Source organism: Anser cygnoides, chromosome 34 (genome assembly GCF_040182565.1).
Source record: "Anser cygnoides isolate HZ-2024a breed goose chromosome 34, Taihu_goose_T2T_genome, whole genome shotgun sequence".
Taxonomy (NCBI): domain Eukaryota; kingdom Metazoa; phylum Chordata; class Aves; order Anseriformes; family Anatidae; genus Anser; species Anser cygnoides.
The window spans coordinates 1270546-1324923 of NC_089906.1; the positions used below are offsets into that span (position 1 = coordinate 1270546).

The 54378-nt window shown below is 71.3% G+C and overlaps 9 protein-coding genes and 2 non-coding genes across 11 annotated transcripts; 4 read left to right on the forward strand and 7 right to left on the reverse strand.

The window, feature by feature from the left end:
• Positions 1-203: 203 nt before the first annotated feature.
• On the reverse strand, positions 204-3303 carry WDR83OS (WD repeat domain 83 opposite strand). Its single transcript, XM_066986458.1, has 4 exons — positions 3198-3303; positions 2980-3085; positions 515-612; positions 204-411 (listed from the first exon to the last, which is right to left on the reverse strand). The coding sequence occupies exons 1-4, from the start codon at positions 3230-3232 to the stop codon at positions 345-347; spliced, it is 306 nt and encodes a 101-aa protein (XP_066842559.1). The 5' UTR covers positions 3233-3303; the 3' UTR covers positions 204-344.
• A 25-nt stretch (positions 3304-3328) lies between these two features.
• Positions 3329-5736, forward strand: WDR83 (WD repeat domain 83). Its single transcript, XM_066986457.1, is given in 10 exon segments — positions 3329-3350; positions 3353-3430; positions 4121-4241; positions 4336-4441; positions 4549-4597; positions 4691-4817; positions 4916-4983; positions 5076-5184; positions 5258-5372; positions 5496-5736. Coding segments are annotated over 10 exon segments (948 nt in total). The 3' UTR covers positions 5649-5736.
• LOC125181717 (uncharacterized) lies at positions 5730-12657 on the reverse strand. Its single transcript, XM_066986459.1, is given in 21 exon segments — positions 5730-6053; positions 6131-6255; positions 6322-6435; positions 6535-6640; positions 6740-6826; positions 6931-7027; positions 7144-7265; positions 7922-8023; positions 8025-8087; positions 8221-8652; positions 8793-9110; positions 9517-9583; positions 9712-9801; positions 9895-10008; positions 10102-10251; positions 10328-10438; positions 10522-10634; positions 10745-10873; positions 10962-11100; positions 11835-12297; positions 12561-12657. Coding segments are annotated over 20 exon segments (3036 nt in total). The 5' UTR covers positions 12296-12297; positions 12561-12657; the 3' UTR covers positions 5730-5957.
• A 653-nt stretch (positions 12658-13310) lies between these two features.
• Positions 13311-22926, reverse strand: TNPO2 (transportin 2). The gene is given in 26 exon segments (XM_066986532.1): positions 13311-13447; positions 13540-13668; positions 13762-13836; positions 14412-14511; positions 14613-14688; positions 14795-14890; positions 15001-15099; positions 15206-15293; positions 15379-15537; positions 15623-15730; positions 15810-15896; positions 16738-16909; positions 17146-17216; positions 17218-17372; positions 18305-18457; positions 19294-19459; positions 19714-19774; positions 19885-20003; positions 20099-20221; positions 20308-20389; positions 20639-20772; positions 20851-20957; positions 21038-21187; positions 21274-21349; positions 21903-22005; positions 22894-22926. Coding segments are annotated over 24 exon segments (2661 nt in total). The 5' UTR covers positions 22002-22005; positions 22894-22926; the 3' UTR covers positions 13311-13447; positions 13540-13563.
• Positions 17002-17068, reverse strand: LOC136788308 (small nucleolar RNA SNORD41). The gene has a single exon (XR_010827174.1). It is a non-coding gene; the product is annotated as a small nucleolar RNA SNORD41 (small nucleolar RNA).
• LOC136788307 (small nucleolar RNA SNORD41) lies at positions 19541-19606 on the reverse strand. Its single transcript, XR_010827173.1, has one exon. It is a non-coding gene; the product is annotated as a small nucleolar RNA SNORD41 (small nucleolar RNA).
• A 301-nt stretch (positions 22927-23227) lies between the features above and the next one.
• Positions 23228-26101, forward strand: LOC136788246 (RING finger protein 11-like). Its single transcript, XM_066986444.1, has 3 exons — positions 23228-23434; positions 24883-25023; positions 25771-26101. The coding sequence occupies exons 1-3, from the start codon at positions 23316-23318 to the stop codon at positions 25934-25936; spliced, it is 426 nt and encodes a 141-aa protein (XP_066842545.1). The 5' UTR covers positions 23228-23315; the 3' UTR covers positions 25937-26101.
• Positions 26102-26929: 828 nt separating this feature from the next.
• TRIR (telomerase RNA component interacting RNase) lies at positions 26930-28787 on the reverse strand (the record flags this gene model as incomplete). Its single annotated transcript, XM_066986409.1, has 3 exons — positions 26930-27148; positions 27859-27936; positions 28491-28787. Coding segments are annotated over 3 exons (483 nt in total), but the record flags the coding sequence as incomplete, so codon positions are not given.
• A 124-nt stretch (positions 28788-28911) lies between these two features.
• On the forward strand, positions 28912-33013 carry GET3 (guided entry of tail-anchored proteins factor 3, ATPase). Its single transcript, XM_066986447.1, is given in 8 exon segments — positions 28912-29118; positions 29766-29913; positions 29988-30136; positions 30218-30368; positions 30571-30678; positions 31683-31823; positions 31825-31881; positions 32800-33013. Coding segments are annotated over 8 exon segments (1059 nt in total). The 5' UTR covers positions 28912-28945; the 3' UTR covers positions 32932-33013.
• A 320-nt stretch (positions 33014-33333) lies between these two features.
• Positions 33334-41207, forward strand: BEST2 (bestrophin 2). Its single transcript, XM_066986445.1, is given in 10 exon segments — positions 33334-34631; positions 35706-35800; positions 36778-36908; positions 36911-37013; positions 38056-38210; positions 38290-38367; positions 39957-40109; positions 40208-40288; positions 40367-40517; positions 41024-41207. Coding segments are annotated over 10 exon segments (1731 nt in total). The 5' UTR covers positions 33334-33852; the 3' UTR covers positions 41029-41207.
• Positions 41208-41573: 366 nt separating this feature from the next.
• HOOK2 (hook microtubule tethering protein 2) lies at positions 41574-49934 on the reverse strand. Its single transcript, XM_066986446.1, is given in 23 exon segments — positions 41574-41707; positions 42312-42383; positions 42472-42578; positions 42837-42940; positions 43162-43216; positions 43332-43363; positions 43445-43502; positions 43594-43677; positions 43785-43854; positions 44288-44375; positions 44719-44829; positions 45405-45532; positions 45535-45605; positions 46757-46897; positions 46979-47136; positions 47431-47511; positions 47785-47847; positions 47964-48031; positions 48123-48255; positions 48348-48398; positions 48792-48864; positions 48978-49060; positions 49679-49934. Coding segments are annotated over 21 exon segments (1707 nt in total). The 5' UTR covers positions 49730-49934; the 3' UTR covers positions 41574-41707; positions 42312-42383; positions 42472-42574.
• Positions 49935-54378: the final 4444 nt, after the last annotated feature.

The window sequence follows — 54378 nt, forward strand, 5'->3', positions numbered from 1 at the left end:
TGGGGACCCCTCAGATCCCGGGGATCCCCCTCAGTCCCTGGGGGTCTGCCCCCTTCCAGGGCCCCCCCGAGCCCCAGGTTCCCCCCCAGATCCCGGTACCCTGAAATCCCAGGGGTCCCCTCAAACCCCTGGGTCCCCCCCAGCCCCCGGGGCTCTCCCCCCCCAGCCCCCCCCACCCCACAGAGGCACGCGGAGCCCCGACGGCCGCAGCTCTGCCCTTTTATTTCCACAGCCCCGACGCCACCCGCGGGCACGCGGCCCTCCCGGGGGGGGGCACCGAGGAGCACCCACGGCGGGGCCACCGTCACCACGGGGGGGACATCACCACCACGGGGGGGCCACTGTCACCACGGGGGGGACATGGGTTGCGGGTTCTGCAGGTAGGACATCACCACGGCCGAGATGGAGAGCCTGGGGGGGGGGAACGGGGCAGCCTCAGCGGGGTGTGGGTGCTCCCCGTGCCCCCGGGGGGGGGATCCCGGGGGGGGGGGTCCCGGGGGGGTCCCGCACTCACATGAAGCTGCTCATCATCTGCTTGGTGTCCTCGGAGCTGCGGGAGTTGGCGAAGCTGATGAAGGAGCAGTACACCGCGATCCACGCGCACCACTTCAGCTGCGGCGGGAGGGGACCGGGTGGTAGGATGGGGGGGGGGGGGGGGGGGGCAGGTTCCTGGCACCCCCCGGTACCCCCTGACACCCCCCCGGACCCCCCCAGTACCCCCCAGGCCCCCCCAGTAAACCCCAACACCCCCTGGAGCCCCCAGCAAATCCACCAAACCTCAACACCCCCAGCACCCCCCCAGCAAACCCAGCACCCCCGGTACCCCCCGACATCCCCCAGACCCCCCCCGGTGCCCCCAGCACCCCCTGAACCCCCCCCCCGGCAAACCCTGACACCCCCCGACACCCCTCCCCGTGCCTCCCCCCTGCCCGGTGCCACTCCCGGTGTCCCCCCTGGTCCCCCCCCCATTCCTGTTGCCCCCCCCCCGTTCCTGGTGCACCCCCCTGGTACCCCCCTATTCCTGGTGTCCCCCCGGTGCCCCCCCCCCATGTTCCTGGTACCCCTCCCAGTGCCACCCCCCATTCTCGGTGCCCCCCCCCCACTCTCGGTGCCCCCCCCCCCCATTCTCAGTCCTCCCTTGGTGCCCCCCCATTCCAGTGCCCCCCCCCGTTCTTGCTGCCCCCCCGGTGCCTCCCCTGTTCCCAGTGCCCCCCGGTGCTGCTCCCAGTGCCCCCCCCGTTCCCGGTGCCCCCCCCATTCCCGGTCCCCCCCCCGTTCCCGGTGCCCCCCCGGTGCCCCCCTCGTTCCTGGTGCTCCCCCGGCGCCTCCCCCGCTCCCAATGCCCTCCTGGTGCTGCTCCCAGTGCCCCCCCCGTTCCCAGTGCCCCCCCCAGTGCCCCCCCCGTTCCTGGTGCCCCCCCAGTACCTTCCCCATTCCCGGTCCCCCCCCGTGCCCCCCCATTCCCGGTACCCCCCCCCGTTCCTGGTGCTCCCCTGGCGCCTCCCCCGTTCCCAATGCCCTCCTGGTGCTGCTCCCAGTGCCCCCCCCGTTCCCGGTGCCCCCCCCCGTTCTTGCTGCCCCCCGGTGCCTCCCCTGTTCCCAGTGCCCCCCGGTGCTGCTCCCAGTGCCCCCCCGTTCCCGGTGCCCCCCCATTCCCGGTCCCCCCCCGGTGCCCCCCCCATTCCTGGTACCCCTCCCAGTGCCACCCCCCCATTCCCGGTGCCCCCCCCGTTCTTGCTGCCCCCCCGGTGCCTCCCCCGTTCCCAGTGCCCCCCCCATTCCCGTCCCCCCGGTGCCCCCCCCCGTTCCTGATACCCCTCCCAGTGCCCCCCCCCCGTTCTCGGTCCCCCCTTGGTGCACCCCCATTCCCAGTGCCCCCCCCCGTTCTTGCTGCCCCCCCGGTGCCTCCCCTGTTCCCAGTGCCCCCCGGTGCTGCTCCCAGTGCCCCCCCCGTTCCCGGTGCCCCCCCCATTCCCGGTCCCCCCCCCGTTCCCGGTGCCCCCCCGGTGCCCCCCTCGTTCCTGGTGCTCCCCCGGCGCCTCCCCCGCTCCCAATGCCCTCCTGGTGCTGCTCCCAGTGCCCCCCCGTTCCCAGTGCCCCCCCCAGTGCCCCCCCCCGTTCCTGGTGCCCCCCCAGTACCTTCCCCATTCCCGGTCCCCCCCCGTGCCCCCCCATTCCCGGTACCCCCCCCCCGTTCCTGGTGCTCCCCTGGCGCCTCCCCGTTCCCAATGCCCTCCTGGTGCTGCTCCCAGTGCCCCCCCCGTTCCCGGTGCCCCCCCCCGTTCTTGCTGCCCCCCGGTGCCTCCCCTGTTCCCAGTGCCCCCCGGTGCTGCTCCCAGTGCCCCCCCGTTCCCGGTGCCCCCCCCATTCCCGGTCCCCCCCCGGTGCCCCCCCCCCGTTCCTGGTACCCCTCCCAGTGCCACCCCCCCATTCCCGGTGCCCCCCCATTCTTGCTGCCCCCCCCGGTGCCTCCCCCGTTCCCAGTGCCCCCCCCATTCCCGGTCCCCCCGGTGCCCCCCCCCCGTTCCTGGTACCCCTCCCAGTGCCACCCCCCCATTCCCGGTGCCCCCCCCGTTCCCGGTGCCCCCCCGGTGCCCCCCCCATTCCTGGTACCCCCCCCGTTCCCGGTGCCCCCCCATTCCCGGTACCCCCCTCGTTCCTGGTGCTCCCCCGGCGCCTCCCCCGCTCCCAATGCCCTCCTGGTGCTGCTCCCAGTGCCCCCCCCGTTCCCAGTGCCCCCCCAGTGCCCCCCCCCCGTTCCTGGTGCCCCCCCAGTACCTTCCCCATTCCCAGTCCCCCCCCGTGCCCCCCCCATTCCCGGTGCCCCCGGTGCCCCCCATTCCCGGTACCCCCCCCCCGTTCCTGGTGCTCCCCCAGCGCCTCCCCCGTTCCCACTGCCCCCCGGTGCTGCTCCCAGTGCCCCCCCCGTTCCCGGTGCCCCCCCCGGTCCCGGTGCCCCCCCCGGTGCCCCCCCCGCACCTTGAGCATGAGCCCGCACATGCTGAACACCATCCCCAGCAGGTTCATGTAGTCGGGCGTGGGGTCCTCCAGCGCCGGGTTGCTCTCGGTGGCGGGCGGCTTGTACCTGCGGGGGGCGCCGTGAGCCCCCCCCGGTCCCGTAACCCCCCCCCCGGTCCCGTAACCCCCCCCCCGGTCCCGTAACCCCCCCCCCGGTCCCGGATCTCCCCCCCCCTCACCGCGCCACCCTCCCGGGCCGCCGCGGGTCCGCCATCCCCCGCCGCCGCTCCCGCTTCCGCCGCCGCCCCCGGAAGGGCCCGGCCCGCCCCGGTGCCCCCCCCCCCCGGTGTCCCCCCCCCCCCCCGCGGCCATGGCTTTCCCCCAGCCCCGGCCCCGCCGCCCGAGCTGCCCCGGCGGCGGGTGCGGAGCCTGGAGTGCGGGCAGGGCGCCGTGAGGGCCGTGCGCTTCAACGGTGGGGCCGGGGGGGGCCGGGGGGGGACGGGGACCGGGGGGGGGCCGGGGGGGACCGGGGGGGAGATGGGGACCGGGGGGGGGACCGGGATGGAGGGGGCTCGGGGGGGCCCGTGCGCTTCAACGGTGGGACCGGGGGGCACGGGGGGGGCAGGGGGAAACGGGACCGGGGGGGGACCGGGGGGGGACCGGGGGGGGACCGGGGGGCGGGGGGGGAACCGGGGAGACCGGGATGGAGGGGGTCTGGGGGGGGCCATGCGGTTCACCGGGGGGGGGGAAGGGGACCGGGGGGGGGACCGGGGGGGACAGGGGGGGAACTGGGGGGACCGGGGGAAACGGGGACACCGGGGGGGGGGGGGGGGACGGGAGGACCTGGGGGGGTACCGGGGGGAAAATGGGGAGCCGGGGGGGCTGTGCGCTTCAATGAGGGGGACGGGGACCGGGGGAACCGGGGGGGGGGACCCAGGGAACCGGGGGGGCAAGGGGGAGGATGGGGACCGGGGGGGGGGGAGATTGGGGGGGCAGCAGGACTGGGGGGGAGATGGGGACCCAGGGGGTTGGAGGGGGCCCGGGCCCTGCCTGAGCCGGGGGGGATGGAGCCCGGGCGGGGGCGTCCCGCAGGTGGGGGCTGCGTGCCCCTCATTTTGGGGCACAGGGGGGGTCAGCTGCCCCCTTGCCCCCCCCCCCGCAGCGGACGGGAACTACTGCATGACCTGCGGCAGCGACAAGACGCTGAAGCTCTGGAACCCGCACAAGGGCACGGCGCTGCGCACCTACCAGGGCCACGGCTACGAGGTGCTGGACGCCGCCGGGTAAGGGGGGGGCGCGGGGACCCCCCCACCCCGCCAGGAGCCCCCCCCCCACAGTCCCTGACCGGGTTTCGTGTCCCCCCCCCCCCCCCCCCAGGTCCTTCGACAACAGCCAGCTCTGCTCCTGCAGCGCCGACAAGACCGTGGCGCTGTGGGACGTGGCCTCCGGGCAAGTGGTCCGCAAGTACCGGGGGCACGCGGGGGTGAGAAGGGAAAGGGGCACGAAATGGGGGGGGCACACAATGGGGGGGGGGGGCGTGAAACGGGTTGGCCCCCCCTGGACAGCCCCAAACCTCCTCTCTTCCTGCAGAAAGTCAACTGCGTGCAGTTCAATGAGGAGGCCACCATCATCGTGTCTGGTAAGGAAGCGGGCTCGGGGGGTCTGCCAGAGCCCCCCCCGCCCCCCTCTGACCCCCCCCCGGCACCCTCTGACCCCCCCCGGCCCCCCCCAGGCTCCATCGACTCCACCGTGCGGTGCTGGGACTGCCGCTCGCGCCGCCCCGACCCCGTGCAGGTCCTGGACGAGGCCAAGGACGGCGTCTCCAGCGTGAAGCTCTCCGACCACGAGATCCTGACGGGGTGAGGCACTGGGGGGGGGCTTCACGGCGGGGGGGGGACACCACAGGGACAGCCCCCCCCCCGCTAACACCCCCCCCGCTAACACCCCCCCTTCACAGCTCCGTGGACGGCCGCATCCGCCGCTACGACCTCCGTGCCGGCCAACTCTACTCTGACTACATCGGCAGTGAGTGACGGGGGGAGCAGGACGCGAGCTGGGGGGGCGGGACGCAAGCTGGGGGGGCTCCAGGACCCCCCAAACCCCCCCCCTCCTTCCAGGCCCCATCACCAGCGTCTGCTTCAGCAAGGACGGGCAGTGCGCGCTGGCCGCCAGCCTCGACTCCACCCTGCGCCTGCTGGACAAGGACACGGGGGAGCTGCTGGGCGAGTAGGAGCCGGGGGGGGGGGGCATGGTGGGGCTGCAAGGGGCCTTGGGACCCCCCCTCACGCCCCCCCCGCAGGTACACCGGCCACCGCAGCACGGCGTACCGGCTGGACTGCGTGCTGAGCGAGCAGGACACGCACGTGGGCAGCGCCTCCGAGGACGGCAACGTCTACTTCTGGGACCTCGTTGAGGTGAGTCGGAGCGAGCCCCCAAGCTGTGGGGCAGCCCCCCAGGTGCAGGGCAGCCCCCCAGGTGCGGGGCAGCCCCCCAGGTGCGGGGCAGCCCCCCCATCTCCTCCTGCCCCCCCCCCGCAGGGCTCGCTGGCGCTGACGCTGGCGGTGGGCCGCGGCGTGGTGCAGTCCCTCGCCTTCCACCCCGCGCTGCCCTGCCTGCTCGCCGCCGCCGAGGGCCGCGTCCACCTGTGGCGCGAGGACGGCTTCCAGCCCGAGGGCGACGCCGACACCTGACGGGCAGCCCCCCCACTTCCTCGCGGGGGTGGGGGGGGGTCCGTCCGCGCCCCCCCAGGAACAAGAAATAAAGCCACGGTGTGGAGTACGTGCAGTGTTTTACTGGGAGCACTGGGGCCGCAGCGCGCCCGCTCCCCATCCCGCTCCGCCCTGCGCCGCGCTCTGGGGCCCCCGCGCGATGGGTTCGGGCCCCCCCCTCTGCAGGTCACGGGGCGCTCAGCACCGCAGGGCGAGGGTCCTGGCCCCCCCCGGGTGGGGGCTCAGCCCCCCGGGGTGAGGGGCAGCCCCCCACAGCCCCCCACAAGCGGCTCAGTCGCCCTGCGGCTCCACGGGGAAGGCGTCGGCTCTCTGGGCGAACGTCTCCGCCACCAGCAGCGGAAACACCAGCGAGGCGTCGGCGTAGACCTGGCGGCAGAGGAGGGGTGAGAGGTGGGGGCTCCCCAACGCCCCCCCCCGACCCCCCCAGGGCCCCCCCCCCCAACCTTGACAGGCGTGGCGTCCATCCGGATCTTGCCCCAGGACACGGCCTCGTCCGGCCGCGCCCCCGAGTCGGAGCCGTCAAACTCCTGCGCCGTGTTGACGTAGACGGAGAAGTCGGCCCCCGTTCCTCTGCGGGGGGGGCGGCGGGGTGAGGGTGGGGGGGTCCCCCGAGCCCCCCCGGCGCCCCCCCCGCGGCCCCTCACCATGAGGTTGGCGTTGGCGATGTGGTGCTTCACCAGCCCCCCGCCCAGGATGATCATCCCGGTCTTCCTGGCGAAGATGGCCTGGGTGTTGATGAGCCGCAGATCTGCGCCGAGGCGGCCGTCAGGGGACCCCAAAGTCTTTTTTTTGGGAGGGGGGGGGGTCCCAGCAGCCACGCGCCCCCCCCCCACGGGGCCAAACTCACCCTCCACGATGTCCAGCACCAGCCCCGGGCGCTTGTAGGAGTGGAAGAAGATCATGTCCCCCAGCGAGCCGTCGGTCAGCGCCGGGCTCAGCACCGGGATCTTGTTCTGGAAGGGGGGGGGAGGCGGTGACAGCCGGGCCGAGCGGTGCCCCCCGGGGGGGGGAAGGTGTCCCTGGGGGGGCTCCTCCCTGTCCCCCCCCCTTACCTTCTGCGCCCAGTAGCACACCGACTCGGGGTTGTCGATCTCCTTGCCCAGCCGCGCGATCATCCGCGATGGCGTCCACCTCACGCCCTGCGGAGCCGGCGCCCTCAGGACCCCGCAGCCCCCGGGGGGGGCCTCTCGGTGCCCCCCCACCGAGCCGGTGGGGGATCCTGCCTGCCCCCCCCCCTCCCCACCTGCGTCTCCTGCTCGTCCACCATCTGCTCCAGGATGGGCATCAGCCAGTCCTCGAACTTGCAGTAGTTGTCGTTGGGCACCAGCAGGTTCCCGATCCTGGGGACGAGCGGGGGGGCTCAGCCCTGGGGGGGGGGCGACACACACGGGTGTCCCCAGGCACCTTTGGGTGTCCCCAGGCACCCGTGGGTGCCCCCCGGCGCCCCCCCCCGTACCTGTTGATGCCGTTCTGGCGCAGGTCCCGGCCCCGCAGGCTGAAGTCCCCGATGTAGGTGGGCGCCAGGCACTTGATGAGGTCCTCCTCCACCCCCCCGGCCGTCGTCACCAGCACGTCCACCTGTGTGGGTGGGGGGTCAGCACCTCGGGGACCCCACAGCACGCCCCGGGGACACCGGGGGGACCTCGGGGACCCTGAAGGGTTTGGCCGGGAGCCTGCAGGGACCTGAGAAACCCCTCGGGGGCAGGGCTGAGCCCCCCCGAACCCCCAAAATACCCCAGGGACCGAGCTCACAGGGCGGGACCCCAAAAATCCCAAGAAATGGATCAGGGACAGGGCTGGGACCACAGAGGGACCCCGGGGACATTGAGCACACCTCGGGCACAGGGACAGGGCAGTGCAGGCACCCCAGGGACCCCTGGGGACATCAAGGACACCTCGGGGACAGAGCAAGAGCCACGCAGGGACCCCTGGAGCTGCGCAGGGACCCCAGGGACCACGCTGGGGACATGGAGAACACCTCAGGACGGGGCTGGGACCACAGCAGGACCCTGGGGACCACGCTGGGACCCCCGAGGACCTGAAGGGACCCCTCGGGACAGGCACAGAGCCGTGCAGGGCCCCCCGGAGCCACGCAGGGCCCCCGCTGGGACCCCCCCGACCCCCCCCCAGGAGCCCCGGGCACAGCTCAGAGACGAGGCTGCCCCCGGCCCGTGCCCCCCCGGTGCCCCCGGTCCCTCCCCGTCCCCCGGTGCCCCCCGGCGCCCCCCCCGCACCATGCCGTGCTGCACCAGGTAGCGGATGGTCTCGCGGACGCCGGAGCTGATGAGGTTGGAGGTGAAGCCCAGGAAGATGGTGCACCCCGACGGCGCCCGCGGGCACCCGCCCCAGCTCGGCGCGGCCCCGCTCCTCCTCGCTCAGCGGCTCCAGCTTCGCCGCGATCTGCGGGGGGGGGACACCGGGGGGCCCGGTGAGACCGGGGGGGGGGGCCCGGTGAGGCCCGGGGGGGCCCGGTGAGGCCCGGGCCGGCTCCCGCAGCCCCCCCCCGGTTCTCCCCCCCCCCCCCCCAGCCCACCATCCGCCGGATCTCGGCCACGGCCTGCCCGAAGCTGGTGGCCTGGAAGCCGGTGGTGAGGAAGGAGCGGAGCAGCGCCGCGTGGTCGGGGCCCCCCGCGAAGTCGTAGCCGCGCACCGGGAGGCTCCCGGCCGGGAGGCGTCCGCTCGGCTTCAGCACGGCCCGCAGGGCCTCGGCCGGGGCCGGCCCCGCCGCCGCCATGGGCCCGGCCGCTCGCTCCCCGCCGCCGCCGCCGCCGCCGGGCCCGTTCCCGAGCGGCGCCGTACGGCAGGGCGCCGCCATCTTGGCCACGCCTCCGGTACGGCAGGGCGCCGCCATCTTCGTCACGCCGCCGCCGTAAGGCAGGGCGCCGCCATCTTGCTCACGCAACCTCCGTACAGCAGCGCGCCGCCATCTTTTCTCCGCTGCCGCCGTACGGCTGGGCGCCGCCATCTTGAAGGAGGGACGGTGGCCGCTGAGGGACAATAGTCTCCCGGAAGCGAAATGTCCCAGCTCAAGAAATGCGTTTTTTTCCCCAAAAATTCCGCTGCGGTGCCCCAAACCTCCCCGGGCTCCCCCCGAGGGACACGCACCAGCTCCAGCCAAGTCCCTTTTAATTCCCGCACACAAACAGCAGCTCCGAGCAGCACCAAGCTCCCTGGCCGGGCCTCTCCTCCGTGCCGGGGGGGGCTCGGGGGGGCCCCCACGTCGGCGGCGCTGGGGGGGGCTCGGTGGGAGCGGGGCTGAGCCCCCCCCAGGAGCCCCCCCTCCGTGGCAGTGTGAGCGCGGGGCCGTGATGGCGCATCAGGTCCGGAGCCTCCACACCTCCACCGAGAGGCCCCCGGAGGCGGCTGCCACCACGTCGCCCTCCACGCTGATCTGGGGGGGGGGACAAGAGGGGGCCTCAGGGGCTGGGGGGGGACGAGAGGGGTCCACGGGGGATGGGGGGGGGACGAGAGGGGGCTTCAGGGGCTGGGGGGGGACGAGAGGGGGCTTCAGGGGGCGGGGGGGGGGACAAGAGGGGGCTTCAGGGGCTGGGGGGGGACGAGAGGGGGCTTCAGGGGGCTGGGGGGGGACGAGGGGGGGTCCACGGGGGATGGGGGGGGACGAGAGGGGGCTTCAGGGGGCGGGGGGGCACCACCAGGGTCCTGCCTGGGGGCCCCCCCAGCTCCAGTGCTTGGGGAGCCTCCTGCGCAAGGCACAGCACGGCAGAGGCTGGGAGGGGGAAGCCGGAGCGCGCACACCCACGTGCGAGGGAGCGTGCGAGGGAGCGTGCACACACGTGTGCAAGGAGCAGCCCCCCCCCCCCCCCCTCACCCCATTGAGCACGTCGTCGTGGGTCCAGGAGCAGATGGTGCGGGGGGGGGTCCGTGGGGACGTGCACCTGCAAGACACCGGGCGCCGTTCGCCCCCTGTGGCCCCCTGTAAAGGGGGGGGGGGGGACGACGACGGATGCCGGGGCCCCCCCAGCCCGGTGCCGTGCGTTGGGGGGGGCGGGGGGGGGGGCCTCACCCGCAGCGTCCTGTCGGTGGACGTGGTGTAAAGGGACCCCGGCGAGTGCCAGAGCCCCGTGATCTGCAGCCGGTGCCCGACGTCGAAATACTGCCGAGGCGAAGCCGAACGGTGCCGTGAGGGGGCCGGGAAGGCTTTTATGGCCCCCCCCCCCCGCCCCCCCCCAACCCCGCAGGGCCCTACCCGGGCGGGCTGGAAGCTGCCGCCGCTGTTCCCGAAGACGTGGACCCGGCCCTGGTTGTCCCCGGCCCAGAGCTGCGTGCCGCAGTACGCCATGGACAGCAGGTAGTTCTCCAGCTGGGGGGGGGGGGGGGAATAAAGTGCCAAAAACTCCAAATTTTGGGGCCTGACCTGCAGCTGGGGGGGGCGGGGGGGGGGCTCAGGGCCCACCTGCAGCCGCTGCAGGACCCCCCCCGGCGCGGCGGTCGAAGACGACGAGGGTCCTGTCCTCGCTGCCCGACACGATGAGGCGGTCGTCGGCCGCCAGCGAGAGCACGGCGCTGCCGTGGGGTTTGTAGCTCCGCACCAGGGCCTGCGAGGCTGCCGGGGGGGGGCGGGGGGGGGGTTTGAGAGCCGGGCCCCCCCCCCCAACACCGCAGCACCCCCCGGGACCCACCTCGGGGGTCGTACAGCGTCACCGTCTTGTCGTAGGTGCCGGTGATGAGGACGTCGGGGCGGTAGGAGAGGCACAGCACCGCTGCCTTCTCCCTGGGGGCCGCGAGAGGGGCTGCGTCGGGCCTGAAACCCCCCCCCGGGGACCCCCCCCCCCCACCAAAAAAAAAAAAAAAAAGCAGCCCCCCCGGGCGTCACCTGATCTCCCCGAACTGCTGCCCCTCGGCTCCCAGGTCCCACAGCTTCACGGTGCTGTCCCACGAGCCCGAGCTCAGCGCCGTGCCCCTGGCCGCCAGGCACCAGACCCAGCCCTGGGGGGGGGGGGGGAGCTGACAGTCCCCAAAACCACCCCGGGCTCGCCCCCCCCCTCGGTAATTGGAGGGAGGGGGGGTCACCGAGGCATCGGGGGGGGGGGTCCCACCTTGTGCGTGCCGTTGCGCCCCGTGCCCAGCGCCTTCAGCAGCACCCTGCCGGGCGCCTGGCCCAGCTGCCGCAGGTCCCACAGGTTGACGTTGCGGTCCCGGGCCCCCGACGCGCAGAGGGTGCCCCCCTGCGGGGCACGAGATGGGGGGGGGTGAGGAGGGGCCCCCCCCGCGGTTTAAATCGCCCCCCCCCCCGCGGCCCTCTCCCGCTCTCACCTGCAGCAGGAGGACGGAGTCGACGGAGGCGAAGTGCCCCTCGTCCAGGAGAAGTGCTCCATGGCGGCCCCCCCGCCCCCCCAGCGCTGCAGGTGCTCCTCCAGGTCCACACAGGCGGCCGCCCAGTCGAAGCCTTCCTCTGGGGGGGGGCACGGGGGGGGGGGAATTAAAGGGGGAGTCCTCAAGTTAAAGGGGGAGCCCCCAAATTAAAGGGGGGGCCCCCTAAGTTAAAGGGAAGGGCCCCAAATTAAAGGGAGGGGGCCCTAAGTTAAAGGAGGGGGACCCAAAATAAAAAGGGGGGCAAAATAAAGGGGGGGGGGCAAAATAAGAGGGGAGGGCAGAATTGGGCACCGGGCACCTTATGAGGCACCCCACAGCCCCCAAGGGGCAATGCAGGTGGGGAGAGGGGCTGGGGGGGGTGACAAGGAGGGGGGTGACAAGGGGGGGCAACAAGGAGGAAGGGTGGCAAGGGGGGTGACAAGGAGGGGGTGACAGGAGGGGACAACAAGGAGGGTGACGAGGGGGGTGACAGGGAGGGGGTGACAAGGGGGGATTGCAAGGGGGGGGCAACAAGGAGGGGTGACAAAGGGGGGGAGGCCGGGGGGGCAACAAGGGGGGAATAAGAATAGGGTGACAAGGAGGGGGGTGACAAGAAGGGGGAGTGGCAAGGGGGCGATGAGGGGTGACAGGAGGGGACAACAAGGAGGGTGACAAGGGGGGTGACAAGGAGGGAGGATGATGGGGGTGACAAGGGGGGGATAAGAATAGGGGAACGAGGAGGGGTGCAACAAGAGGGGGGTGACGAGGGGGGCTGACAAGGGGGGGTGACAAGGAGGGGGTGCCGAGGAGGGGGTCCCCGCCCCCCGCCCCCACCTTCCAGCACGGGCAGCGCCCCCGGGCCCGGCGCTGCAGCCGCAGCCTCCAGACGACGGCGTCGCGGGCGAGGTCGCGCAGGGCCCGGCAGACGCGGGGCAGCACCGCCCGCACCTCGCGGGCCCCCAGGTACCCGCAGATCTCCAGCAGCAGCTCCTGCGGCAGCGCCAGCAGCCCCCCCCGCCGCCCCCCGCCCCGGTGCCCCCCCCGGTACCCGGGGGCCGCCGCAGCACCGGGGGAGGCACCGGGGGAGGCACCGGGGGAGGCACCGGGGGAGGCACCGGGAGGGTATTGAACACCTGGGGGGGGTCGAGCCCCGCGGGGGGGGCGGCGGGAGGGCCCCGCAGGCGGCTGACGTACTCCTGGGCCCGCCGGTCCGGGTCTGGGTCCGGGTCCTCGGGGCCGGTCCCGGTGTCGGTACCGGCGGGGCGGGGGGGCGGCGGCGCGGGGGCCCCCTCCATGGCTGAGGGGGGGGGGGGGGGGGCGGCGTCACCGGGCTCCCGAACCGGGCCGCAAGGCCCCGAACCGCGACCCCCCCCCCCCCCCCCGGTCCCGGAGCCCCCAGCTCCCCGTTACCGGAGCCCCGCCGCTACCGGAGCCCCCCCTTCCCTCCCCCTCTCCTCCCTTCCCTCCCCCTTTCTCCCCAAAGCCGCCCCGCTCCACCCCCCGGCCCCGCTGCCCCCCCCCGCCCGGGCCCTCCCGGTGCCGCCCCCCGCCCCCCGGTACCGGGGCCGCCGCCCGGCCGCGTCCCGTCTCCACGGCCACGGCCGCTTCCGCTTCCGGCGCCGCCGCCCAATGGGGAGGCGGAGGGGCGCGGTGACGTCAGAAGGCGGCGCCGGAAGGGCCCCACGTGCGGCCGGGCCGTACCACTGCGCTCCTATTGGGGGGGGGGAGGAAACGACCCCCCCCCCCCAAATCCACCCCCCCCCCGCCCCCCCCCCCCCCCCCCCCCCCCCCCCCCCCCCGTAACAAACGGCACCGACACGGGCGGACGCTGAAGGATTTTTCATTGCCGAGAAGAAAATCGGGGGGGGGCCCGAACCCCCCCGGGCCCGCCCCTCCCCGGGCCCCCCCGCCCCGCTGCCGGCCCCCCCCGGAGCCCCCCTCGCAGCCCCCCCCAGGCCCAGCCCCCCCCCCCCCGGGGCGCCCCCTCCTCTCCCCCCCCCTCAATAAACGGTAAAAAACGGAACAAAACGGGCAAAAAACGCGGGGGGGGGGGGGGGGGTGACGAAGCACGAGGGGAGCGGCCGGGCCCCCCCGGGGGCTCTACACATTTACCTATGGGGGGGGGGCACCATGCGGGGGGTGCAGGGAAAGGGGGGGGGGACACATCGCTGGGGGGGCCCGCGTTGGCCCCGTTTTTGCCCCAAATTTTGCCTTTTCCACCCCAAGGCCGCGCTCGAGGGGGGCTCCCGACCTCCTCCCCCACCCCCGCACCACCCCCCACCCCCGCCGTCCCCTAAGGTGGGGGCTCACAGCTGGGGCCCCCCCCCTCACACAGCCGGGCCCGGGGGGGGGGGGGCTGCGCTGCCACCCCCGCGGCTCCTTCCCGAACCCCCCGAACCCCCCGGGGGCCGCCTGCTCCCGGCCGCCGTCCCGACGGCGCTGCCGACCTGGGGGGGGGGGCAGAAAAAGGGGGGGTGAGGAGGGATAAGGGGGTGAATGCCCCCCCCAGCCCGTTTTGGGGTGCGGGGACCCCCCAGACCTGGTCCCGGTGCCTCCGCCTGGCCTAGACCCCGTAAAACGCCGCCAGCCGGTCCTTGAGCAGGGGGAACTGCTCCGAGAACTGGTGCCAGTTCTCCTCCCCCACCTGGTCCTTGAAGCCGTGCAGGATCTGCGGGGAGAGGGGGGACACGGGGGGGGGGGGGGCAGGGGTGAGGGGGGGCCCTGCCGAGCCCCAGCCCCCCCCCCAGGGCCCGGTGCAGACCTTATAGAACATGTCCCGCAGGTCGTCCTTGGGGCTGACCCAGGAGGCCACGGCGTCGCAGAAGAAGATGAAGTCCTGCAGGGGGGGGCACAGAAAAATGGGGTAAAATCGGGGGGTGGGAGGCAGATAAAAATGGGGGGAACAAAAACAGAAATGGGGGGGAGATAAAAATGGGGGGTAGATAGGCATAGGGCAAAATGAGGAGGAACAAACAGGAATAGGGCAAAATGGGGGGGAGGGCAGATAAAAAGGAGGCAAAATGGGGGGAGACGGACATGGGGCAAAACGGGGGGAACAAACAAATTGGGGGGCAGATGAAAATGGGGTAAAATGGGGGGGAGGCAGATAAAAACGGGGGGAACAAAAACAGAAATGGGGGGGCAGATAGGCATAGGGCAAAAGGAGGAGGAACAAACAGAAACGGGGCAAAATGGGGGGGCACAGATAAAAATGGGGCAAAATGGGGGGCAGATAAAAAGGAGGCAAAATGGGGGGGCAGATAAAAAGGAGGCAAAATGGGGGGGAGACAGACATGGGGCAGAACAGGGGGAACAAACAAATTGGAGGGGCAGATAAAAATGGGGGGGGCACAGACACACAGGTGGGGCAAAATGGGGGGGGGGGGGGCAGATAAAAACGGGGCCCCCCACCTGCACCACGCCGCCGGGGTTCACCCCGATCATGACGCAGATGCCGCGGAAGGCCGAGTCCTTCTCCTCGTTGTCGCGGATGTTGCGCAGGGAGGTGCACCTGGGGGGGGGGGCACACACGCGGGGGGGGGGGTTCAGCCCCCACCAGGGATCCGGGGGAGGATCGGGGGGTCCCCACGCAGCCCCCCCCCCCCCATTTACCACGGCCGGATGAACTGCTGCAGCATGGGGGCCACCTCCTGCGGGCAGACGAAGCCCAGCCGCCCGATGGTGATGGCTGGGGAGGGAGGGGGACGAATTTGGGGGCAGCCCCGGGGAGGGGCCGCACCCCAAAAAGCCCCCCCCCTCCCCGAAATTTGTGCCCCCCCCTCCCCAGGCCTCACCTGTGTTCTCCAGCAGGGTTTTGGGGGTGTTGGGGCGGTTGATGATCTCCACCAGGTTGTTCAGCACCATCTGAACGTAGGGCTGCATCTCCGCCCCTGCCGGGAAGGGGTCAGCCGGGGGGGGGGTCCAAAGGGGCTGGGGGGGGCTCTGAAGGGGCTGGGGGCTCTGAAGGGGCTGGGGGGCCGGGGGGGCAGGAGGCGCTCACCCATCTGCATGCAGATCTCGCCGATGGCCCAGGTGGCGTTGTTGCAGACGGAGATGAACTCAGGGTTCAGGTTGGTGCCCAGAATGGGCATGAATTCAGCTGGGGGGGGGAAGGCAGGGTTAAAGCACGGCCCCCCGCCCCATATTCTCCCGGGGGAGGGGGGTTCTCCCATTTTTGCCCCCCCCCCCCCAGCCCCGGTACACACCGATGCAGGGCTTGACGTGCACGAAGCAGGCTTTGGTGAGGTCGCCCAGCAGGGCGAAGGAGCTCTGCCGCACCTCGGGCATGGTGTCCTGCGGGGGGGGACACAAAAATAAGCACAGGGGGCCCCCCGCGTGCCCCCGGGGAGCGGGGGGGTCCCGGAGCCGCCCCCCCCACCTGCATGCACTGGAAGAGCAGCGTCATGATGTTGCTGCGGGCCACCAGCTGCTCCACGTGGCAGCCCAGCCCCTCGGCCAGGCCGCTCAGCAGGTCCAGCGCCACGATCATGAAGTCCTTGTCGGGGGCCTCGTACTGGTCGGGGTGCTGGTTGTACATCTGGGGGGGGCACAGAGCCGGGGGGTCAGCTCCCGGCACGGCTCCGGCTTCTTTTCACCCCCCGGGGAGCGAGGGGGGTCCTCACCATGGCTTGGGCGAGCGTCTTCTGCACCAGGGTGACGCAGCGCTGGTAGACGGGCTCGCAGTAGGGCAGGAAGCCGCTCTGCAGCGCCGTGGCCACCGAGGACAGGCACTGGGGGGGGGGAAAACAGGCGTTGTGCGCGTGGGGGGCCCTTTTCCAGCAGGGGCCCTCCGCGCCGCCCCCGGCTCACCTCCAGCAGGGGGAAGAGGTCCTTGTCCTCGTCCTTCAGCTCGTTCCACTTCTGGATGAGCGGAGGCATCAGCTTCTGGATGTACTCCTGGGAAATAAGGGGGGAAACAGCGTTATGGGGGGGGAACGCCGTTACGGGGGGCTGTTAGAGGGTCACCCCCTGCCTGCTGCCCGGTGCTCAGCCCCGGGACCCTCAGACCAGCGGAATCCACAGCGAGGGTTCAGGATTCGAATGTCTGTGGTGTTAGGTCATCACCGGGCCCGGGCAAAATGGGGCAGAAAAAAAAGGGGGAAAAACAAGGGGCAGACAAAAAGGGGGGGAAAACACGGGGCAAGAAAAAAAAAAAGGGGGGGGGAACACGGGGCAAGAAAAAAAGGGGGGGGGGAACACGGGGCAGGAAAAAAAGGGGGGGAAAAACGGGGCAGGAAAAAAAGGGGGGAGAAACGGGGCAGGAAAAAAGGGGGGGAGAAACGGGGCAGGAAAAAAAGGGGGGGAGAAACGGGGCAGGAAAAAAAGGGGGGAGAAACGGGGCAGGAAAAAAAGGGGGGGAGAAACGGGGCAGGAAAAAAAGGGGGGAGAAACGGGGCAGGAAAAAGAGGGGGAGAAACGGGGCAGGAAAAAAAGGGGGGAGAAACGGGGCAGGAAAAAAAGGGGGGGAGAAACGGGGCAGGAAAAAAGGGGGGGAGAAACGGGGCAGGAAAAAAAGGGGGGGAGAAACGGGGCAGGAAAAAAAGGGGGGGAGAAACACGGGGCAGGAAAAAAAGGGGGGAGAAACACGGGGCAGGAAAAAAAGGGGGGGAGAAACACGGGGCAGGAAAAAAAGGGAGGGAGAAACACGGGGCAGGAAAAAAAGGGGGGGAAACACGGGGCAGGAAAAAAAGGGGGGGAAACACGGGGCAGGAAAAAAGGGGGGAAGCACGGGGCGTACCGGCTGGTTGAGGTGGTGGCCCACGGAGTCGGCCAGCGTGCCGATGGCGTCGTAGAGGATGAGGAGGTTTTTGTGCTGGTACTTGCCGAAGGCGAACACCAGCGTGTCCAGGATGAAGCTGAGGTACGGCACCAGCTCGGTGCACGCCTCCTCCTCCAGCGTGGCGAAGGCGCTGGCACGGGGACGGAGGGGGGGGGGAAGGGGGAACAAAAATTAATGACCCCCCGCCCCAGGGGCCGGAGAGGAGCCCACCGTGCAGCCCCCCCGGGTCAGGCAGTACGAATACAGCAGCATCACAGCGGGCTCACATCACAACTGTCATCACGCCCGGAGGGGGACCGGGACCGGGGTCTGGGGGGAGCCGCCCCAAAATTTAGGGTCGGGGGGTCGTGGGGGGGTCGCCCTTACCTGCAGGCCGCCTCCTGCACCCTCTTGTTGCTGTCCAGGATGCGTTTGAGCAGCTCGGTCATGAGGGGCTTGGAGGTACATGTCGGGGGGCTGGCTGACCACCCAGTGCGCGTAGCGGCTCAGCGTCCAGCAGGCGATGGAGCGCACCAGCGCCTTCTTGTCCGCCAGGCACTGGATCAGGTGCGGGATCAGCTCCGGCAGGTAGGGCACCATGCCCTGCATGCAGCCTGGGGGGGGCACAGCCGCGCTCAGAGACACCCCCCGGGGCACAGACGTGCTCAGAGACCCCCTGGGGCTGCCTGGGGGCGCAGCCACGCTCAGAGACCCCCCAGGGCACAGCCACATTCAAAGACCCCCCCCCCGGGGTGGTGTGGGGGCACAGCCACGCTCAGAGACCCCCAGGGCTGCCCGGGGGCACAACCACGCTCAGAGACCCCCCAGGGCTGCCTGGGGGCACAGCCGTGCTCAGAGACCCCCTGGGGCACAGCCACGCTCAGAGACCCCCCCAGGGCTGCCTGGGGGCACAGCCGTGCTCAGAGACCCCCCTGGGGCACAGCCACGCTCAGAGACCCCCCAGGGCTGCCTGGGGTGGCACAGCCATGCTCAGAGCCCCTCCTGGGGTGGCACAGCCATGCTCAGAGCCCCGCCTGGGGCGGTGTGGGGGCACAGCCACGCTCAGAGACACCCCCCGGGGCACAGCCACATTCAGAGCCCCCCCGGGGTGGCACAGCCATGCTCAGAGCCCCCCTGGGGCTGCCTGGGGGCACAGCCGTGCTCAGAGACCCCCCTGGGGCACAGCCACGCTCAGAGACCCCCCCGGGGCTGCCCGGGGGCACAACCACACTCAGAGACCCCCCTGGGGTGGCACAGCCACGCTCAGAGACCCTCCCAGGGCTGCCTGGGGGCATAGCCATGCTCAGAGACCCCCCTGGGGTGGTGTGGGGGCACAGCCACGCTCAGAGACCCCCCCCCAGTGTGATGTGGGGACACAGCCAAGCTCAGAGACCCCTCCCCCGGAGCACAGCCACGCTCAGAGACACCCCCCGGGTGGCTCAGGGGACATGGGGTGGCTCGGGGGGCACACGGGAGGATGCGGGGTGGGCGCGGGGTGGCTCGGGGGGGACACGGGGTGAGTCGGGGGGTGCGGGGGGGCGCCCACCTTCGGCGATGGCGCCCAGGACGAGGATGCCCGACTCCTTGATGACCCACTCGGGGTGGAAGAGCAGCTCCTTGAGCAGCGGCAGGAGGTGGGGCAGCAGCTCCTCCCGGAAAACGTTGGCCAGGACGTCGAGCGCGGCGGCCGAGCACTTCCCTGCGGGGACAGCGGCCGGCCGGCCTCGTTAGCACGATTAGCCTCCCGCTGACGGAGCCCCCCCGAGCGGGTGGCCATCCCTGTCGGCATCCTCCGTCCCCCAGCGTGGGGACACCGGGGGGGTTGGTGGCGCCGAGGGAGGGGCTTGGGGATGCCAACGGGGGGCTTCGGGGACTCCAAGGAGGGGTCTGGGGATGGCTGGGGGGGGTTGGGGACATTTGGGGGTTTGGGGGTGCTGACTGGGGGCTTGGGGACACCAACGGGGGGCTTGGGGACGCCAATGAGGGGCTTGGGGATGCCAACGGGGGCTTCGGGGACACCAAGGAGGGGTTTGGGGACACTTGGGGGTTTGGGGGTGCTGACTATGGGCTTGGGGACACTGACGGGGGCTTTGGGGTGGACAGGGGGGTTTGGGGATGCCAGTGAGGGGCTTGGGGGTGGCTGTGGGGGGTGTTGGGGACTAATAGGGGGAGTTTGGGGGGACGGCCGGGGATTTGGGGACTGACGAGAGGGGTCTGGGGACACCAGGAGGGTCTGGGGACCAACGCCAAGGGGGCTTGGGGAGCAACGAGGGGTTTGGAGGATGGCCGGGGGATTTGGGGACGCCAGGAGGGTCTGGGGGACACTGAGGGATTTGGGGATGCCAACGGGGCGCTTGGGGACACCAATGAGGGGTTTGGGGACCAACGAGGGGAGTTTGGGGGTGGACAGCCAGGGGATTTGGGGGACAACAAGGGGGTCTGGGGACCGGTGCCAGGGGGGTTTGGGGATCACTGGGGAGTTTGGGGACGGCCGGGGGGTGGGGGACCGCCAGCCCCGTCCCCGCGGGGCCGTACTGAGGTTCCAGTCGGAGAGCGTGTCGTCGTCGTCCTCGTCCTCGGCGTCCTCGGGGTCCTGCGCCCGCTCCTCCTCGTGCTGCAGCGTCACCGTGCGCGACTTGTGGAAGCGCGGCTTGATGTCCTGCTCGCTGTCGGGGATGGCCTCGTCCTCCTCCACGTCCCCCTGCGGGGTCGGGGGGGCGTCACGGCACCGGGGGGGGGGGGGCTCCCACAGCACCAGTTGGGGGGGGCTCCCGCAGCACCCACGGATCAGCCAGTACGAATACCACTGCCATCACCGGCATCAGCTAGCGTCTGTCATCACCTCCGGGGGCTCCCAGTTTCCCCAGCGCTCCCAGTTTCCCCAGCAGCAGCCCCCAAGGAGGGGCTGGAGGTGGGGGGGAGGCAGCCCCACGCGCCCCCGGCCCAGCCCCGCACCTTGAGCAGGATGATGTCGATCTCCGAGTACTTCATGCCGTTCACCAGGATGGGGATCAGTCTGCGGGGAGGGCGGGGGGAAAAGAAGGGGAGGGGGCTTTTAAGGCGCTGGGGGGGCACCGGGGCGGGGGGGGGCACCGGGGGCCGGGGGGGGCCGCCCCAAGCACTCACTGCACCAGATGGGACGTCAGCACCTCCTTGCAGATGGGCTGCTCGGCCAGCGTCAGCCAGAACTCGCAGGCCTCCAGCGCCACGTTCTCGTCGCTGTCCTGCGTCCGCTGCAGCATGTACTGGGAGAGAGAGGGGGCCGTCAGCCCCCCCGACCCCCCCCCGGAGCCACGGCCCCCCCCCCCCGGCCCCCAAATTCCCCCCCCCCAGCACCCACCTGGATGATGCTGTGCATGTGGGGGATGAGGCGGTCGATGCGCACCTCCAGCAGCATCACCAGCGCCCGGCAGACGTTCTTGCGCACCTCGGGGTCTTCATCCACCGCCAGGGCGAAGAGGTGCTAGGGGGGGGGGAAAGGGCACGGGGGGCACGGCGTCACCCCCAGGCCCCCCCCGGGCAGCGGGGCGGCCGTGGCGCGGAGCTCACCTCGATGAAGGTGTCGATGTTCTCCATCAGCGCCTGAGCCCGGTCCATGATGAACTGGTTGACGCAGGCGATGGCGTGGGACCTGGGGGGGGGACACACATGGGGAGGGGGGGCGGGGGGGGGGCACAGAGCACGGTGAGGCCCTGGTGGGCTCGTTAGCTAACGAGCAGGGCCGGGGGGGGGGCGAGGACAAAGCCAAACCAGCAGCGGGGGCACAAAGCAGCTCGCTCCCCACCCCGTGACGCTGCCCTGCCGCAGCCAGGTGGGCTGGGAGCCCCCGAAACTCCCCCAACCCCCCCCAAAAAATTTTTGGGGGTCTCGCCCCCCCCACCTGATTTTGGGGCTGCAGTGCTTGAAGAACTGCAGGAACTTGGGGATCATGACGTTGAGCGGCCGGTTGAGCGCGTCGCTGTCCAGGAGCTCCGAGGAATCCTCGCAGATCTTCTGCAGCGCCCCGAACGCCCCCTGCGCGTCCCCGGGGGGGGTCAGCACCGTTTCTGCCCCCCCCCCCAAAAAAAAACCTGCCCCCCCGCAGCCCCTCACCTCGCACGTGTTGTAATCCTCCGAGTTGAGGAGGTTGCAGAGCTGCGGCAGCAGCTCCGGCCACATCTGCAGCTCCCCTTTGGAGGCGATGGTGGTGATGAGGATCCCTGCGGGCACTGGGGGGGTGAGCTACGAGGCTGGGGGGATTACGGTGTGGGGGGGGCGTCCCCCGGCCCCCCCGCCTCACCGATGGTGGCGCGGATGAGGGAGGAGGCGTCGCCGATGTTGTTGAGGCATTCCTGCTTGATGAACTCGGCCACGGGCGGGGGGAAGCTCTGGTAGTGCGCCTTGACGTTGTTCTTCAGGATCAGGCCGCTCAGCGACCGCGTGGGTTCGTCTGGGGGGGGGCATGGGGGGGTTACGGGGGGGGGACACGGGTCAAGGAGCGTCCGTCCCCCCCCCCGGCACCGGGCGCGGACCCACCTTCGGATTTGAGGCGGGTGAGCACGAAGATCAGGTAGTTGTTGAAGTCGGGGAATTGGTTGAGCTGCTTCAGCTTCTGCGGGGGGGTTAAGGAAGAGGGCGACGGGACCGGGGGGGGCAACGGGGACCGGGGGGGCAATGGGGGGTGATAGGGACTGGGGTAAAGAAAAGGGAGTGATGGGGACTGGGGTAAAGAAAAGGGGGTGTGATGGGGAGCGGGGGGGGACAGGGATAGTGGCAGATAAAGAAGGGGGGCAACGGGGATGGGGGAAAATGGGGGCGGGGGGCAACGGGGATGGGAGGACAGGGCACGATGGGGACTAGGGGGGACTGGGATGGGGGGAGATGGGGACTGGGGGGCAACGGGGATGGGGGGTGGGACACGGATAGGGCAAAACAGTGACGGGGGGGGAAACGGGGACCGGGGGGGGGGGGGGGGGGGGGGGCAGGTTTGGGACACGACGGGGACCGGGAGCATGATGAAGACCGGGGGGGGGGGGACAGGTTTTGGGGCCACCAACCCACGTCAGCCCCGTTTCCCCACCCCCCCCCCGCATCCCCCGGCCCCGTTCGGGCAGGACGTGCCCCCCCCCACCCCGCTGCCCCCCCCATCCCCCCCCCCAGGATACGTCCTGCACGACGCGCTGCGTGGCCGTGTTGGGGGACTGCGAGTCCTTCAGCAGCTGCAGCACCTGCTGCAGGCCCTGCTCGTCCGGCTGCCACTCCATGGCCCTGGGGGGGGGGCAAATTAAAAGGGGGGGGGGGGGCAAAATTCAGCATCGTCCCCCCCCCAGCACCGCCCGGGCCGCTCTGGAGCCCGCCCCCGGTGGTGGCTGCGCACGTGGGGGAGCGCGGGCAGCGCTTCCTCCTCCCCCCTGCTGTAATTACCCTAATTGCCCTCCCCGAGGATGCCAACAGCCCCCCTACCACCGTGCCAGCCCCCCCGCAGTCCATGCCCTCCCTCCCCCTTCCCCCCTCTTCTCCCCAGCCCCCACTCCCCCCCCCAGCCCTCGTCTTGCCCCCTCCCCCAAATCCCCCCAGCCCCCCCCGGTTCGCCCCCCAGGCCCCCAATTCCCCCCAACCCCTCCGCTCCTCCCCAAGATCCCCCAATGGCCCCCCCAAGACCTCAAGTCCCCCCCGGGCCCCCAAATCCCCCACTAAGCCCCCCGCACTCCCCTAGGCCCCCGTTTCCGCCCCCCCAAGCCCCCAAATCCCCCCAGCCCCCCCCGGTTGGCCCCCAAGCCCCCCGGACCCCAAATTACCCCCCCAGTCCCCCAAGTCCCTCCCCGCCCCCAATTTCCACCCCCAGTCCCCAATTCCCCCCCGGACCCCCACCTCCCTCCAATCCCCCAACTCCCCCCAAATCCCCTATTTACCCCCCCCACCCCCAAATTCCCCCCAGTCCCCCAAGTCCCCCCCCCGCCCCCAATTTCCCCCCCCCGGACCCCCAACTCCCCCCACAAGCCCACAACTCCCCCCAAAACCCCTATTTACCCCCAGCCCCCCCAAATCCCCCCCGGGCCCCAAACTCCCCCCAGCCCCCCCCCCATCCCCTCACGCCGCTCCCGGCCCGGCCTCCCCCGCCCGCCAGGCCCCGCGCCGCCCCCGCTGCGCCGGTACCTGCCGGGGGGGGGCCCCGGTCCGGGGGGGGTTCCGGGGGGGTTCCCGGTCCGGGGAGGGGGAGGGGGGGCTCGGGGCGGCCTGGGGGGCACCGGGCGCTGCCCGGGCGGGGGGAGCGAGCGCGGCACGCGGGCCCTGACCCCGCCGGCCACCGTCCGCCCCTCCGCCGCACCACGTGAGCGCGCGGGAAGGACGGCGCCGCGTCACGTGGGGCGGGGGGCGGGGCCTGGCGGGAAGGGGGCGGGGTTCCGGCGGCGGGGCGGCCGCGCGCGTGCGCGGAGCCTTTCCGGGCAGCGGGGACTACGTCTCCCATCGCCCCCCGCGGCACTGGCGGTACCACTGCTGCGAGGGGGGGGAGGGGGGCGCGGCCTCCCCGCGCAGGCCCGGCCCGGCCCGGTGCCGGTGCCGGTGCCGGAGGGGGGATGGGGAACTGCCTCTCCTCGCAGGCCGCCGACGACCTCTCGCTGCTCAACGACTCCGCGGACGGCGCCAGCCCGGGGCCCGGGGCCCCGCCGCCTCCCCGGCCCCGCCGCCCTACCAGGTCCGGGGCAACGGGGGCGCCCCCGGGGGGAGGGGGAAGATGGGGGCGGACTGGGGGAACTGGGAGCACTGGGAGGGGATCGGGGTGGACTGGGAGAACTGGGAGCACAGGCAGGGGGAACTGGGGGGATCGGGGTGCACTGGGGGGTGAACTGGCAGGGAATCGGGGTGGACTGGGAGAACTGGAATGGGACTGGGATGGGATCCGGATGTACTGGGGGAACTGGGAGCACTGGGAGGGGATAGGGGTGGACTGGGAGCACTGGGGGAGGAGACGGGGGGATCTGGGATGGGGTCGGGGTGTGCTGGGGGGAACTGGTAGCACTGGGAGGGGGAACTGGGGTGGACTGGGAGGGGGAACTGGGAGCACTGGGAGGGGATCAGGGTGTACTGGGAGAACTGGGAGCACAGGCAGGAGGAACTGGAGGGATCGGGGTGCACTGGGGGGAACTGGCAGGGAATCGGGGTGTACTGGGAGAACTGGGATGGGACTGGGGTGCGCTGGGAGGGATTGGGAGGGGATTGGAGTGCACTGGGAGAACTGGGAGGGGATCAGGATGCACTGAGGGAACTGGGAGCACTAGGAGGGGATGGGGGTGGACTGGGAGTACTGGGAAGGGGGAACTGGGAGCACTGGGAGGGGATCGGGTTGTACTGGGAGTACTGGGAGGGGGATCGGGGTGGACTGGGAGTACTAGGAGGGGGAACTGGGAGCACTGGGAGGGGGTCGGGGTGTACTGGGAGAACTGGGGGCACAGGCAGGGGGAACTGGAGGGATCCGGGTGCACTGGGGGGGAACTGGCAGGGGATTGGGGTGTACTGGGAGAACTGGGATAGGATTGGGGTGCACTGGGAGGGATTGGAGTGCACTGGGAGAACTGGGATGGGATCGGGATGTACTGGGGGAACTGGGAGCCCTGGGAGGGGATCGGGGTGGACTGGGAGGGGGAACTGGGAGCACTGGGAGGGGATCGGGGTGTACTGGGAGAACTGGGAGCACAGGCAGGAGGAACTGGAGGGATCGGGGTGCACTGGGGGGGAACTGGCAGGGGATTGGGGTGTACTGGGAGAACTGGGATGGGACTGGAGTGCACTGGGAGGGATTGGGAGGGGATTGGAGTGCACTGGGAGAACTGGGAGGGGATCAGGATGCACTGAGGGAACTGGGAATACTGGGAGAGGGGAACTGGGGAGATTGGGGTCAACTGGGAGGGGAGAACTCGGGGGAGTGGGGTGCACTGGGGGAACTGGGAACACTGGGAGGGGAGATCTCGGGGAGGATTGGGAGCACTGGGAGGGGAGCACTGGGAGCACTGGGAGCAGGGATTTGGAGGGATCTGGAGGCGCTGGGAGCACCGGACCGGGACGGGCCCGGGGGGGGGGGAGGTGTGTGGAAACGGGGTCGCCGAGGGGGGCCCGGGGGCACTGAGGGGACCCGGGGGGCCGCAGGAGCGCGAGGCCCCCCCGCGTTCCCCCGCCGCCGCCCGAGGAGGAGCAGGCCCGCGTGGCTCAGCGCCTCGGCCTCATCCAGCACCTGCCCCGCGGCACCTTCCGGCCCGGCGCTGAGCCCGCCGACAAGAAGGCGAAGGAGTGAGCGCGGGGGGGGGGGGGGCACGGGGGGGGGGGTCGAGTCCCCAGAAAAATAGGGGTGGGGGAGAGCTCCGGGGGCGCCCAGCACCACGCCCGGCCTCTCCTTGACAGCCCCACCCCCACCCCGGGACGGGGACGCCACCGCCCCCCGGGGGACCCGGCCCGAGGCCCGACTGCTCCTCCTGGGGAGGAACGTCCCCAGATCCCCCCCCCCCCCCCCCCAAGGGTCCCCGAATCCTCCCCCTGTCCCCAAATCCCCCCCATCCCCAAATCCCCCCGAGGGTCCCCGAATCCCCCCTGTCCCCAAATCCCCCCCCCGAGGGTCCCCAAATCTCCCCCGTCCCCGAATCCCATCCATGAATCCCCCCGCCAAGGGTCCCCGAATCCCCCCGCGAGGGCCCCAAATCCCCCCCCATCCCCAAGCCCCCCCCCAAGGGTCCCCAAATCCCCCCGAGGGTCTCCGAATCCCCCGAGCATCCCCAAAATCCCACCCTGTCCCCTCTCAGCTCTGCTCGGGGGCCTCTCCCGGGAACCCCCCAGCCCCATTTACCCCCCCAGCCCCATTTAACTCCCTCCAGCCCCCTTTAACCCCCACCCCACCCCATTTACCCCCACCCCATTTAACCCCCCAGCCCCATTTAACTCCTCCCATCCCATTTAACCCCCCCGGCCCCATTTACCCCCCCAACCCCCTTTAACCCCCCCCGGCCCCCTTTAACCCCCCCGGCCCCATTTGCCCCCCCCCAGGTGCGTGATCTGCATGCTGGAGTTCACGGGGGACGCGCTGCGCTTCCTGCCCTGCCTGCACGCCTACCACGCCGCCTGCATCGACGCCTGGCTGCTGCGCTCCTTCACCTGCCCCTCCTGCATGGAGCCCGTCGACGCCGCCCTCCTCGCCTCCTACCAGACGTAACGGCCCCCCCCGGCACCGGGGGGGGCGCGGGACCCCCCCGTCTTTTCTCTTAACGCTCCAAAGACTCCGGGGGTTTCCTCCCCGAGGGGCGTTCGTGGGCTCGCCCCCATGCACAGAGCTCCCTGCTGCTGGGGGGGGGGTGATTTGAGGGAGGGGGTGATTTGAGGGAGGGGGTGATTTGAGGGAGGGGGAGCCCCAGATTATTTAAGGGGTGGGTCAGAAAGGATTGCCCCCCCCAGGTGGTTTTGGGGTGCCGGTGTTCATCTTTTTGCCCCCCCAGCCCCTCCTGCCTGGCTTAAGGACATGGGGAAGGCCCCAAAGCGCTGCCCCCCCGCCCCCAAAATGATTCGGGGCTCAGCTTGGATGGAGAACCCCCCCAGACATGGGGGCAGAAAACAGCCCCCCAGCGCTGAAGTGGGGAAGGTTTGGGGTCTGCCTGCCGCCCCCCGGGCTCGGATTTGGGGAGGAAAAGGAGAAATGAGAGGATTTGAGGATTTTGGGGGGGGGGGCAGGGTGAGCGCAGGCGCGAGGGGGGCGCTGCTCCCGAGCGGGTTTTATTTGGGGGGGGGGGAAGGAAAAAAGCCAAAAAAGAAGGAAGTTCTCTTAAAACATTGATAATTTCAAATAAACAGTTTAACGCTGCGAGGTCCCGAGGTCAGTCGGTGCCGCGGGGGGGGGCCTGCGGAACCCCAAAACCTTTATGGGGGGGGGGGGGAGGCACCCCCGGGCCGCAGCCCCCTCCCCAAAAACGCCCCCGAGACGCTTGGCGGCTCCAAAACCTCCGAGGCCTTTAATGAAGCGACAGCGGCGCCTCTCCCCCTCGCTTCCTCCGCGTTCCACCCCAAAAATTAAGCCGGGGGGAGGAGAGGGGGGGAAACGAGCAGCCGGGGGGGGGGGGGGGGGGGGGAACGGGTTCCTGCGGCGGTGCAAGCGGCGGGGCCAGGGGGGGCGCGGAGCCCGAGGCGTCTGCGGCCGGCGTGGAGTCCTGGAGCCCGGCGGGGGCGTGGGGGGCGGTTTGGGACATAAAAAACGCCGGGAGGGAACCCCCCCCCCCCCCCGTTAAATAATTATGTACAAGGGGCCAGTCCGGGGGGGGCACGGCGCCTATTTCACCAGGGGCCGGGTTTTGTCGTCGTCGCTGCACTGGTGGGCTTTGTACTTTTTCACCTCCGCCATGTACTTGGCCCAGGCGTCGCCTTTACTCGTCAAAACCTGCGGGGGGGGGGGGAACGGGGGGGTGAGGGGGGGCCGGGGGGTGAGGGGGGGTCCGGGGGGTCCAGCCGGCCGGGGAGCATGGAAAAGACCCGGAGCTGAGGCAGGACCTGGCCCCCTCCGTCCCCGTCCGCCCGTTTGTCCCCCGGGGACGAGAACCAGACCCAGACCCGAGGCAGGGCCCTGCCCCGTCCGTCCGTTTGACCCCAAAAACCAGGGAAAGGGCCCGAATTTGGGGCTGGACCCATCCCGATTTGTCCCTTTGTCCCCCAGGGACGTGAACCGGGCTCAGATCTGAGGCAGGGCCCTGCCCCCTTCGTCCGTTTGACCCCAAAAACCGCGAAAAGGATCCAAATTTGAGGCCGGACCCATCCCCGTGCATCCCTGTTCGTCCGTTTGACCCCAAAAACCGCAAAAAGGGCCCAAAGCGGGAGGCAGGACCCCGCCCCCTCTGCCCGTTTGTCCCTGGGGGGCCACAAACTGCACCCAGAGCTGAGGCAGGGCCCGGCCCCGTGTCCCGGGGGGGGCTGGGACCCAGCCCCAGAGCTCAGCACCCAGCAGGGAGCAGCCCCCCCCCCCGCGTCACCTCCAGAGGATTTAGGGGCACCCCGAGGCGGCAGCCGCACATCCCCGGGGCTCCTCCAGCACCCCCGGATGGGCACGGGCCCCCCTGGGGGGGGCACGGGGACCCCCACCCCCCCCAAAGCTACCTCCTCGTCGGTCTTTTGCTTCTTGGCCACCACTCCGGTCTTCAGGGCCAGCTTGTTCCCGCCTCGCCGCCTGCCCACCTGGGTGAAGGGACAGAAGACTGCCACCGTTACGCGCGCGGCCGGAGCTGCGGGGACAGCGTCGCCCCCTGCACAACGGAACAGGAGGGCCGTCCGTCAGGCCGGGGCGCGGGGGGGCTGTCCGTCCGTCCGTCCGCCCGCCGCACCGGGAGGGCTCCGGCAGCCCCCCCCGGAGGAGGACGGCGGGGAGGGGACGTCCCCGCAGTGAGGAGACGCCGAGGGTGGCCCCGGTTTTACCGGGAGGGGAAGGGGGTCGGTGCCGGGAGGGGGAGGGGCGCGGTGCCCCCCCCGGGGCGCCCCCACCCCTGTGGCTCTGCCCCACACCGGGGCGGAACCGGGAACCGAGGAAGCAGCGGGCGGGGAGCAGCTCTCCGGTAAGGGGAGGGGCGGGGGGGAGCGGCCGTTACCGGGAGGCGGCCGCGAGCCCGGGGGCGCCGCCACCCCCCCCCGCCGGGGCCGTTCCGACCGGGACCGGCTCCCCCCGGTCAGCACGGGGCCTGGGCGGCCCGGGCAGGGCGGGGAGCGGGAGGAGGCCGCGGCCCCCGCGTCCTTACGAAGCCGAGGGCGCCGCCGCTCCTCTTCGCGCCGTCGGCCGGGCGCTGCGTGCCGGGCCCGGAGCCACCGGAGGCCTCGGCCGCCGCCGCCGCTTCGCGTTCCCGTTGCTGCTCCGCTTCCATCTTGCGCTTGAAGAGCTCCAGGAAGCTGCCGTCGTTGGCGAACACGTTCACGCCGCCGCCGGGGCCGGGGGGCGGCGACGGGGCCTCCCCTCCTCGCCGCGCGCCGCCATCTTGTCCGCCCCGACCGCCGCGCGCGGGGCACGCCGGGAACGGCGCGGCGGCGCCGGTTGATGACGTCGGAGGGCGGCGTTGCTTAGCAACGCCGCCCGGTCTCGCGCCGCCTCCCCGCGGATGGGCAGGCGGGGCGGCCAATCAAACAGAGAGGGAGGCGGGGCGAGGCGGCGCGGCGGCCAATGGGGGGGCGGGCGTGCCGGCGGCGGCGGCGGGGCAAGATGGCGGCGGCGGCGGCGGCGGCGGCAGGCGGGTGGGGGCCGGAGGCGGAGGAGTTCGAGGACGCCCCCGACGTGGAGCCGCTGGAGCCGACGCTCGCCAACATCATCGAGCAGCGGAGCCTCAAGTGGATCTTCGTGGGCGGGAAGGGCGGCGTGGGGAAAACGACCTGCAGGTGGGGGCGGGGGGGACCGGGGGGCGGGGGGGGACCGGGGGGAACGGGGGAGAGCGGGAGGGTTGGGGGGAACGGGGGGGGAGCGGGGAGAGCGGGGGGGGTTGGAGGGAACGGGGAGAGCAGGGGGAATCGGCGGGGGTCAGGGGGGCGGGGAGATCGGAGGGGGACCGAGGGAACGGGGGGGGGCACCGGGGAGATCGGGGGGATCGGGGGGAACGGGGGGGGGGGACCGGGAGGAACGGAGGGGTTGGGGGGAACCGGGGGATCGTAGGGGAAAGGGGGGAACGGTAGGAACAGTGGGGGCTGGGGGGAACGGGGGGCCCTGGAGGAGGAGGGGGGGACCGGGGAGATCGGGGGGGGTCGGGGGGAACGGGGTCCGGTGGGAAACGGGGGGCACCAAGGGGAACGGGGAGATCGGGGGGGTCGGGGGGACCACGAGGGGCGGGGGGGATCGGGGGGGCAGGGAGAACCGGGGGTTCCGGGGCGGGGATGGGGTGAGATTGCACCACAGAGGGGGAAAAAATGGCCCGGGAGAGGGGGAGGTGGCTGGGGGGGCGTTAGCGGGGTTGGGGGCGTTGGAGCCCCCGTCGGGGGGGCTCGGGGTCCTGTGGGCCGCCCCCCCCCGGTGCCAGCGGTGCCCCCCCCAGCTGCAGCCTGGCCGTGCAGCTGTCCAAGGTGCGCGAGAGCGTGCTGATCATCTCCACCGACCCCGCGCACAACATCTCCGACGCCTTCGACCAGAAGTTCTCCAAGGTGCCCACCAAGGTCAAGGGCTACGACAACCTCTTCGCCATGGTGAGCTCCGGGAGGGACCCGGCCCCCCCGCAGCCCCCCCCCAGGCCCCTCATCGCCCCCCCACCTTTCCGCAGGAGATCGACCCCAGCCTGGGGGTGGCGGAGCTGCCCGATGAGTTCTTCGAGGAGGACAACATGCTGAGCATGGGCAAGAAGATGATGCAGGAGGCCATGAGCGCCTTCCCCGGCATCGACGAGGCCATGAGCTACGCCGAGGTGATGAGGTGAGGCTGTCCGGCCGGTGGGGGGGCGTGGGGGCCCTCAGCACCCCCCCGGCCCCGCTCAGCGCCCCCGCGGCCCCGCAGGTTGGTGAAGGGGATGAATTTCTCGGTGGTGGTCTTCGACACGGCGCCCACCGGCCACACGCTGCGGCTGCTCAACTTCCCCACCATCGTGGAGCGGGGGCTGGGGCGCCTCATGCAGATCAAGAACCAGATCAGCCCCTTCATCTCCCAGGTCGGGGGGGGGGGCGCGGGGGGTCTTTACGGGGTGGGGGGCGACGTGGGGGGCGCTGCAAGGACGTCGCGGGGGGGGGGGGCGGGGGAGCTCGGGGGTTTGGCATGGGGAAATCTGCGGGGGGGGCAGTGTGGGGGGTTCTGAAGGGGGGGCAGCGTGGGGACCTTGCCGCTGTGTGTGTCCCCCCCCCCCCAAAAAAAAGATGTGCAACATGCTGGGGCTGGGCGACATGAACGCCGACCAGCTGGCCTCCAAGCTGGAGGAGACGCTGCCCGTCATCCGCTCCGTCAGCGAGCAGTTCAAGGACCCGGTGAGGGCGTGCGGGGGGGGCTCCGGGGGGCTGGGGGGGGGACGAGATGGGGGGGAGGTGGGGAGGGGGACAGGTGGGGAGGGAGAGGGCGGGGGGGACAGGGGGAGGGGGCATCGGGGAGGGGGGCGGGGATATGGGGGCGGATGGGGAATTGGGGAGGGGGACAGGGAGGTGGGGGGGAGATGGGGACATGCGGGGGGTGGAGATGCTGGGGGGTGAGTAAGGGGGGGGATGGGGGGGGTGGGGACACGGGGAGGGGCTGGGGAGGTGGGGAGGGGAACAGGGATGCTGGGGGGGGCCGAGGGGGGGCACAGGGAAGGGGATGGGGACGTGGGGGGATGGGGAATTGGGGAGGGGGACGGGGAGGTGGGGGGGACACGGGGACATGGGGGGGGGTGGAGATGCTGGGGGGATGTGTAAGAGGGGGTTGCGGGGGGGATGGGGGCACATGGAGGGGGCTGGGGACATGGGGAGGGGCCGGGGAGGTGGGGAGGGGGCCAGGGATGCTGGGGGGGGGACGAGGGGGGGCACAGGGAAGGGGACGGGGACATGGGGAGGGGGATGGGGTTGTAGGGGGAGGAGGTGGAGATGCTGGGGGGGGACGAGCAGGGGGGATGTGGGGAAGGGGACAGGGACGTGGGGGGGATGGGGAATTGGGGGGGATGGGGGGATGCTGGGAGGGGTCGGGGACTTGAGAAGGGGGACGGGGGATGGGGAATTGGGGGGGGGACGGGGAATTGGGGGGGACGGGGAACTGGGGGGGGACAGGGGGGGGGGGGGGGGGGGGAAGGGGAATTTGGGGGGGGGGGGGACAGGGACGCTGGGAGGGGGCCGGGGCCGCGGGCAGGCCGGGCCGGCCGGTCGGTGCGCATTCCTGCGGGGATCCTGCCCCTGCCCCCGGGGGGGGGGGGTGCCTCGGGGCTTGGGGGGGGGGCGCTTTGGGGACCCTTTGGGGGTCCCTTCGGGGTCCCTTCGGGGCGCTGAGCGCGCGGGGCCGGCCGCAGGAGCAGACGACGTTCATCTGCGTCTGCATCGCCGAGTTCCTGTCGCTCTACGAGACCGAGCGGCTGATCCAGGAGCTGGCCAAGTGCCGCATCGACACCCACAACATCGTGGTCAACCAGCTCGTCTTCCCCGACCCCCATGCGGCCCTGCAAGATGTGCGAGGCGCGCCACAAGATCCAGGCCAAGTACCTGGACCAGGTACCGCGGGGGGGGGGGGCAACGGGGGGGGACAAAGGGACGGGTTTTGGGGTCCCCGGCGTGGGTGTGTGCTCGGTTACGGGAAGGGAGAGGGGTCGCGGGGGGGGTTGGGGAGTTTGGGGATCCTGCAGGGGCTGGGGAGGGGAGAGGGGGCTTTTTTTGGAGAGGGGGGGAGATACGGGTGTCCAGGGTTTGGGGGGAATTTGGGGGAGCGGGGGGGGGGATTTGGGGAGTTGGGGGGGATTTGGGGACCCTGCAGGGCTTGGGGGGAGGACGTTTGGGAGTGCCCAGGGTTTGCGGGGGGGGATTTGGGGAGTGGGGGAGGGATTTGGGGAGCTGGAGGGGATTGGGGGAGTTTGGGGACCCTGCAGAGCCTGGGGAGGGGAGAGGGGGCTTTTTTTTTTGGAGGAGGGGGAGTTTGGGGGTGCCCAGGGTTTGGGGGGGGGGGAATTTGGGGAGCTGGAGGGGATTTGGGGAGTTGGGGGGGATTTGGGGACCCTGCAGGGCTTAGGGAGGGGAGAGGGGGTTTTTTTTTTTTGGAGGGGGGGGAAGTTTGGGGGTGCCCAGGGTTTGGGGGGGGGAATTTGGGGAGTGGGGGCGGGGATTTGGGGAGTTGGGGGAGGATTTGGGGAGTTTGGGGACCCTGCCGGGCTTGGGGAGAGGAGAGGGGGCTTTTTTTTGGGGGGGGGAGTTTGGGGGAGCCCTGGTGTTTTTGGGGGGTGGATTTGGGGAGTGGGGGGATTTGGGGAGTGGGGGGGATTTGGGGACCGTGGGGCCCCTTGGCTCTGCGAGGAGCAGTTTGTGGGGGCAGCGTGAGGAGAAGGGATTGGGGGGGGTGCGGACTGGGGAGCCTGGGTCCCTCCCCAAGCCCCGGGGGGCACTGGAGGCCCCCCCATGCCCCCCCCCTCGCCCCCGCAGATGGAGGACCTGTACGAGGACTTCCACATCGTGAAGCTGCCGCTGCTGCCCCACGAGGTGCGGGGGGCCGACAAAGTCAACACCTTCTCCTCCCTCCTGCTGGACCCCTACCAGCCCCCCAGCCCCAAATAGCCCCTCGCCCCCCCCACGCCCCCCGGGGGGGGCAGGCAATATTTATATCCCCCCCCCACGACCCCCCACCCCTTTTACGCAGCCCCTGCCTCGAGGCTGCGGCCGACCAGCACCGCGGCCCCCCGGCACCCCCGGGGCCGCTCTGTCTGTCCCTGTCCCCCCCCCCCACCCCGGGCTGGGGGGGGGGGCAGAGGCGGGGACCTCGTGTAAATAATAAATTTGGGAAGCGGAGACGAGGCTCTGCGGGGTTTTTTGGAGGGGGGGGGGGGGGGCTTAGCCTGGCACCGTCAGCACCCGCTGGCACCGAGCCCGGCGGACGCGGGGAACCCTCATTAGCGCGGGGCTGATTAACGAGGCGGGGGGGGCGGGGGGGGGCAATGTCCCCATGTCCCCACGTCCCCGTCCCGCTGCGATCTGTCCCCGCGACCCGGCCAGAGCTGGCCTGGGGGGGGGGGTGGACGCAGATTCCCGCCCCCCTCCCCGGGGCAGGGCCGGCCCCGAGGTATTTAGGGCCCCGAGGTATTTAGGGCCGCGGCACGGGGACGGTGGCCCCAGACCCGCGGTGGCCGTGCCTCGCGCAGGTGTCCTGCAGGTGAGTGGGGACGTGGGGACGCGGGGGGGGGGCACGGCGGGCGGCCTCGGGGGGGCTGTGCCCCACGGCGTGTCCCCTGGGGACCCCCCGGCTGTGCCGCGTGTCCCCGGGGTTTTGGTGTCCCCGGGGTTTTGGTGTCCCCGGGGTTTTGGGGGTCCCCAGGGGGCCCTGGCGGCGTCCCCAAGGTGCCACGTGGGTGTCCCCAGGGGTTCGGTGTCCCCAGGGTCCCATTCTGCTGTCCCCAGGGTCCTGTTTTGGTGTCCCCAGGGTCCTGTTTTAGTGCCCCAAGGGGCTCGGTGTCCCCAGGGCTTCAGCATCCCCAGATTTGGATGTCCCCCAAGGTGCCCTTGTGGCGTCCCCAGGGTGCCACGTGGGTGCCCCCAGGGGTTCGGTGTCCCCAGGGTCCCGTTTTGGTGTCCCCAGGATCCTGTTTTGGTGTCCCCAGGGGTTCGGTGTCCCCAGGGTCCCGTTTTGGTGTCCCCAGGGGTTCGGTGTCCCCAGGGTCCCGTTTTGGTGCCCCCAGGGTCCCATTCTGCTGCCCCCAGCGTCCCATTTTTGTGCCCCAAGGGTTTCCCTGTCCCCAGATTTCGGTGTCCCCAAGGTGCCACGTGGGTGTCCCCAGGGGTTCGGTGTCCCCAGGATCCTGTTTTGGTGTCCCCAGGATCCTGTTTTGGTGTCCCCAGGGGTTCGGTGTCCCCAGGGTCCCATTCTGCTGCCCCCAGCGTCCCATTTTTGTGCCCCAAGGGTTTCCTTGTCCCCAAGGTGCCACGTGGGTGTCCCCAGCACTCCGCTGCCCCCCCCCCCCAAGGCCCCCATTTCGCCACCTCCCGGGCCCCCCCAGGGTCCCATCCTGCTGCCCCCAGGACCCCGTTCTGCTCCCCGCCGGCTGCCCTCAGGGTCCCGTCCCGGTGTCCCCAGGGCCCGGCTGTCCCGCGGGCGGCGGGGGGGGGGTCGCGATGACGGTGACCTACACGTCGCGGGTGGCCACGGCGCGCTTCGGGGGCTTCTCGCAGCTGCTGCTGCTGTGGCGCGGGAGCATCTACAAGCTGCTGTACCGCGAGCTGCTGCTCTTCCTGGCTGCCTACCTGGGGCTCAGCCTGGCCTACCGGTGGGGGGGGGCGTGGGGGGGCTTGGGGGGATTGGGAGGGATTGGGTAGATTGGGGGGAATGGGGGGATTGGGGAGGATTGGGGGGATTGGGGGGAATGGGGGCATTGGGGAGGATTGGGGGGAATGGAGGGATTGGGGAGATTGGGGGGAATGGGGATATTGGGGGGGGATTGGGGGGTTTGGGGGATTGGGGATATTGGGGGGATTGGGAGGGATTGGGGATATTGGGGGGATTGGGGGGGATTGGGGAGGATTGGGGGGAATGAGGATGTTGGGGGGGATTGGGGGGAGATTGGGGGGGATTGGTAGACGTGGGGGGGGTTGGGGGATGTGGGGGGGATTGGGGACATTGGGGGGGATTGGGGGGATTGGGGGGATTGGGGGAGATTGGGGGAGATTGGGGGGGGATTGGGGGACATGGGGGAGACTGGGGGATGTGGGGGGATTGGGGACATGGGGGGGGGATTGGGGGAGATTGGGGATATTGGGGGGGATTGGGGGAGATTGGGGGGAATGGGGATATTGGGGGGGATTGGGGGATTGGGGGGATTGGGGGACGTGGGGGGGTTGGGAGATGTGGGGGGGATTGGGGACATAGGGGGGATAGGGAGGATGGGGATATTGGGGGGTCGGGGGGATTGGGAGATTGGGGGGATTGGGGGAATGGGGATGTTGGGGGGATTGGGGAGGATTGGGGGGAATGAGGATGTTGGGGGGATTGGGGGGGATTGGGGGGATTGGTAGACGTGGGGGTTGGGGGATGTGGGGGGGATTGGGGACATTGGGGGGGATTGGGGGGATTGGGGGGGGATTGGGGGGATGGGGGAGGGGGAATGGGGATATTGGGGTGGATTGGGGGGGATTGGGGACATGGGGGGGATTGGGGCCGTGGGGCCATGGTGGGGACACGGGGGTGCAGGGATGCGTGGTGTGCATTGGGGCAGGTGGGGAGGCGTGGGGCCATTTGGGGCCATTTGGGGCCATTTGGGGCCATCGCCCCTGCTCTGGTGGCCCCTTGGGGACACGGGGGGGGGCTGGGGACGCAGGTGGTGACGGGGCCGTGCCCCCCCCAGGTTCCTGCTGTCGGAGCCGCAGCGGCGGCTCTTCGAGAAGCTGGTGCTGTACTGCGACAAGTCGGCCAACCTCATCCCCGTCTCCTTCGTCCTCGGTCAGAGCCCCCCGGGACCCCCCGGTGTCCCCAGTGCCCCCCGGGACCCCCGGCCCCTCCCTGTGTCCCCAGTGCCCCCTGTGCCTCTCCTCAGCACCTCCAGTCCCTCCCAGTGCCTCTTCCCAGCCCCTCCCAGTGCGCCCAGTAACCCCAGTGCTCCTTCCCAGTGCCCCCAATCCCTCCCAGTGTGCCCAGTATCCCCAGTGCTCCCTCCCCTGCTCCCTCCCCATGCCTCCAGCCCCTCCCAGTTCTTCCAATGCCCCCAGTATCCCCAGTGCCCCATCCGATTGTCCCCAGTATCCCCAGTGCCCCTTCCCAGTCCCCCTCCCCGCACCCCCAGGCCTTCTGGGTGCTCCCAGTGTCCCCAGTATCCGCAGTGCTCCTTCCCAGTGCTCCTAATCCCTCCCAGTGCCCCCAGTATCCCCAGCACCCCCTCCCCTGCTCCCTCCCCTTGCCCCTAGCCCCTCCGAGTGCTCCCAGCACCCCCAGTATCCCCAATACCCTCCCCTTGCCCCCAGCCCCTCAGGGTTGCTCCCAGTGCCCCCAGTATCCCCAGCACCCGCTCCCCTGCTCCCTCCCCTTGTCCCCAGCCCCTCCGCCCCCCCCTTGCCCCCAGCCCCTCCAAGTGCTCCTAGCACCCCCAGTATCCCCAGTACCCACCCCCCTTGCCCCCAGCCCCTCAGGGTTGCTCCCAGCACCCCCAGTATCCCCAGTACCCTCTCCTCCCCTTGCCTCCAGCCCCTCGGGGTTGCTCCCAGTGCCCCCAGTATCCCCAGTACCCCCCCCTTGCCCCCAGCCCCTCAGGGTTGCTCCCAGCACCCCCAGTATCCCCAGCACCCTCCCCTCCCCTTGCCCCCAGCCCCTCGGGGTTGCTCCCAGCACCCCCAGTATCCCCAGCACCCCTCCCCTACTCCCTCCCCTTGCCCCCAGCCCCTCCCGGTTCTCCCGGCGCCCCCCAGTGCATCCCAGTCCCGCAGGTTTCTACGTGGCGCTGGTGCTGGAGCGCTGGTGGGGGCAGTTCCGCAGCGTGCCGGCGCCCGACGGGCTGATGGTGGCCGTGGCGGGCAGCGTGCACGGGGCGGACGCGCGGGGCCGCATCCTGCGCCGCACACGCTGATGCGCTACGGCAGCCTGGCCGCCCTGCTGGTGCTGCGCGCCGTCAGCACCGCCGTCTACAAGCGCTTCCCCACCACCGACCACCTGGTCGAGGCCGGTGCGTGCCCCGCCGTGACGTCACCGGGGGGGGGTGTGTGTGACGTCAGTGGGGTGGGGGTGTGGCCTCCTTGGGAGGGGGTGTGGCATCATTGGGAGGGGTGTGGTGTTATTTGGGGGGTGGCGTCATTGGGGGGTGTGATGTCATTGGAGGGTATGATGTCATTTGGGGGGTGTGATGTCATTGGGAGGGTGTGATGTCATTGGGAGGGGTGTGATGTCATTGGGAGGGATGTGACATCATTTGGGGGTGTGATGTCATTTGGGGGGGTGTGATGTCATTTGGGGGGTGTGATGTCATTTGGGGGTGTGATGTCATTTGGGGGTGTGACATCATTTGGGGGGGTGATGTCATTGGGTGGGGTGTGACATCATTTGGTGGTATGATATCATTTGGGGGTGTGTGATGTCATTGGGAGGGGTGTGATGTCATTTGGGTGTGTGTGTGATGTCATTGGGAGGGGTGTGATGTCATTGGGAGGGTGTGATGGCATTGGGAGGGGTGTGACATCATTTGGGAGGGTGTGACATCATTTTGGGGGGTGTGATGTCATTTGGGGGGGGTGTGACGTCAGCAAAGGGGCAGCGAGGGGCTGGCGGGGTCGTGGCGGGGACGCCCATGGGGGATGGTGGCATCGTCCTGGGGGTGGTGATGTCATCACGGGGGTGGTGATGTCATCACGGGGGTGGTGAAGACGTCGTGGGGGTGCTGATGATGACATCACGGGGGTGGTGATGTCATCATCGGTGACAGGCTCCTGGCACCACCAAGAGACGTGGAGATGTCCAGGGAGGGGAAGGGGGGACAGTGACATCATTCTGGGACCCATGACATCATGGAGGGGGTGGTGACATCACGGAGGGGGTGATGACATCACGGAGGGCACCCCACAGCAGCGGGGGCCATCGGGACCCCCCAACGCTCACAGGATGGGGTTGGGGGGGACGGGACACACTGTGATGTCACCAGCTGCCAGGCCAGCAGCGTGATGTCACGGGGCGGCGGGTGATGTCACGGGTGACGTCACCCGGCGCCCCCGCAGGGTTCCTGACGCGGGAGGAGCGGCGGCGCCTGGAGGGGCTGCGCTCGCCCTACAACAAGTTCTGGGTGCCCTGCGCCTGGTTCGGGGCGCTGGCGGGGCAGGCGCGGCGCGAGGGGCGGGTGCGCGACGACTGCGCCCTGAAGCTGCTCATGGAGGTGACCCCCCCCCCAACCCAAAGACCCCCCGGGGACCCCCAGCACCCCCCAAGCCCCCTGTTGTGCCCCCCCCCGGCAGGAGCTGAACCGCTTCAGGGCGAAGTGCAGCCTCCTCTTCCACTACGACTGGATCAGCGTCCCCCTGGTCTACACCCAGGTGGGCGCGGGGGGGACGGGGGGGTGTGGAGGGGGATGGGGGGCACACGGGGACACCGCAGGACACGGGGGGCCACGGGGATGGGGGCCACGGGGATGGGGGGACATGGATGGGGATGGAGGGACTGGGGGGGGACACCGATGGGGATGGGAGGACACAAGGGGACACCAGGTGACGTGGGGATGGAGGGACACGGGGGGACACGAGGGGACACCGTAGGACTTGGGGTGACACAGGGATGGGGGGACATGGACAGGGTTAGAGGGACACGGAGGGGACACGGGGGGACATGGACAGGGATGTAGGGACACGGGGGGGACACCACAGGACATGGGGGGACACAGGGGGACATGGGGATGGGGGGACATGGGGGGGCACAAGGGGACACCGGAGGACACAGGGGGACACGAGGGGACACCGTAGGACAGGAGGGGACACGAGGGGACGCTACAAGACACAGGGTGACATGGACGGGGACGGAGGGACATGGGGAGACACGAGGGGACACCGCAGGACACGGGGGTACATGGGGATGGGGGAACATGGGGGGACACGGGGGGACACCACAGGACACGGGGGGACACAGGGGGACATGGGGATGGGGGGACATGAGGGGACACCACAGGACACGGGGGGACACAGGGGGACATGGGGATGGGGGGACATGAGGGGACACCACAGGACACGGGGGGACACAGGGGGACATGGGGATGGGGGGACGTGGATGGGGATGGGGGGACACGAGGGGACACCACAGGACACGGGGGGACACAGGGGGACATGGGGATGGGGGGGACGTGGACAGGGATGTAGGGACACGGGGGGACACAAGGGGACACCGTAGGACTTGGGGTGACACAGGGATGGGGGGACATGGACAGGGTTGGAGGGACATGGAGGGGACATGGGGGGACATGGACAGGGATGTAGGGACACGGGGGGACACCGCAGGACATGGAGGGACACAGGGGGACATGAGGGGACGCTACAAGACACAGGGTGACATGGACGGGGATGGAGGGACATGGGGAGACACGAGGGGACACCGCAGGACATGGGGGTACATGGGGATGGGGGAACATGGGGGGACACAGGGGGACATGGGGGGACACAGGGGGACATGGGGATGGGGGAACATGGGGGGACACAGGGGGACATGGGGGGACACAGGGGGACATGGGGATGGGGGAACATGGGGGGACACAGGGGGACATGGGGGGACACAGGGGGACATGGGGATGGGGGAACATGGGGGGACACAGGGGGACATGGGGATGGGGGGACGTGGACGGGGATGTAGGGACACGGGGGGACACGGGGGGACACCGCAGGACACGGGGGTACATGGGGATGGGGGAACATGGGGGGACACAGGGGGACATGGGGGGACACAGGGGGACATGGGGATGGGGGGACGTGGACGGGGATGTAGGGACACGGGGGGACACGAGGGGACACCACAGGACACGGGGGGACACCAACCCCCAGGGGACACGGCCGGCCGTGGCGGTACGGGGGCAGGGTCGGGGGGTCCGGGAGGGGCCCAGGGGTGACGCGGGGGGGTCCCCGGTGGGTGGCCGTCCCCGCAGGTGGTGACCATCGCGGTGTACACCTTCTTCGTCACCTGCCTGATCGGGCGGCAGTTCCTGGACCCGGCGCAGGGCTACGCGGGGCACGAGCTGGACCTGGGGGTGCCGGTGTTCACCCTGCTCCAGTTCTTCTTCTACGTCGGCTGGCTCAAGGTGGGGGGGGACACACACACACGGGGGGGGACACACACACACGGGGGGGGGACACGGTGCCACCCAGGGGACCCAACCCCGGGGACGCGTGGCCGCAGGTGGCCGAGCAGCTCATCAACCCCTTCGGGGAGGACGACGACGACTTCGAGACCAACACGCTCATCGACCGCAACTTCCAGGTACGTGGGGGGGGGGGGGGGGTTGGGGCCGTGGGACCCCCGTTTTGGGGCCGGGGGGGACACGGTGGCGGCCCGCAGGTGTCGATGCTGGCGGTGGACGAGCTGTACGGGGACGTGCCGGCGCCGGAGCGCGATCGCTACTGGGGCAGCGCCAGCCCCCGCGCCCCTACACCGCCGCCACCGCCGCCCTGCGCCTGCCCGGCTTCCGCGGCTCGGCCTTCGACGTCGTGTGAGTGGGCCCCCCCCCCAAAAAAATGACACCCCCCCCAAAATAACTGACCCCCCCCAACCCCGGGATCCCCCAGGGAGCCGTCCTGCGGGGCTCAGAGACCCCCAAGGGAGCCCCAAGGAGCCCCCCCGGAGCACCAAACGGCCCCACAAAGCCCCGGTGGCCTCCAGACCCCCCCCCCCAAAAAAATTTCAGGGACCCACGACCCCCCAGAGACCCCAAACGTCCCCTAGGAACCCTAAAGGTGCACTCCAGCCCCCCCCCCGGACCCCAAATTTCCCCCTGGGACCCCAAAGCCCACCCCCGGACCCCAAATCCCCCCCCCCCGGACCCCAAATCCCAACCGAGACCCCAACCCCCCCCGGGACCCCAAATCCCCCCAGGGACCCCAAACTCCCCGGGACCCCCCAGCCTCGTCTGGGGGTGCCCCTAAGGCAACGGGGGTGGTGGTTTTGGGGTGCCCCCACGGTGGGGGGGCGTTTTGGGGTGACCCCCGCCTCCCGCAGGCTGACCAAGGAGGAGATGCAGTTCCAGCCCCTGGACGATATCGGGGACCCCCCGAGCCCCCCCGCGGCCCCCCACCGGGGGGGGACACGGACAGCCTTGGGGGGACACGGCCGTGCTCCTGGGGGAGTGCCCCCCCCCGGCTGGCTCCTGCGCCCTGGCGACAACATGGTTTAGGGGAGGGGGCACCCCAAACGGTGCCCCCACCCCCCCGACGTGACTCAACCCTATACGAGCCCCTGGAGAATCCCCCCCCCCTCCCTGCAGGAATAAACCCCCCAGGCCCTGAGGCTTGTGGCTTTATTCAAACAGGGGGGTGGGGGCTGAGGGGGGGGGACAGGACCCCCCCAAAACCCCTGGGGGAAAAGGGTTACAAAAATAGAAGTGCTAAAAGCCCCCCCCAAAAGGGTGGGGGGGGCGAGGTCCAGGCCCCCCAAATTGTCACAGCTGGGGCCCAGAGCCTGAAACGGGACCAGCCCGAAGGGGGGGTGTGTGCCCCCGTGTCCCCCCTCTCCAAGAAGGAGGTGACCCTGGGTGGGGGCGTCAGCGGTTGGGGGCGGCCATGGGGGGCCGCGCGCGGCGGGCGATGGTGGCCAAGCGCTGCTGGGCCAGGAAGGAGTGAGCCCCCCCGGGGGGGGCGGCGCCCGGGGCCCCTCCTCGCTCACACGCTGCTGCAGCGCCAGGCCCTGGGGGGGGCACACACAGGGTGGGGGGGGCACACACAGGGTGAGGGGGGGCACACACAGGGCCCGAGACCCCCCCAAAATGAACATTGTACCCCGTTAACCTGCACCACCACCGCCTGTAGCCCCCCAATAACCCCCCCGGTAGCCCCCCGATTTATATTTGCCCCCCAGGGCTATCTTCTCGCCCCCCAGGGCTATCTTCTCGCCCCCTTCAGGGTCTCTTTGCCCCCCCCCAGTGTATTTGCCCCCGCCCAGGGGTATCTTCACACCCCCCAGGGGTCTCTTTGCCCCCCCCGATTTATATTTGCCCCCCCGGGGTATTTTCACCCCCCCAGGGGTCTCTTTGTCCCCCCCGGTCTCTTTGCCCCCCCCGGGGTATTTTCACCCCCCCCAGGGGTCTCTTTGTCCCCCCCCGGTCTCTTTGCCCCCCCAGGGGTATTTTCACCTCCCCCAGGGGTCTCTTTGTCCCCCCGGTCTCTTTGCCCCCCAGGGGTATTTTCACCCCCCCAGGAGTCTCTTCGCCCCCCCCCCCCGGTCTCTTTGCACCCCCCAGGGGTATTTTCACCCCCCCCCCCCCCGAGGTCTCTTGCCCCCCCCCGCTCACCATGTTGTACCAGGCGGTGACCAGCAGCCGCTCCTCCCGCTCCCGCTGCGCCCGGCTCCGCTCGTAGTCGTTCTGGGGGGGGGGGGGGGGGCAACGGGACGGTGGGGGGGTTAAGCTGGAGCTGCCCCCCCTCCAGCCCCCCCCCCCAACCCCCCCTCACCTCCAGGTGCCGGATCAGGGCGTCCTTCTCCTGCAGCTGGTTGCGGAGGGCGCGCAGCACGGGGGCCGTGGGGGGCTCAGCCGCTTCGGCTCCAGCGCCTGCATCACCTGGGGGGGGGGGGGGGGGGGGGGGCACAAGGTGGGGGCCCCCCCGAACCCCAACGTGGGGGGGGGGGGATCGCAAACCCAAGGGACACCCCCAAACCACCCCCCCCCAAATACGAGACCCCAGGTAAGGATTTGGGGGTACAGAGGGGCTGTGAGAGGTCTCAGCCCCTCTCCGGGGGTCCAAAAGGTTCTGGGAGGGGCCCCCGGACCCCCGGACCCGCTGGGGGGGGTCCCAGCACACCCCCCCCAGCCCCGTACCATGCGAGCCCGCTCAGCCTGCTGCCGGCAGCGCTGCTCCATGGCCTGCAGCGCCTCGTCCCGCTGCCGCAGGCTGCGCTGCAGCTCCTCGATGCGCCGTGCTGCTGGGGGGGGGCAAGAAATAGGTGGGGGGGGCAAGTGGGGTGGGGGCCCACAATTGCCCCCTCCCTCCCCAAACCCGCCCCGACCCCCGGCTTTTCAAGGGGAAACTGAGGCGCGGCTCGGCTCCCGCTGCCTCCTCCCCAGGGGGAACCCCATTTCCCCCCAGCCCCCCCAGTTTCCCCTCTTCCCCTCCCCAGCCCCGCCCCGGGCCCCCCCCCCATACCGGTGCTGTCCCCGGGGGCACCAGCTCCTCCTCCTGCACTTCGTGAAGCTTCTCCCTGTGGGGGGACACGTTGGGGACATTGGGGACACGCTGCCCCATGGGGGTCCCAGCGTGCCCCCCCATACTTACAGTGCCCCCCCATACTTACAGCGCCCCCCCCCCATACTTACAGCTTCTCCAGGCTCTCCTCCAGTGCTCCCACCTGACAAGGGGACGAGGGGTGAAGTGGGGGGCCCGCAGCACCCCCAAAACCCGGGGACCCCCCCCCAGAAACCTCGCTCACCTCCTTTCGGGGGGGGCCCTGCGCCGCCGGCAGCCCCGCGGCACTCACGGCCTCCAGCCTGGGGGCACGGGGGGGGGGGGGTCATTGAGGGGGGGCAATTGGGGACATGGAGGTGGGGGGGCTGGACAAGGACCCCTGTGCCCCCCTACCTGTAGCGGTCGGCATCCCGCGGGCGCTGCTGGAGCTGGTCTCTGAGCCGCTGGTTCTCCTGCTGCAGCCGCGCCACTGTCTCCCTTGGGGGGGGGGGGGGGGGCAGGAGAAAATTAGGGGGGGGGGGACAGAAAAAAGGGGGAGAGGCAGGGCACCCACCTGAGGGGGTTGGGACCCCCCCGGCACCCACCTGAGCTCTGCGGGGAGGATTTCGGCCGCCAGGGTGCCCGCTGGGGCCGTGCCCCCGTCCAGCCCCGCATCTGGGGGAAGGGAGGGGGGGAGACTCCTTAATTTTTTGAGGGGGAGGGGCTCAAGGTGACCCCCCAGCCCCAAACCGCCCCCAGGGGAACCTCCACGTGTCCCTGCCCCCCCCCCCCCCACCAGGGGCTCCTCAGCGTTTCCCCCTCCCAAATGAAAGAGGAGCAAAAATACATCCCCCCCCCCCCCCCAAAAAAAACGGGGGGGGGGGCACAGCCCCGAGCCCCTTTACCGTGCCCCCCCAGCCCCCTTAGCACCCCCCCAGCCCATAGCAGTCCCCCCAGTTAGCTCTGTGCCTCCCTTTGCCTTCCCCAGCCAGCTGTGTGCCCCCCACGCCCCCCAGCCCCAAGCCGCCCCCCCGCACCCCCCCCAGCCCCAAGCCGCCCCCCTGCGCCCCCCCCCCAGCCCCAAGCCGCCCCCCTGGCCCCCACCCACCTGCCTGCCGCAGGCAGCTCTGCTGCACCTGGGCGCAGCGCAGCTCCTCGTTGGCCTCGCGCAGGGCATCGCGCTCCTCCAGCAGCCGCGGGGGGGGGGGGCACAGGGGGTCAGTTAGGGGCCGGGCGGCGGTCCTGGGGGGGTCACTAGGGGCTGGGGGTTCCCGGGGGGGGGGCACTTAAGGGCGGGGGGGGGGGCAGGGGGGTCACTTAGGGGTCGGGGGGGTCACTTAGGGGCTGAGGGTTCCAGGGGGGCACTTAAGGGCCAAGGGGGGGGGAGCAGGGGGGTCACTTAGGGGTCAGAGCGGGGGTCACTTAGGGGCCGGGGGAGTTCCGTGGGGGGGTCACTTAGCGGCCGGAGGGGGTCTTGGGCGGGGGGGCGCTTAGGGGCCGGGAGGGGGTACTGTGGGGGGGGGTCCCGGGGGGCCGCACCTCCTTCTCCTGGCTGAGCGCCTCGAACCTCTCCCGCAGGCTCCTGCACTCGCGCTGCCACCGCTCCGCCTGCAGCGCCGCCGCCGCCTGCTGCCCGCTCAGCTCCTCCACCTGGGCGGGGCTTCCGCTGACCACGCCCACCCGGCCACGCCCCCTGCCCCGCCCACACCCACGGCCCCACCCCCCCAGCACCTGGCTGCCAGTCACCCACGGCTGCCCCGCCCCCTGATCTAAGCCCCGCCCCCTCCCCATTGCCCCCCAAGCCCCGCCCCCGGCATTAGCCCCGCCTACTTTCCTGTGGCCCCGCCCCCTAGCCCTGTAGCCCCGCCCCCTGTGCCCAAACCTCCACCTGTCTCCAGCTGTTCCCCTTGGCCCCAAGCCCCGCCCATTGGCCCCAAGCCCCGCCCATTGGCCCCAAGCCCCGCCCATTGGCCCCAAGCCCCGCCCATTGGCCCCAAGCCCCGCCCATTGGCCCCAAGCCCCGCCCATTGGCCCCAAGCCCCGCCCCCTGTGCCCAAACCTCCACCTGTCTCCAGCTGCTCCCCTCAGACCCAGACCCCGCCCACCACCCCACGCCCCGCCCCCTTCATCACTGACCCCGCCCCCTTGGCCCCAAGCCCCGCCCCCCGGCCCCAAGCCCCGCCCCCCGGCCCCAAGCCCCGCCCCCGGCCCCAAGCCCCGCCCACCTGCCTGCGGGCTGCCTCCAGCTGCTCTCGCCCTGCCTGCGCCCGGCCCAGCTGCTGCTGCAGCGCGGCGGCCCTGCGGAGCTGCCCGGCGTGCCGCTCCTCCAGCGCCCGCACCCAGCGCCGCAGGGCCCCGCCGCCGCCGCCCGGCCCTGGTACGCCGCCACCGCCGCCTCCAGCCGGCCCGCGCGCGCCGACGACGCCCTGAGGGGCACGGGCACGGCTGGGAGCCCGGGGACGTGGCCGAGGTAGGGGTGGCAGGGGTGGCCCTGAGCACGTGGGGACACCCCCAGGATACGGGGCAGCAGGATTTGGGCACCCTGAGCACCTAGGGGACACCCCCAGGATATGGGGCAGTGACATCCAGGCACCCTGAGCAGCTAGGGGACACCCCCAGGATATGGGGCAGGGGTGGCAGGGTGCTCTGAACACTTGGGGACAACCCCAGGATATGGGGCAGGGGTGTCCAAGCACCCTGAGCACCTAGGGGACGCCCCCAGGATATGGGGCAGGGGTGGCAGGGTGCCCTGAACACTTGGGGACACCCCCAGGATATGGGGCAGCAGGATTTGGGCACTCTGAGCACCTAGGGGACACCCCCAGGATATGGAGCAGTGCCACCCAAGCACCCTGAGCACCTAGGGGACACCCCCAGGACACGGAGCAGGGTGCCACCCAAGCACCCTGAGCACCTAGGGGACACCCCCAGGACACGGAGCAGTGCCACCCAAGCACCCTGAGCACCTAGGGGACACCCCCAGGATATGGGGCAGGGGTGGCAGGGTGCCCTGAACACCTAGGGGACACCCTCAGAATATGGGGCAGGAGTATTGGGGCACCCTGAGCACCTGGGGACACCCCCAGGATACCGGGGCAGGGGTGGCAGGGTGCCTGAACACTTGGGGACACCCCCAGGATACGGGGCAGCAGGATTTGGGCACCCTGAGCACCTAGGGGACACCCCCAGGACACGGAGCAGTGCCACCCAAGCACCCTGAGCACCTAGGGGACACCCCCAGGACACGGAGCAGTGCCACCCAAGCACCCTGAGCACCTAGGGGACACCCCCAGGACACGGAGCAGTGCCACCCAAGCACCCTGAGCAGCCTAGGGGACACCCCCAGGGTATGGAGCAGTGCCACCCAAGCACCCTGAGCACCTAGGGGCCACCCCCAGGACACGGAGCAGTGCCACCCAAGCACCCTGAGCACCTAGGGGACACCCCCAGGACGTGGGAACACCCCCAGGCCACCCAGAACCACCCCCTAGAGCTGGGGGCACAGCCACCCAGGCGCTCCGAGCCCCCACCCGGGGGCACCCCAACCCCGCAGGGTCCCCCCCCGCCCCCGGCGCACCTCAGCACGTCCATCTCGTCGCGGAGAGCCCGAGCCTCCCCGGCCAGGGTGCTGAGCTCCTCCGCCCGCGCCTGCAGCCCGCGCGCCTCCCGCTCCAGCCGGCTGCAGCGCGCCCGCAGCTCCTCCTTCCCGCTCTCCAGCCTGCGGGGGGGGGACACCGGGGGCCGGTTGGGGACCGAGACGGGCTGCCCCCCCCCCCAGTCCCCCCGCCCCGGTCCCTACCGGTAGTTCTCCTCCTGCAGCTCCTCCACCTGCGCCTGCAGCAGCAGCAGCTTCTTGGAGGCAACGCCGGCCGCGTCGGCCTCCAGCCGAGCCTTCTCGTCCCGCAGCAGCCGGTTCTCCTGCGCCAGGCTGCCCCGCTCCTCCAGCAGCGCCGCCACCTGCTCAGCACCGTCAGCACCCGGGTGGCCGGGCCCCCCCAGGGCCCCCCAAACAACCCCCCCCCCCCCCCCCCCCGCGCCCCATATGCCCCCTCCCCTGCGCCCACCCGCCCCATACGGCTTCTGCTCAACCCTCATACGAGACAGCAGAGAAGCCACTACAGCAAGGAATCAGCACCTCGGCTGCTCCCGGCTTAATTCCAGGGACTAAGGGGGGGGGGGCAAGCTGGTGGGGGCCCCCACCGGGACACCCCCACACACCTGGGACCCCCCTGGGCCCCCCCGAGCCCCCACCTGCTGCTCCAGCTCGAGGCAGCGCTGCTGGGGCCCCGCGGCCTCCTCGGGCTCCTCGCTCAGGAAGTAATAGCGCCGTGACTGGGGGGGCAGAGAAAACGGGGGGGGGCGTCAGTGCCGGGGGGGCCCCGACACCCCAAAACTGCCCCCGTCCTGTTCTGAGCCCCCAGCCTGGTTCTCCCCCATATTTGCACACCCCCAAGTCCTCCCCCATATATCCGCCCCCCCCCCCCCAGTACTCCCCCATGTATCCACTCCCCCCAGATCTCCCCCATAAATCCCCCCCCCCCCCGGATCTCCCCCATAAATCCGCCCCCCCCGGATCTCCCCCATATTTCCCCCCCCGCCCCCCACCTGCGCATCGAAGCTCTCGTACGTCTCCACCGCCATCGTCTCCGCCGGCTCCTGATCCAAAAGCTGCCAATCCCAAACCCCAGAAGGGCTCAGAACCGGGGGGGGGCGCACCCTGTGCCCCCCCCCCACCCCCTTTTCTGCCCGCAGCCGCCCCGAGCCCCCCCCCCCGGAGCCCCCACCTCCTGGATGGCCGTCATCACCCCGTGCTGCACCGCCTCCTCCAGGGTCATGATGCGCTGGATGTGCTCTGCGAGGGGGGGGGCAAGGGGGGTTACGGGGTGCACGGCGGCGGTTTGGGGGGCTGCCCCCCCGTGCCTCACCCCCCCCCAGGCCCCCACCTTCCCTCCTCTTGCAGCTCACGGCGCAGCCCAGCACCAGTCGCACCAGTTTGCCCAGTTGCTCGGGGTCGGCGCGCTGGGCCGCCAGCTCCACGTCGGGCACGTGCCGCTCGGCCACCGCTTGCCCCAGCACCTGAGGGGGGGGCATTAATTTATTGGGGGGGGGGGTCAGGCCCATCCTAGGGACCCTCCCCCCTTTAAAAAACCTGCCCCCCCCCCACTTACATCTTGCCAGTACTCCAGCACGCTCTGCAGCACCTTCTGCAGGTTGCTCGCCTGGGGAGGAGAAATGTGGGACCCCCACCCCAAAACGAGGCCCCCCCCACCCCCAAAACGAGGCCCCCTCCTCCCATTGCAGCGCTGTGTCAGGTCCCCCAAAACGGCCCTACCCTACCCAACTGAGCCCCCCGCCAGATTGGGACCCCCAGGTCTGCCCACCGTAATCAGCCCCCCCCCCCGAACGCCCCCCCCCCGCTGGGTCCCTCAAACTGTCCCCCCCCCCAACTGCCCCCCCCAAATTGCCCCCCCCAAACCAGCCTCCTCCTCCACACCACCCCAAAATCCCCCCCCCCCCCCCAACACCAACCTCACCCCCCACTGGGGGGAGGCCCTGAGGCTGAGACACCCCCCCATGTCCCCCCCCCCCCCAAAAAAATTGTGCCCCCCCACCTTCAGCCGCCAGTCGTCCTCAGCACCGTCCCGGATGCGGCCCAGCCACGTCTCATTGAACCAGGAGGCGTCGCTGGGGGGGGGGACGATGACACGGGGGGGGGCCAAATTCAGGCCACCGCCCCGGGGGGGTCCCCAAGGGTATTGGCACCCCCCCCCCCGGAGCGCCCCCCCCCCCATACTCACATGCTGTGCAGGACGTGCGCGAGGGCCACGCCGCTGGCCAGGTCCCGGGGGAGGCGCAGGGCGAGGGGGGCAAAGGTCTGCAGCTGGAAGGGGGGGGCACAAAGGGGGGGGAGCTTGGCAACCCCCCCCCGACCCCACTGAGGGCTGGGAACGGACAACAAGCGCCGCGGCCCCCATTCTGACCCCCCCCCTCCTTACAGACGGGGGGGTCCAACCCCTCCCCAGGGTTATGTGACCCCCAAAACTATCCGGGGGGGGGTTGGCAGGGGGCTTATACCCACATCAGTGCCCCCCCCAAAGAGGGTATCCCCCCTCTGAAAGCTTGGGGGCCCAAGGGAATGAAGTCGTGTCCCCCCCCCCCCAAAATCCCCCCCCAAATTACAGCCGGTCACGGCCCCCCTCAGGCACTGGAGCCCAGAGCAAAGTGGGGGGGGACTTAAGGGGGGGGGGCACAGCCCTGGGGGGGGGGAACAGCCCCAGGAACGGGGGCATAGACCTGGGGGGGCTACGGCTCGGGGGGGGGTGTCACAGCCCCGGGGGCGGTCACAGCTCGGGGGGGACACTTGAAGGGGGGGGGGGCACAGCCCCGGGGGGTGGGGCAGCCCCAGGGGGTCACAGGGCCCGAAGGGGGGGTCAGAGGTCACCATCCGGGTCCCAACGGCCTCGGGGAGGGGTCCCGGGGGGTCCCGGCCCCCCCTTACCCAGGCGAGCAGCGCCCCGCAGGCGTCCGGCCCGTCCGGCCCCTCCGCCATGGCCGCCGGTCCGCCCGGGGCACCGAGGCGCGCCCAGAGCGGCCGCACCTGCAGGCCCCGCCCCCTCTGCTGGCCCCGCCCCTTTTATTGGCCCCGCCCTCTTTATTGGCCACGCCCCCCGCCGCTCACCCGGGGCACCCAACCGCCACCAAGCGGCCGCACCTGCAGGCCCCGCCCCATGCAGACCACGCCCCCTGTCGGCCCCGCCCCTCCTGTCGGCCCCGCCCCCTGCCGGCCCCGCCCCCATTGCAGGCCCCGCCCCCCTGCAGTCCTCCGGGACCACCGAGACGAGGACCAGAGCGGCCCCGCCCCGCCGCCATCTTGAGGCGGTCGGGCCTGGGGGGGGGTGTAGGCCTCAGCCGTGCCCCCGCCCCCTTCCCGCCGCCCCTCCCCCCGCCCGGTACCGGCGGGTTCTCCCCCTCCCCCCAGCCGCTGACTCAGCGCCGTGTCACCGCGTGCCCCCCCCGGGCCGCCCCCGCCACGCCGGCCGCTCCCGCCTGGTGCGGCCGCGCCGGGCCCGCCCCGTCGGGGATGTGGGGGGGGGAGGGAGGGGGGAGGAGGGGCGGGGCCTTACGGGATCCCGGGCCGGGATTGGTTGCGCCGCCCCGCTGACGTCAGCGGCGAACTCGGCGACTCGGGTTGCGTCATCAGCGGGAAGGGGGTGGGGGGGGACGAGACCTGAGGGGACCCCGGCGGGGGGGGGGGTGGGGGGTGCGGTGTCGCCATGGCAACACCGCCCCCCTCGCCCCCGCAGTGGCACTTCCGGTTCCGGGGCATGGGGGTCATGAAGCCCACCCCCCTCCCAGTGGGATCCTGGAAACCCCCACAGAGCTCCCAGTACGACCCTGCCCCTCCTCCCAGTGCTCCCAGTACAACCCTGGGGACTCCCCCACTGCTCCCAGTACAGCCCTGCCCCTCCTCCCAGTGCTCCCAGTACAACCCCTGGGCCCCCCCAGTACTCCCAGTACGGCCCTGCTCCCCCCCAGTGCTCCCAGTACAGCCCTGGGGACTCCCCCAGTGCTCCCAGTACAGCCCTGCCCCTGCCTTCCAGTGCTCCCAGTACAGCCCAGCCCTGCCCTTCCCTTCCAGTGCTCCCAGTACTCCCAGTACAGCCCTGCTCCCCCCCAGTGCTCCCAGTACAGCCCTACTCCCCCTGGGACATTCCCAGTCTGGTTCCAGTGCTCCCAGCGCCCCCCCCCGCTGTTATTGCTCTGCCTGCCCCAGGGCATGCTGGGACCCCCCAGTCAGTCCCAGTTCCCCCAGTATGGCCCAGTCTCCCCCCCCACCCCCCGCACCGAAAGCCCGGTGGCGGTTGGGGCCGTTGGGGCCCCCAGGGGGTGACGCAAAGTGAGAGGTGCCGGGGGGGGGAGGGGGAACCCTGAAACCCCTGCCCCCCCGCAGGGACCCCCCTGGCCTCTAACAAGAGCCCCCCTCATCGTGCCCCCCCCAGCACGCCCCCCCCAATTTCCTGCCCCCCCCCCCCATCCGGGGGGGGGGGGAAGGGTGCGGGGGGGGGGCAGTGGTCACCCCCCCCAGCCCCCAGTTCCCCAGTGGGGTGGAAAAAGGGGGGAGGGGGTCAGTGGGGAGGGGCACCGGGGGGGTTATGAAGGGGGGGGGCTAAGGGGGGTCCCGGGGGGTTATGAAGGGGGGAGTTATGGGGGGGGTTAAGTGGGGGGTTAAGTGTGGGGGGGGTCACCGCCGGGGCCTGACTCAGGGCCTATTTATAGGGAACGAGAAGTGAGGAGGGAAAATATCAGAAAGGCCCAAAATCCCCTAAAATCCAGGGCCGGGGGGGGGGAGCGGCCTCTTGGGGCCCCCCCCCAGGGAAAGCCCCAGCCCCGTCTGGTGTGGGGTTTTGGGGGGGGGCTGCGTGCACACGCGTGTGGGTGCGTGTGCCCCGCGTGGGGCGGCGCCGCCCAGCAGGCCGGGGCACGCCGCTCGCTGCCTCGTTACGCGGCTCGTTAACAGCGGCCGCACGCGCGGCGGGACCCCCGCGACGGGGAGGGGGCCGGGGGGGGTCCCGGGGGGTCCTGTGTGGGTCCCGGGGGGTTCTCTGAGTGTCCCGTGTGGATTCCATGTGGATCCCGTGTATTTCCCACGTGGGTCCGGTTTGGTTCCTGTGTGGATCCCGCGTGGATCCCGTGGGGGTCTCGTGCGTGTCCCACGTGGGTCCCGTGTTTGTCCCACGTGTGTGGGGGATCCTGCGGGGGTCCCATGTGGGTCCCGTGTGGGCCCCATGTGGGTCCCGTGTTTGTTCCGTGCGTGCCCTGTAGGGATTCCATGGTGTCCCGCGTGGGTCCCGTGTGGGTTCTGTGTGGGTTCTGTGTGGATCCCGTGTCTGTCCCATGCACGTCCTGCGTGGGTTCCACGTGGGTCCCATGGGGGTCCCACCTATGTCCCCTGTGTGTCCCCTGTGTGTCCCGGGGGATCCTGCGGGGGTCCCACGCGTGTCCTGTTTGTCCCACGTGTGTCCCGTGGGTGTCCCGTGGGAGCCCCACGTGTGCCCCACGTGTGTCCCGTGGGGGTTCCGTGGGGATCCCATGTTTGTTCCGCGTGTGCCCCACGCGTGCCCCACGCGTGTCCCGTGGGGGTGTCGTGTGCGCAGCCCCCCTTTAGCCCCCCCCTCCCCCGTTCCCTGCCCCGGCCCCGGCCGCTCCGTGCCCGCGCGCGCGCCCCGTCCCCCTCGTGGCCCCGCCCCTTCCCGCACGTGGGCGTGTCCAGGCGCGGGGGGCGTGTCCCGGCGGGGGAGGGCGTGGCCAGCGGGCGCCGCAGCCAATGGGGGCGCGCTTCCGCCCCGCGCGCGGGTATAAAGCGGGCGGGCGGGGGGGCGCGGGTTCGAGTCCCGCCGCCACCGCCCCGCGCCTCGGTTCCCGGTTCCCCGGTGCGGCCGCATGTGCGCGCGGATGGAGCCGCCGTTCTTCCGCTCGCCGCCCTTCCCGGGCGCCTTCTGCCGCCCCGAGCCCGACTACGGGGCGCTGCAGGGGGGCTGCCTCCCGGAGCCCCACCGGAACCTTTCCGTGGGCTCAAACCGGCGCCGTGCCCCGACGGCGGATTTTTCGGCGGCGCTACCGGTACCGGCGGCTTCTTCTACCCCCCCCCCGCGGACCGGGACGGCTTCGTCGGCAGCTTCGCGCAGGCGCTGGACGAGCTGCACCAACCGGGACCTCCCAACGTGACCCTACCGGAGCCTCCGCCGGGGCTGGCGGCACCGGGGGGCCCCTTCCAGGCCGTCCCCGCCGCGGCCCCGCCGGTGGAGGCTCCGAGCGAGCCCAGCGGAGCGGCCCCGGATTCCCCGGAGCGGCTGCAAGCGGAGAGGCGGCGGCTGCGGAACCGGCTGGCGGCGAGCCGGTGCCGGCGGCGGAAGCTGGAGCGCATCGCCCGCTTGGAGCAGCGCGTCCGGGGGCTCCGAGCCCAGAACGCGGCGTTGGCGGCGGCGGCGGCGGGGCTCCGGGCCCAGGTGCGGCGGCTGCGCGGCTCCGTGCGCGACCACGCCGGCTCCGGCTGCCCCCTGCCCCCCGGAGCCGCCCTCGGATTTTAGGACCCACCGGAGACCCCCCCCCCGGGACCACCGGAGACCCCCAGGCCCCACCCCGGCTCCGGGTGCTGCTGGGTGAGAGCCGCGGCTTGGGGGGGCTCCCCACGGGGGTACCGCGGTGGAGACCCCCGGACACGGACCTGGGGCCCCCGGCGCGGATGTGGGGGTCTCACGGGGGGGGGCACGCCCGGTGTGGGGTGCTGAACTTGGACCTCGTCGGCTTCACCCCCCTCCCACCCGTGGACACGTCGATGGAGCCCCCCAGGGACCCCACGGACACGGGGGGGGTGGGCACCCATCGGCTCCGGCTGCTGCGGCACCCAAGGCCACCCCCTTGACGTGGACCTGGAGGATGCGGGACCCTCGTGGAGAAGCCCAGCAAGGACCTGTAAGGATGGGAGGGGAGCTCGACCTGCTCCCCCGGGGGGGTGCAGTGCCCCCCCCAACGGACCGGCCTAAAGGGACCTGCAGGACCAGGGACCCCCCGGGGTGTTGGGACCCCCGGGAGCCCGCAGGAACGGGCCCAGCTGGGAGCTGCACGACCAACCTGGGACCCCCAGCAGGGCCTGGGGACCCCTCTGGGGGTGGGGGGGACCTGCAGGGTCTGGGTCCCCCCCCAAAGTGGGGATGTGCCCGTACGGGGGGCTCCCCCGGGACAGACTCGTTTCAGATGGGGGGGGCCTGCCCCCCTTGCTGCACACCCCCGAAGCGGGGGGGCCCATACGGGTGGGGGGGAGCGCTCACCCCCCCTCTTACGAAGTTTACAGCCCCCCCAAAGTGGGAACCCCCCCCGGAAGTTCTGGGGAGGGGTGGTCCCCTCGTGGTGCCCCCATGTCCCCCCGGGGGGGACGCGCGTTTTATTGTTGCCGTTTGGTTTTTTTTGTATGTTTGTACGGGCTATTTAATAATTATGATAATTGGCTTAATTGCGCTGTGCTGAGTCTGTGCTTGGGGGGCGGTTGGTGGGTGTCGTCCCCCCCCCCGTCCCCTTCCCGGAGCCCTCACCCCCATGGGAACCCCCCTCCCCCCGCGTCCCCCGGCGCCCTCGGGCGCTGACGTCAGCGGAAGGGGGCTGACCCGGGGCTTTCCCCGCTGACGCAGCCGTGCCCATATA

Excerpts from the sequence above, each read along its gene's own strand:
- LOC136788246 (XM_066986444.1), top strand. The coding sequence starts at position 23,316 with ATGGGGAACTGCCTCTCCTCGCAGGCCGCCGACGACCTCTCGCTGCTC. Across the intron at positions 23,435-24,882 it reads CGGCCCCGCCGCCCTACCAG|GAGCGCGAGGCCCCCCCGCG; the intron begins GTCCGGGGCAAC and ends GGGGGGCCGCAG. Across the intron at positions 25,024-25,770 it reads GCCGACAAGAAGGCGAAGGA|GTGCGTGATCTGCATGCTGG; the intron begins GTGAGCGCGGGG and ends GCCCCCCCCCAG.
- WDR83OS (XM_066986458.1), bottom strand. The coding sequence starts at position 3,232 with ATGGCGGACCCGCGGCGGCCCGGGAGGGTGGCGCG. Across the intron at positions 3,086-3,197 it reads CGGCCCGGGAGGGTGGCGCG|GTACAAGCCGCCCGCCACCG; the intron begins GTGAGGGGGGGG and ends CGCCCCCCGCAG. Across the intron at positions 412-514 it reads CAGATGATGAGCAGCTTCAT|GCTCTCCATCTCGGCCGTGG; the intron begins GTGAGTGCGGGA and ends CCCCCCCCCCAG.